The sequence below is a fragment of the Neolamprologus brichardi genome, chromosome 16 (assembly GCF_056152115.1).
Source record: "Neolamprologus brichardi isolate AB-2024 chromosome 16, ASM5615211v1, whole genome shotgun sequence".
NCBI classification, from domain to species: domain Eukaryota; kingdom Metazoa; phylum Chordata; class Actinopteri; order Cichliformes; family Cichlidae; genus Neolamprologus; species Neolamprologus brichardi.
Window position 1 is genome coordinate 13,638,909 of NC_142119.1, and position 63,906 is coordinate 13,702,814.

The 63,906-nt window shown below is 42.2% G+C and overlaps 1 protein-coding gene across 1 annotated transcript; it reads right to left on the reverse strand.

The window, feature by feature from the left end:
• Positions 1–10,121: 10,121 nt before the first annotated feature.
• On the reverse strand, positions 10,122–57,791 carry itgb5 (integrin, beta 5). Its single transcript, XM_006805780.3, has 16 exons — positions 57,106–57,791; positions 56,305–56,390; positions 55,933–56,140; positions 55,566–55,815; positions 54,745–54,913; positions 47,772–47,933; positions 46,849–46,944; positions 46,650–46,739; positions 45,212–45,346; positions 38,160–38,334; positions 36,421–36,675; positions 18,223–18,445; positions 17,020–17,120; positions 14,660–14,779; positions 13,444–13,610; positions 10,122–13,266 (listed from the first exon to the last, which is right to left on the reverse strand). The coding sequence occupies exons 1-16, from the start codon at positions 57,182–57,184 to the stop codon at positions 13,171–13,173; spliced, it is 2,412 nt and encodes an 803-aa protein (XP_006805843.1). The 5' UTR covers positions 57,185–57,791; the 3' UTR covers positions 10,122–13,170.
• Between the last annotated feature and the right edge of the window lie 6,115 nt (positions 57,792–63,906).

Consider the following 63,906-nt stretch of genomic DNA (forward strand, 5'->3'; position numbering starts at 1 on the left):
GGCTTCTGTGACAGAAGAAGATGTTAGAGAGAGGGACAGAGATAGGATGATATGGAGGCAGATGATCTGCTGAAGGAGGTGTAAAAGAAGAAGCATCCATCAGCTTGATTCCCAGTGGCTCAGAGGTACTGGAAATGAAAAACTGAAGTAAGTTTATTTAAAAAAATGAAGGTTATGCATGTTGTTCACTGCTAAGTGTTCTCAGATGAGAGTTAACACTGGAGTGACATTTGCCCAGGATGCTGACGTCTTTTTGACCTTTAATACACATACAGTAGTACTAATGCTGAGCAATGGTGTGTTGATCATAGTGATGATGTGTTGGTGCTGCGTTTTCAAGCTTACTGTTGTTACTAAGAACATGCTGTCACCAACATAAAACATAAGATCAGGTCAAACGGTGTTACCTGACATTCTGAGGAACTTCAATTTGGAAACGATCAGCAGTTCCTGGAAATTTTGTCCCTGAGGACATGTTGAGTAATTACTCCATTATACCCTCTCCACACATGTCAGACACATTTCTGGAACAGAGGTAGTTTTATTCCTCTGAGGTCTGTATAACTGTCAACTACTTCCACATGTACATCAAATACAACAGACCCAGATTGGTAAAAGATGGAGTGATGGAGAGGCAGACGCAGGAGGACAATTAAGCTTTGTTTCTGGTTTATTCACCCTGTTTTTCTTTTTCTTACGACTGTGCTAACTGACTTCCATGACTTCACTTTTTGGCAAAATTTATGTCAAAATACAGCTAGTGGTGGTCAGGGTGTTCCTCTTTCTGGTGGTCTATGACACACAGCCACTTATGCATGAATACTCATACAGAAGTTAGTCCACAGACAGGGAGTAGGTTGGACACAAGGAAGAACAGCAAATTGCCAGAAACCCTGACTATGACTATTAACAGAATAGTCTGCCACCGACAAAGGTAAAGAGGGGAGTCCTTAGAGTGGTGGAAGTGATTAACTGGTTTGACTCAAACAGCAAAAAAATGAAGGGAACCAGAAAAAACAGTGATTTTGGCAGTTCGGAAGGTTCTAACTGAGTGAAGTGATCCAGAAGTATCTGCATAGCAGCCATAAAAAGAGCAAACATGCTTCAGTGTTTCCTTTACTATTTCTTAAAACAGCATACACCACAGGTGTCAAAGATATGGGCGAGGTGCCAGAATTGTCCCGGCAAACCATCCAATCCAGCCCACTGCATGGGTTTGGAAAATGTGGACAAAGTCACAAACTTTTAGCCTTTTAAATGTATTTTCATACATTTTACAGCTTATTCTGCTAATAAAGACCCCCACAATGGCCATGCATAGTACAGGACAGTAATTAAGTAATAGATTTCTCTGAATTAACAGAAACATTCTGTTTTATAATGACAGGGAAGTCTAGACAATGAGCTACTACACTTTTTCTGTAATTTTATTTCTTAAAATGTAAGCTCCGAAAGTTGTGCTGAAAGATTTCTTTCATTTACTACAGCAGCATGTGGAAAAATTTAAGAGATACTGTTGAACTTGCACTTCTTTTTCTTATATTAAGCTATCTCTAGGATTAAATGTGTAGTTAAACCTCTTTCCACCAATCAACAAGGGAGGTTCAGTACATGGCTCTCGATATAAAATAAGTTCAACATTACTGCCATAGATCATTCTTTTGTGAAAGGAAAGGAGATGATGCTGTCCCACAGCTCAGAGCAATGGACCTTAGTACCCAGATTCTCTGGATACTTAGGTTATCTTCTCCTCAGTCTGTATGAACTCTCACATCTTTCACTGACCTCATGGCATTCACCATCTACGTCAACGAAGTGATTAGGAAAACTTCACTGCTTCATCATCTGTATCAAACATTTAGAATGAACAGATGTGTGTGAAGCCAGGACCAACTGATCAGTGACTTTGAAAGAGAGAGGAGTAATTTTTATTTACGTAGAATATTTAAAGTGCTTTCCAAGTGTCCTGGGGGGTGATTGGCAGAACCTCTCAAGCCGCAAGGGTCTTTCTGAGGTTCCTGCTCGAAAATGACGTCTAAAATGAAATGCATTATCTGCAATTTTAAACTCTGTGTAAACAATCTTGGTTTTAAAATAAAGCTAACACTTGTGAGATTTTATCAGAGGTGTAATATTACAACAGATGTTACTGCGTCAAAGTTACTGAGGCTGGATTTTATTGGATAAAACCACTTTGAAAATATGCTTCAGAAGACAATAGGCTCCAGAAAACCAAGAGTCAGCAAATGGACAATATGCATGCAAAGATTGATGCTGCTGAAGTGAAACAGAAATGTTACAGTGGGTTTTATAAACTCATAGTCAGGTATTTTGCCATTTAGCACATTCTGGCACCATCTGTCAGTTCAAATTTCATAGGTATTGAAAAGCAGAAATGATTTAACTTTATTTACATGCCTAAAAATGCTTGTTTTTTGAATATTTTTGGAGGAATTACCCAGACACGCACACATTGGCCCTTTTTACGCAAAGTTCCCTTTGCGTAATAGCGATTTGGAAACGGGCCTTTTCCCTTTAAAATGTGAAGGGCTGTAACTTCGGCTTCTATTAGCTGATTTGGAATATTTAACCCCTCTTTTTAATCATTTGAGCCCACAGAATCATAATAAAATCACCATGTTTACATCAGTTCCACCAATAAGAACTTGCAAAGTGACAAACACACCCAAAATTTATGACACTTGCCCTCGTCTAATCAAATGTCTGTAACTGGGCCAAATTTTTTTGATGGGAAACAGCTCTGAGGTACTGTGGGAGATCAAGTTAATCAGGAAATGAATGGTTACACTGTAACTTTGGTTCTCTGAGTGAGAGACTAGCTCTCCACTCCATTACATATTCCATATGCATGGAGTATGACACCCCCCCGGTTGTAGCGTGCGGATACTTCTTTAAGACACTCTGGCTAGCTTGGCCACGCCCCAAAGCTTATGTATAAATCAGCTGTGCAGATGTGAAACTGGTGACAATTTGATCATAACGCATCTCCGAGTGGCCTGAAGCTGGAGCGATAGGCTCTTACTCAGAGAACCAAGGTTATAGTGTAACCGTACATTCTCTATCAGATCAAGACTATCTCTCCACTCCGTTACATATTCCATATGTACGGGATAACTCTTTAAGACACCCCCGCAAGAAGACAGTGCAACCGAAACCCTAGAGTGAAAGTGTACCGACAAACTATATACAAATGCAAATATATACACGCCACCGCAAGGACTGCAATTGATCAGCTACTCATTGTGGCCTGCAAAATGCTAGGCCGACTGAGGAGACAAAGGTTACTGCTGACGGGCACCCAGCACCTGCTCCCCGAAAGAGGGGCTGGCTGCCACGTTCAAGTGGTAAAACCTAGTAAAGGCAGTAGCAGTAGTTGTTGCCGCCGCACAAATGGCAGAGAGGGAGGGCCCCTTCACAAGGCCAGAGAACTGGCTACCCCATGGATTGAATGGGCCCGCACTCCCGAGGGGAGGGGAACTCCTGCAGAGGCATAAGCCTGCTGGATTGCCTCTACCACCCAGTGGGACAACCAGGATTCGGACTTGCTCAGGATCCCGGCATGGAAGGCAATGAACAGCTAGTCCGTTGTCCAAATTGGCCGGGTACGCCTGACATACCGCGGCAAAGATCGGATAGGCCACCAGATGCTAAGCTGACTCTAAGTTCAAGCCCTCAGTGGGAGATTACTGCAGCTCGCCCTACTGGGAGAGGTGGAAGTCGGACAGGGTTTTCGGCAAGCAGGCAGGGTTGTCACATTTGCATTTTCCATGCAAATGTCTATGAAAACATTTTTTACCAGACCATGACAAGTCTTAGTCTCGGAGGCAGCTGGTTTGGTCACACAAAAAACAGTCTCAGAGAGGACTGACGTACCTTTGGATTCTGCGGGCTGAAAAGCACAATGGGTTCTAGAATACGGTTCAGAACATGCAGCCTTAAAGTCCTCAGCTATCCCCTACCAGAAGCAGTCTTTGACACAGAGGAATCAACAGGATAATAGGCACAGCCTCCACACACTCGCAAAGCGCCTAAGCAGGCCTCGTGACATTTCCTGTGTCACGGTCCTGGGTCTGGTGATCTAGTGCTCAGGTTTTTGAGTTAAGTTATAGCTTCTGAATTATGGCTTTCTGTTTGTATTGTAATTATAGTTCACAGTTCTGTTACGGTGCCTTCCCTGTGCTTTTGTATCTCATGTTTCGGTTATGTTTTCATATCTGCCATTCTTGGTCTCGTCTGTGTGTGTCTTCTCATTACTTCCTGTTTTACTTTGACAGTCTGTGCCCTATGTTAATGTTTCTAGTTTTGCGTCTCCCTGGTCCCGTCTGTTAATTAGTGTCAGCTGTGTTCCCCGTCCGGTCCTCATTCCCTCGTTTTCCTCTTCTATTTATTGTCTGTGTTTTCATCTGTTTGGCGTCGCATCGTGCCCTCTTTGTGCTGTCTCCTCGTGTCCTGAGTATTCTTAGTTTCTAGGTATCTGTTCCCCAGTTTACGTTTTAATTCAACATTTGAAGTTTGTTTTGTTTTGTCACGTTTATTGTAATAATGGATTGCATTTATATAGCACTTTTCGAGAACCTCAAATAATGTAATGAGTAATGAGGTTTATCCAGCAATAAAGCTGCACCCTAAATTAACTCTGTTTCCTTGTCCTGCATTTTGGGTCCTTCATCCTGCCTGCCGCACAGCACAGCCATGACATCCTGAGCAGCACAGCAATCGTCTCGGGTAAGGGGCCCTCAGGCGATCTGCTCCCGGCTGTCCATAGCAGCAAACCCTATGCAGGCAGGGGACCACCGGTGTTGGTGGCCGTACACCAGGTCTTGGAAATCAGGCAACAGTGGCACCTGCAATCGAGGGCCCTGCGGCTCCATGATATCAAATAGGTCAAACCAATATAAGTCAAACCTAAAGGGAGCCAGCCAGAAGCGGGCCAAGTGGAATTCTCGAGAGAAGAGGACGGACCCAGCGTCAACATCCTCCTGCTGATATTCACTCTTCACCAGCTCAAGCTCAGACGCGGGGCCAAGGGAGGGGCAAACACCTGTGAGGTACCCACTCTCCCTGCTTTAGCTTTATGGACGTTAGTGAGTGAGGGGCTGGTGTGCTTAGAGGCAAAAAAACGAGCACAGGCCTCTCTAGTCCATGCTGGCAAAATAAACAGTCTAAGCAGGACTATGGAGCTTCCCTGGCTAATAAGGAATCTTCAGAACCAACGCACAAAATGCATCTATCTTGCCCGTCATCCAACGGCATGGATATGCTGCACTCGACACCATTATGGCCCATTAGGGTGGCCATACTCTGGTGTAACACGGGGGCAGGGCCAGTCGAATCCAGAAGGAAAAAAAACAAAAAACAAAAAACAAAAAACCACACACACTCTCTCTTTATTCGTACTGAACTGCGTGAAGTGCTTTACAGCTAGGAAGCTTGGCTCACTGAGCTACCGAACGGGTCCCTGCTGGCTGCGTAAACTGGCGAAACACGGGCAATGCGCCAGGGAAATACAGCGTGCAGAAGCAACTCTGAGTGGACACCAACAAACTCGCAAGACCACGGGAACAGCCGCACGCCCTCTTACCTGTTATAAGTTACGTGTGTGATATTTATATTTGTGCTTTGTTTTTGTTGTCTTTCCTCAGGAGAACAATCTCAAATAGATGAAGACCTGGTTAGCATGGTGATTGAGGACTCCCAGCCATTTAGCATTGTGGAGGACAAAGGATTTGTTAAATCATTAAATCCTAGCTATGTTCTCCCCACTAACAAGGTCATAAAAACAGTGAAAATTTGGTTTTTACAGAATAAAATGTGGGCAGGACTGAGGCTCAAAGCCTCAGTGTGTAGCTGTCCATACCTCAATGTTACAAAAGCACAGCCACTGTCCACACCCCAACCATACCTCACCTCACAGTAAATGATCATTTCCATTTTAAGCATTTCCAAATGATCATTTTCCATACTGCCAGTATAAATATGCACAGTATACTTCCATCACTACAATATACATGTTTTACACACTCCTTTTGTTGTTGACATTTACAGGCTGTGTGCAAAATGCCACACTCTTCAAATTCATGCCAACTAATATTTTTACGTCCAGTACGTGTCCTACTAGAGCAAATGAAGCTTCAAGATGCTTTGCGCTGGGGTGAACCAATTGGATGAAAAGCTTCAGTGCTTCATCAAGCTTCATCTGCCCATCACTACTATTCTTTCTCTCAGTCCTTCAGACATGTTTGTGGTGAACCGCTTCCTTACCATTTCCATCTCAACCTGGTCACTCACAAAGCCTCCAATCCAAGTCTCCAGCTGTCATCTGCGTGTGTCACTACCACCAGCAGTGCCCAGAATCAGGGGCTCTTCTATTACAACCATCCATTGTTGGGACACCACACTGTTGCTACATCTGAGTCTAATCGCCAAACTGATTATTTCTCAAACTTCAGTACATGTTATGTTCTTTCTTTCAAGTAATCTTTCCTTAGGGAAATGCAGCTGGAAAGTTTAATTATATTATGCTGTGATTTATTGTGAACTGCAGAGAAAAACAACCACAGCTGTAAAATAACTGTAATGAGCTCAAAAGTATTATATTTTCCTTCCTTGAAATGCAGGGAAAATATAAAGCAGCATCAAAAAAAAAAAAAACTCACATCCTTCAAATATGTATTTTAAATGACTTGTTACAGAAGACTTTGACTTAAATGTGAAAACTGTCAAGAACATCTCATCTGCTAACCTTGTAACAGCCACTAGGTCACCTGTGACCATTTAGGGTTAGGATTTAACAGGTTTCTTTATGTTTTCAACACATGCATGAAAAATATTTTAATATTCAAATTCCAGAATGTAACCGACTGTATTTGAAGTGTAGTCTTTGAGTTTCTGAAAAACGGTCTATTTAGCATGAGGACAAAACGTCTTCTTTCTTCAACTGTACTAACATGGTTCTACTCACTAGAGGGCAGCAGAAGTCTGGATATTGGGAACTGATCTGCTGTGACTGTACTATGAGCACAGATACACAGGCACTAATAATCTACATACATGTCAACAGCCCACATTTCTGCTTCTCAGTCTTCTATGTGGACCCAACTTTATTATCTTCAGACAAGAATTTCTGTTGTCCTGCTGCAAACAAGTGATTCTTATATGCTGCAGCAAATTCCTTTAGTGGAAACAAGGAGCTGTGCCAAAACCACAAAAAATACAAACAGCCACAGACCATAAACCATACAAAAACTCTTTTGAGAATGAAAGACGGCAATAGACTTAAAGTCTTAGAGAGAGATGCAACAGCACACTGTGCGTACATTCAGCCTGTAAAACATTGAATAAATCATTGAGAGGAAGCACAGCTCATACAGTAGATGAGAAGATGGTGTTACCTTTTGTTTTGCCTGTCACAAGCCTCTTGCTAGTTAAACAGTATACTGTAATGTATGAAAAATATTCAGCTTTGCATCAAAAGCTAAATCTCACCTAAGTCTCAGATTGGCTGACAATGACAGTCTTCAGGAGTGGAGGTCAGAGGTCTCTGATATTTTCCCATTTGGTTCACACAGTTTCACTGAAGCATGTGGACAACAACAAAGAAGAGTGCTGACGAGTGAGCTGCTTACACCCACTCATACGATCTACCACCCACTGAACTGCCTCAGCATCCCGACACAGATCTATACTAAACTCAGCAGTTTACACAAAACATTTACATTAGAGACAGATTAACGCTCCAAGGAAGGCACACACAACACACTTGTTCTTTTTTCAGTGTTAAGGGAAAGATACATTTGTGTGTGCAGAAGGAGAAACCTGTGGCATAACTTAGTCTGGGAATCTCTGACAAGGCTAGCTGTTACTTTTTTTGGCAATGTAGGACCAGCATGACTAAGGCATTAAAAAAAAAACCCAACTGATTAAAATATCAATGCAATAGCACTTCAGTGTGAACCGTTATTGCCAAAACATCGAGCACTCAAACATTAACAAGAGAATAAATCCAGTCTGGACCATACCTGCATGAAACATTTGGGTCATCAGCCCTTAAATGGGCCACTTTTCAAGACACGGCTGCTTAAAGGAATACTAGAATTAACTATTTGTGGAGTTGTGAGGTGCACATGGTTTGTTTAAGGATGCAGTCTAGCTGATGATGCCTCTAGTAAGATTGTGACTCTTTTACACCAAATACTCATACATTGCAAGTTAGCATGCTGGAAGCCAGTCAGCAGAGGTTCCACAGAGTTATTACAAGCAGGAATTCATGGTGTTAGAAGCACAACTTCCAGGGAAAAGTCAGCAAACCTTTTAAGCTGTATTTAACATTCACTTTGTATGTCCAGTTTTACGCCCATGTGAGCCTTGAAATTCAAGCTGGTTTACATAAAATTTTAAAATACCTTCACAAATAAGTCTATCAAGTCGCTTACTTTTACGCTTTATTTTAAGTGTGGGATTTTATTCCCCCCCCCTGCCCCTCTCTTTCTTTAAATGACTAAGCATACAAAATGAAACAAAAGCAGTTACACTTTTCCAGCTGCAGCAGATCTCCAAGCTGTAGGTGTCAGCCTGAGAAGGACAGTGAAATGATGCAGGGCGAGCACAAACACGATGTTTTGTGGCAATAAAGCAGAAGGAAGCTTGTTTTTCATACAGGAAAGATGACAAAAAAGGAAGTGAAATATTCAACTATGACCTCAGTTAGCTGTCCATTATATCAGTGCATTAAAGCCATATTAAAGCAAACGCTTTCATAAGTGGCCTGTCAGAAAATACTGGACAGTTTAAAAACCACATGGATCCTGCTTCACAAATATAACCAGTGGGATGCGCCAGGGATCACCACACATGATAAAATGTCAGTTTAACAGAACTGGAGTAAATAGACCATCTATCCCCCCCGAGCTGTAGTGCAGCAGAACATGAAGTCAGACGTCTGTTCAGCAGTAATTAGCCTCCATTATCATCTTCCAGCTGTTAACACTTTATTTTCCCATGTTTACTCTTTTTGTTATCTACACTAAAGTTCCCCCTCCCTCCGGCAGCCATGCTGAGCCTAAGCTCTGTGACTCCACGAGTGTCTCACAGTGCTGGTGCTCCAAACCAGGGAGGAGGGCGAGAAGAGACAAACTCAAAACCACCCAGGGTGGGTGTGGAGATTTATGAGCTCACCTTGAGCGGGGCAACACACAGGACAGAGTTTTTCCTTCCCATTCGAAGCAAGTCTTAACCACAGACACGAGTGAGCCAGTCAATGTGTGCTGTGTTATCCTGAACCTTTGCAACGTAAGAAAAAAGCTTTTTGTTTGAGGGTCACTGATGGTGGAACTTTCCCCCTTTTAGAAGAACTCAGACCCCGTATCTGTGGCAAACTGGCCGGACTGGATGGAGCTGAGAAAGACTCGCCTACATACAGACAACACTGTATCAACACCGACAACACTACACTGTCCTCTGTATTATCGACAAAGATATCAGCCCTTTGTAAAACTCTGTCCCAGGAGCATGGAGGTAATCGTGAAAATATGAAAAATATGCATTTTAAGATTTTCTTCTGGTGTGTCCAAAGTGTCTTCAATCCCTTTGTAAAATTTCTAAACACATTTCACTTTATTGTGAGAGACAAAACTGTCATTTATAACATCTTTTATAATCATTTATCATTAAAATAAAAATAACAAATCAAAAAATACTGTTACATGCGAATGTTCACCACATCTCTGTATGGATTCTGTGATGTGTGTACATGTAATTATAACTTTGCACAAATGTGTAGCGCAACATTTAGTGACATATTAAACAATCAGAGAGAATGAACTAAATTAGCTGCTGTTCGTTAAAAATGTTAATTTGAAGCACATGGAATAAACCTAATTACAGAGTCATTATGATAATGTGTGGGAGGAGTTTAACCAAGTGTAAATTACAGCATCAGAGAAGCAGTCCTGTCTGAGCAATTACACATCAAACATGTAAGAGCAGAGTTAGTGGTGCAAACAGATGTTTTACCAAACTTTGAAGTGTGCACACACGCATGTGCGATGTCCTAGAATAGAACTCGGATTCACAACGTTCGTCCTAAAATAGCCTTTGAGAAAATTCAACAATGGACTGAAGCAAACACAAGAGACTGACGGAGTTTTGACAAAAGCAGATTTATTGTTTTGCTGTGTGTGCGTGCAGTGTTACAGGGAGTGCTGCGAGTCCTGTTTTTCCATGTGTAAATGTTCAGGGCTGTACAAAGAGGAGGAGCTGGAAAAGGTAGTGGTGGGAGAACTTCAGTCAGCTGTGCCAAGAAGCACACTCGCGCCAAGTGAAAACTGCAAGGCACTTTTAGCCTCGCATGCCCACATGTAATATTATTAGCATTCATCACTCACTCACGCCAACTCCAAGTTCCTGCCACTTACACTTAAGATTGTTACCAAAAAGCCCACAGAGCACCTTCTTCCCCCAGGCTCACCCCTCCCTACACGTCCTGCTTTCCCTCTGACGGCTCAGACAGAGCTTCTTCCTGTGGGAACGACGACTGCTGATTTATGACCCTGGACACTTTGCTTCCACCCACTCCCACAGCTGGCAGGGTGAATACAGAGTCATATTATAAGCCAGTCATATTATGTGCCCAAATCACATTAACACAGCGCTGCACATGTCACAGTCACACTGATCTGTGTCTCCACTGCACGTGAATGTAACCGTTGAGAACGTCATTACCACAGTGCTGGCTATTTCACACAGCGCAGACCCCTAACCCTGTGTTTGGGAGCTGGTTTTAGAGAATCAGAGGCTGGTGATGTTTGAGATTTTCCTTACTGTCAATACATTTAAAGAGACACTGTTGATTATAATTAATAATATGTTTTTTTCTGCATATATACATTTTATTCAACTCAGCGGCATATTCATAGACTGAAAAATTAAACAAAACTGAAAGAACCAAAATAGATAATGGGTGAAAATGTATCCTATTTAACTTATCTATTTGGATTTTGTTAAGGCTTTTCAGTAAAATTATCTGACAATATTTCCAAGAAGATTGTGCTTCAAATTTGGTGAATGGAATTCTAGCACTTTATTAGTTCTGTTACTTTGTAACAGTGACGTCATCATATTGCTTGTTTTGTCTAAAGAGTCAAAAAGACAATTGTGTAAGGAACACTTTATCCAAATTATCTGCAGGAGGTTGGATTTGGCGGCATGGCTCTGGTACCTCCCACCCTCTCATTGTCATACATGGAAAGCCTAAATAGAAGGAAGAGCAGAAGCAAGATACTGAACCAAGTATGTCTGTGAAGGTTCTCAGTCATCCAAGTCAGCGCAGACTAAGGAGCTTGGAAAGAAAAGCGTCTGGACTTCTTTAAGTTGCTTAAAGAGGTTTAACCTCTCATCAGGGTAGCTTCTTCAGTTCTAAGAGTCCCAGATTTAAGCCCTATGGGAGTGTCCCCCCCAAGAGGGACAATGGACCCCCCTAATGATCCTCTACATGAGCCAAGGTGTGAAAACAGGTGCAGGTCACAATCAGCCAAGGTTTCGGGTGAACTCACAGTGAGACCTAGCCCCACCCTATCATGTGATTTCCTGAGGTCAAATGGCCCAGGATGTGAGTGGACGTTAAGACGTCTGGGAAGGGATCTCAAAACTGGATTATAGATGGCAGACAGTTGGGTGTCGTAAGCCACCGCCGCTATTCAAAGATGGCCGCTCACAGTGCACATAGATGGCTTCTTTTACTCCTCTTTCAAACCATCTGTCCTTTCTGTCCAAAATGTGACCGGGTACAAATGACATACATGATAAAGAGGAGCTGAGGTGGGTTGCAAAAACAGCTTTTGCAGTGGCAGCAGCAACTCAGATTGGCCAATAAGATACACAGATGGGTATGAACTGATGTGGACTGGCATTACCGTCAGACGATAGCTGACTGACCTTGACCTGTGACCTCCCAATACTAAGCTTATTAATTTATTAACACTCATTTATTTTACAACATAAAATAAACTGGGCAGGCTAATGGTGACTAGGGGCCAAACATGGCCATTCAGCCTCCCCGACACAAGATGAGGTTTAATAGTAGTGTTTAAAAATATTAACACTGGGCTTATATCAATAAACATAACCACATTAAATCCAGTCCTGCCTATATTCAAGGAAGTTAATAAATGAACCCATAATATATACTGTATATAAATATACTAAAGAGCCCATGATTGAATACTTGCTGACCCCTGCTGAATGTGTTTTAACGTATAGAATGTAATGCATGTTATTTATTTAGTTGTACATTTAAAGAAAGCTAAATGTTTGGGAATGGTTTTTTTTTTTTTAGCAGTTTCTTAGAGGTGGTAAGGAGGCCAGAACATCTCTAGAAACAGACCAAAATGTTGCCAGATTTGTTCTTTTCTTGTTACAGAGCAACACCAGACTGAAACGTCAGTGTTCAGATGCTGAAGGGTGAGTTTGTACCCTGCAACTGAGTGCAATTGGAGCACAAAATCACACACACACACACACTTAAGACATTAAAAAAAAACTATTTAAATCTTTCCAAGACTTGACTCAATAACTTCTGTGCAAAATGAAGGTAAGAAAAGTTGCTTAGTAAAAGTTAGTAGTACCAAACATTTTAATAGCCCCGGCCCCCTCAGAAATATGTGCTTTTTAAGGATCATGTGAATTGGATTCATCTGCAGTTCAGAGTCCTGCTGGGTGCGCAGTCTGTGCTAAAAATGCATCTTCAACATCTACAAAAATATACAAAGAGAAGCCAATATCTTGCCTGATCTGTACAGAATGAGCAGCGCTTTTATGTGGCTGGAGTTATGGTTTCAATAAGTTGGTCTATGATGAATAACTGCAGACGAGCTCACTTCTAACCCTAATCACTCTGTATCCCGATCGCGATGAGGGTGGTGTTAATTTGTTCGGTGAAGCACAGACACAGGTGGTTTGAATCTTCTCGGGTGAAAATAAAACAAAGAAGGCCACAGACTTCTCTTTGAACACACTTTAAAGTCATTTCTCTTCTGCCATTGCTGTGGGTGTGCACTGTGCAGACGGGTGAGTGTGCTCAGTCCACCATCCACCTCAGGCACGTCCCCTTGATCTACTTGTTGGACCGGTCCCGCCGCGCCCTGTACTGAGGGATCAGTGGAGCCCTCCATTGTAGGACTTGCTGTACATGCTGAAATCTGTTTCCACAAAATGTGTAGAGATGGGGTGCTTGTACAGAGGGTTAGAGGCCTGAGGGGGAGAGAGATGAGACTTTTAATACCTGAAGGGCCCATTTTATTTGACTGGCTTGGTTTATCTCACCTACATAGAAGGTGCTGAGGTTTTTCAGCCTCAAACTATGAGCCTCAGTTTATTGCTAGTATACATGATGGGGCTGTAATACTCATGAGTTAGGCTCATCCTTACCATTTCATATCGGGCACGCGAGCGGGCGCTCTGGAAGCGGGCAAACTCACGCCGGTCGTGGATAGTGATGACCAGCTTCCAGGCAGCGAGCAGCAACAGTCCTACCAACAAGATGCTCCCAACCACTGCCACCAGCACCATCAGGGCATCTGGTCCCCTGACGCACTCTGAAGCAGGCACAGGAAACAACATTTAACACAAGCTCACTTAACTTAAGTCACAGCTCTTTGTTCCCCATCTTCAGCAAACATTGGTGAGGTGAAATGGACGGCATGGTGGCTGAACAGATCGGGCATAATGGCTTGGAACCAACAAGCCCCCCCCCCCCCAAAAAAAAACAAGAACAAAAACAAACCCAAAACAAACAAACCTCTAAGGTCTTAGAGGTGACCAAACAGTCACTGGCACATTGAAGAAACTGAGTGTCTGCTTCAGCCAGTTCGTATCCCAGGGAAGTCACAAGTAGCTATTTCTTAAAAACATGAATGCTACTGAAGACACAGGGCATTAAAGGCGGCACTGAAAACACAGCACAGAGCCAGGGTGTCACTCTGCCCACTTAAAAATAGATGTGTGGACTTTCTGGAGCCAGTGTGTAAATGGAGACAGCGAACTCAGGTAACATGAAACAGTTGACATCCCCCGCGTTTGCAATCAAAAACAAAAGTTTGACCAGAAAATTTTTTTATGTCACTTCTTAGAAGAAGTCAATGTTTTCTGCACTCAGTCTTTTATTTTGAGAAACAGTATTGCTGTGCAGATCAAAATCAGCAGCGTCACAGCCTTCACACTGACAAATGTTTGTATTGAATATGACCGTTTTAATCCACCTGTACAGCCTGAAAATTTCTAGTTGAAAATTTGTAGTTATTTTTGGTTCAATTTGTAAAAACAAATTGAACCAAAAATAATAAATTCGACACCCCTGACTCTGGACATAGAATGACAGTCACTCAGTACTACACTCTTAAGCCTCCTTTGTAGTGACAGGTTCATTGTCTGTAACCACTGAGGGGGAATAATGTGAGGTAAGGTTGGGAGTAACGAACCCAGAATCTTTAAAGATGGTGGTGAAAATCAAGCAGCTGATACCTACGTACAATCCAAAAGCACCTGATCATTACCAGCTGTCAAATTTACCAACAAGTGCTGCTAAAAAAACAAAACAAAAACCCCAGGAAAGACAACATTATGTATTGTTGTTGGTAGCACTGACCTGGCTCTTTAAGAGCTGAGAGTATAGATTGTCCGCTGGCGTGCTCAGAATATGTGAACTTCATGACACAATCGTCGTCTGTCTTGTACAAACAAAGCACAGCGCCGGGCTCGTCAGTTTCTAAGCATGACAGAGAGAGATGGGAGGAGGAGGGTGGGAGAAAACACAGACACATTTCTCAATAAATGCAAGTTTCTCACTTTCTACTGCTGTTCTAACAAAGCGAGACTTTGATATTATAAAAAACTATTAAGGTTTGGCTTCAGATACTGGAACAAAAGACATCCAAGAGGAATCTCACACTCAGGGGCAAACGGAACCACTTATGAATGTTTAACACATCGGTCAATGTCTCTGCTGTGAAGTCACAATTTAAAAACAACAACAACAAAAAAGACAGCCTTGACTGAAATGCTGACATTCTGTTTGCCATTGTTTGCATTCGATCATCATTATCTGACCAGATTCAAAACCTCACAAGGGAGGATGAGGTCACTCCGTCCTGGTCCACCCCTCCCATCAGCCCCTGCTCCTCTAGTTCATGCACAAAGTATCTGGAATGTACATGTGGAGACCATTAAGGGCAGTCAGATGGCTGAACTAGTAGAGAATGCTATGAAACACATCAGATCTAGGCCAGAGCCATGCTGGGCCAATATGGAATGCTAATATAATAGTCTCTATGGCTAAACACAGACTCAGGCCATGCAGTGTCACAGTGCGACTTAAAACATTTCAAATTTCCCCCGAGTGTTCAGCACCAGGCTGTGAGAAGATGCACTGCCAAACATTTTGGATGGTGTCCCCTGGCTTTTTACAATGAACCACGAGACAGGCAGTGCACTGCAAGTTTGGTTTGTTTAGAGAGTGGATTCTCCCTGTAGAGAAGGTAGGTGTCAGCGGAGGATTGGATTCTAAAATAGACTGAACTCTGAACCAAATGAGGGGTTGTAGATGAGATGGTGTAGCTGCCTGCTGTGTGGAGCTGCGACAGGTCCAGACCGTCATCTTCCACATAATAACATAAACATGAGGTCAAGCCTGACCGCTGAGCACTGGGTGTACTTTCATTAGCAATCACAGAGGTGTGAAAAAAGAAAGGGTGCAAGCAGCAAAGCCTCAAACAACCACAGAGAGTTGAACAGAGGCGACAGCCATACTAGAAAAGAAACTCAGAGGCGGTACCACCTGTAGATGCTAACAGGGGATTGATACTTCTGTGTTAAGCTACTGGAACCAGAAAGCTCCAAAACCCTGCCACATAATATGATGTAAGCTGACGTGGACCTTCCTGAAAACGTAACTACACCGTTTTTAAATTTATCAGTGAAAGAATAACAGCTATCGTCCTAGTACAGGAAGAACAATCACAGCCTCGATAAAAGAATTCCCAGTGGTCGGCATATTCCTCGAGGGAGATTGCTGAAACGATCAGAATGCACCTGAGGGAAGTACAAATGTGTCTGTCTCTGAAAATAAAAAAAAAAGCCAAACCAAAACCAAAACAACAACAAAGAGTGGGAACCAAACATTTTATTTGTTTCTTATCGAGGCTGCACCACACATGAAACAACACGCACAAGCATGAATGCTGGTAACAAAGTTGGCTACTTTTACAGGTTATTGCATAGAGTCAGAGATTCACAGCACAAATCTAAATCAGCTGTGACATGTCACATGTCCATCCAAAGTACCTGGAACTAAAAACGTTCCTTTAGACAATCCCATAAACACCTGTCAGGACTAGACATGTACTATACTTCATCTGTCCATGCCGAATGCACTCTGTAGGTCCAATCAAACAGTCCAGTCCCCCCATTTTGTTAACAAAGCTTGCTAAAATGGTCACTTCTGTTGCCAAAAGGGCAAAGATGGCGATGCCAAAATACAAACTTGAATTTTCCTATAAGTTGTTTTAAAATAGACTGTATATAAAAGATGGCCAACTATTTCACTTTCAGCTAATCAGTTAAACCGCTTCAAGCTCTGCTGCTTCAGTTGTTTGTGTCTGGTGTGTGTATCCTGCTTCTCATGAAAGCTTAAAGGTAGAAGATCACTTCGAGCTGTTCTTCTATGTATTGATATTTAAAATATAGTTTTTCCTGGAATGGAAAAGTCCTTGTGCGTGCATTCAGGCTGTTGAGCATCTGAATGTACTTTATTACATCAGGTGTTAATAGTGCCTCACTAGTGGGAGTCAGACAATTACTTTAGCAAAGTCCCACAGTAACAACAATAAACGGTATGCAGAATGTGAAAAATGAAACTTTTGCAGATGCTACAGATGTGAATACTTTTCTCTGCCAGCAAGTTGGTCTCTGTGTTAGCGTGTGTGTGTGTGTGTATTTGTGTTTACTCACTGAGAGTCTCCACAGTGATGATGCGATCCTTGCACTGTCGCTGGCAAGTCTCATTGTCCGCAAGCCTTCCAGAATTGAAAAGCCGGCACTCAATGCACTCCCTGAATCAGAGGAGGACAAAGACACGCTAAACATATGCATACATTTTTATATCTACATTCAGGAGGCAGAGATCACTCAACCCAAAGCCAATCATATGACATTGTTACTGTGCTTCAGTTTGTTATTTTTGCTCTGCTACATCAGCTGTCGAAAGTGCCCCACTGTGCTCTGCTAAAACACTGGAACTGTCTCTGCTACAAACTGCGACTAAACAGCAAGTGAACCATGCAGCACACAGAACAAAGAACCTGATGAGTGCATGAACTGTTGCTGGTGCAGGTTACAGGAACCTTTCACAGATGCTTCAAGTTTGTTAAACGCTGCTTTTAAACTTGATTTGGTTCTTAAAAGAAATGGTTTTCTATTCTGAGAGCTCAAAGCGCTTTCTTACTACAAGACACCCATTCACAAAGAGATCGATACAACACTATTCTTATATGCCTCTAAGCATTATGCCCAGCATGCTCCAGTGGATGCATTGGGCAAAACTTGTTCTATGTATCATGTCAGAAGATGCTTCGACACAGAGGTTGAAAGAAGCAGGGATTGGACCACTGATTGTCCAGTTATAGAAATGTCATAAATTCTCTGGCACAGCAAATGCACAGTGATGCCTCTCTCTCCTTTGACTTCCACTATGGAAGCAAAAATCCTGTTTTTAAATCAGTTCTGACCAGCACTTGCGCTTTTGCACAATAAAAACAACATCAGTTTTTCAACTAAACTTTACCTCTCACAGGAAGCCTGTTGAGAGGAAACTGTAGTTCCATCCTCTCAAAAGCTCGAGCTGCTACATGGAGTGATCCGAGTTCAAACAGCAGACAAATGGTTTCATGTCTTCAGGTCACAAATGACAAGAGAGTTAGCTTTGAAGGCATGGGAAGAGTTTTCTGATCAGTCTTCAAGTGAGAGAGGTATGTGAGGTCTTGGTTTTAGACTACTTTGAGCTTTTCCTGGAGCTTACAGTTGCAGACAGCCTGAAGGTTTCAATTTTCCACCTTATTTCTCACCTATCAGCGGATATTAGCAACCCAAACAAGCAGGTCAAGCTTCAACTTGGACTGTGTAAACCACAGGTATAAACCGCAGCACGGCACTTACCTCTTTGTGCCGCAGGCATCGGGGCAAGTGGGGCATTTTTCGCAGGTTTCTCCAAAGGCTCCGGGCTCAGTGCACTGACAGCGGCCGCACACACAGCTGCCTCGCCCGCTGCACATCTGCCCGTCATCTGAAATGCAGCCCGATGTCTCCGTCGAGCAGTTGCAGTTGTCGCCAATGTAACCGGCATGGCATTTACACTCCCCACAGTGACACTCACCATGACCTGCCAAGAGAGGAACACACAGCAGGTCAGCAGAGAAACAATGTTACAGCGAGGCAGCTCGGACACTGTATGTGATGGAGAGATTTTTAGCAGATGCTCTCAGTTTGAAACGCCTAAGTCACATTCAATTTTGGGCGTCCATACCACCTGAACGCCCAGCAGGGTGACGACAACACCCCATTGGCCTCTTAGAGCTGTGGGGTAAAAGGTTTTCTGGACATAGAACCCTATAATTAGCAACCCTCATAAGAAGCAAAAATTGGAGTTTTATGTGATTCATTTCATGGCTTTGGAAATATATTGAGATGCTTTTGTTGGCAAACTTGAATATCATTGAAGAGTGGATGACTGGCTAAGTCTAAGAACTGAAGGGCTTAATTTAGCTAGAAGAACAAAAACTACACTAGAAGCCGCTGGCTAAACTTCACATGTGACATGAGATTGAGCAACATATACAGAGTCTAGCTGACAGTTCATAGAGGAGGTTTTGCTTCTCCTTTGCAACAGTGGGAAACTGAAACCTCTGGAGTATTGCAGTGTTGATCATGCTCTTCTCCTACCAGCACTGAGCAAACTGCCCTGTTTATACTGGACTCATTGTCTTATCAACACTGGAATGAGTCCAAGAATGGGCTCTAGCTCTTCCTATAACTCTGATTTGGTTTGGTTGTCTAAGAACAGTCTGTGGTAAAGAGAGAGCAGTCAGAGACAAGAAGACTCCTTGATATAAGGAGGACAGCAGCTGCAATCAAAGAAGCCTTACTGACAAGCTGATTTCACACCCGCTGTTCCAAGACCCTCCACAAAGACCATATTCATGAATCTGCTCCCAGAGACTGATAAGAAAGAGGAAGGACATACTGTAGGCAAACTATACCAATACAGACTTTATCAACAGAAAAGGAATGGACTGGTTCTTATGTAGCACGTTAATCGAGTAAGCTGGTACATTAAACACTTGACTTTTCCAGTCCTCCTATTTCAAAGCCGTTAAAATGGAAAAAAAACAAAACACTGAAGACAGTTATTTGTGGAGACTAAGAAATAACTGGGTCACTAACAAATGAAATCACTGTAGGAGTGGTTCCTACTTCTGTCAAAGGGGCTCTCCTGGCAGTCAAGAAAGACAATCACAGTATACTGCCAGTCAACATCAGACACTACTAGGAGGAAAAACTGAGCCTCTGATTGCAGCCAGATCCTGAAAGAGGTCACAGAGACTTCTCAAAACCAAGAGGAAACATTATTTCTAATCATCAAACAAGTGGTCAGGGTTGTGCAACATACTGTCTGGAATCACAGACATGCAGTAAATTCTTCCTATTCTTGTCTAAACACTTCCTAATTATTCAGTGCATGCTGCAGAACTGTGCAAGTTTTTTCTCTCTCAAGGTTGAAAACCTGAGACTAGTCAAATGAAATCTGTCTAGAGCACCACTCCTAGCCCTCAGTCACTGGAGGCTACCACAATGAGTGGCATGTGGCTGACTCACAGTACCAACACTGGGAACGTGTCCTTAGATGACTGCTGCTTTGTGGGCATTCAGAGGGCACGAACTGGGATCTCTTCCTGACAGCATGGGGAGGATAAAAGAAGTGTAGCTCTGTTCTTATTCAACATGTCCTGGCGAGCTGCTAATAGATCTGCTGTGTGCAAATACTCCTCTAATATTTATGTGAAATATTCATGTCTGTGCTCTTTCCCAGCGCTTATGACTGAGCTTTTGGAATTTCCTGTTGTATACAAATGTTGTTTTCTGCATCACACTGCATGGCTGCAATTTTTTTCTTTAAATAAATAAAGAAAAAAAGAAGATCAACTATGTGGGGATCTTTTTTTAAAAGTCTATGCAACAAGACAAATTCATGCTAGGAGATGTTCATGCTCAACTTAAACAAGCTTAAAATTGACCAAACTCCAAGTTAAAGATGTCTTTGTTTTGTCATATGTTAGGTACCGCTTGTTTTCCTAGATGCTGACAGTCTTTGGACCACTGCACCAATCGTGAAATGAACTGGCGTGCTGACAGAAGAAAATACCAGCGATCAACACTTCACGAGTCTACAACAGCTAACCGTCACCATACGCCTTGAACCAGATGTTTGGAGCAAGTGCACATGCTCTTTATCCTGCCATTCCGTCTTGTGATTTAGCTGGTAAGTTGTTTCACTTCTTCTTCTTCTCTGCTGTGAGATTAAGCAGTACTCACAATAAACACAGCTGTGGCGGAGGAGGGAACATGGAAAGTGTTCAGATCCTTCAGAGCTGTGACCTTCCCCTTTAGCTTGCAACTTTTCCATGACGTTTCTCGAGACATTCTGTCAGCCTGGAACAGCAGCCAAGATGAGATATGAGGAAGAAGGAGGAGTTGTTCTGGAGACATCCAAGTATTTTCATTTCTGACATTAAATAAATGGTAAATGGCCTGTATTTGTATAGCGCTTTTACTAGTCCCCCCTAGGGACCCCAAAGCGCTTTACACACCCAGTCATCCACCCATTCACACACACATTCACACACTGGTGGAGGCAAGCTACAGTCTTTCAGTCTACTTGGGGTAGACTGACAGAAGCGAGGCTGCCATATTGCGCCATCGGCTCTTCTGGCCAACACCAGTAGGTGGTAGGTGAAGTGTCTTGCCCAAGGACACAACGACCGAGACTGTCCGAGCCGGGGCTCGAACCGGCAACCTTCCGATTACAAGGCGAACTCCACACTCTTGAGCCACGATCTCCAGCCATTAGGCTGCTTTCTGTTTCATTACCACCATCTCAGGCCGTCAAATACTTTTCCCTTATGTTGCTCGATTCCCATAAGAATTCCATTTTGAATTGAAGAAATTCAAAATGGAAAGGAAAAACAAAAAATGGAAAGAATAGTGTTCTAGTCTTCACACTACTGACTATGAATACCACATGAATGAATGAAGCATGAACGCATACTACATATGTCTATATCTTGCTCACTGTAATGCACTAGCCTAAAATCTGCCATACATCTTTATTTTCACAATTTTACCCATCTTTGCAGTCAACTGCTGCAGTAAAATCAGTGAAAGCATCTGCTTTTCAACATTTCTCAGGTCCAGCTCTAAAGGATACAAAGGATCTAAGTTTTTTTCTCTTTTTGTGAACTGACAGGAAAGCTGGGGAAGCTGCAGATTGGCACCTGGGCCTTATTTCTGTCTACATCTAGGTGTGTTTTATCTTCTAACATTCAGTCTCTGACGAATGCATTGGGAGCAACTCGGGCTTCATTATCTTGCCCAATGATACTTTGGCCTCCAAGCTTTGGATTAGTACAGGACACACTCTACCTCCTGATCCACAGCCATTTAAAAAAAGGAATGTGTTGATTTGTGTTCTATTCTGCAAGACTTGAAACTGGCGATTGAGACTATAAACTCATCAGAAAAGTGTTCACTGAGCTCAGAAATCAAGGGCTGTTTTCCAATATTTCCCATGTATTCCTATATTTCTATACAACAGTGAGTCACCTCCTTCTGGCCTTTTGCTTCAGCCTCACCAAAGCAAACCAACAACTTAAGTTCATCTTTTATGTAAATGCCAAGTGTTTGAGGTCTGAACAGATCCGCATAGCATGGTAATAACAATGCCATCTAGTATTGTATAGATATACTTGCAGAGTGGTGCAGAGACATAAGCTAATGTAGCATGGCCTAAGACTCACTCGAATTTATACAAAAATGCTATTACAGTTCTTGGTAAAATATTAGACAGGTAAGGAAAAAAGCGCACCTATAATTATTCTTTAGAAATCCTCAAAAACAGGAGTATACGATCATCTCACACCACAATACGCTGCATTACATATTCTCATAACACTGGAGCATATAATATGCAGTATAAACATCAGGGGGATATCTTTGGAAGGATTACAAAGGCTGAAAACAAGCAACAAAAAATAATTAGTCCCTGCTGTCAGACTGGTGGTTTTTATAGGCATGACAGGATCAAGAGTAGATCCTAACATTGCATGTAGCCTGTGAGGGCCTGTCCATATTATTTTTGCTGTGAGAGAGAGACATCACATTGTAAACGATCTTAAATAAATATTTGGAGATTATATAAACGGAAATGAGCTTCTGGGGTATTTTTAGAAGGATATTTCTTCCATCATATCATACAGACAACAGGAGCTTTGGGCTTTAAACGGGAGCTCAACTAATGTTTCTCAATAAAAGCATCACAGACAAATAAAAAGTCCACAGAGTGAATTGTTTGGCCATCTGGAGGACTGTTGTGCATGTCTGCGCAAACCAGAGTGTACAAAGAAGGATTTGACACATCAGCCTCTCCTTCCCTCTGCGTGTTTTGTGGGTGGAAAACAGGAGAGAGAGAGAAAACGATGGACTCGACACAGATGTACAATTCATGAGATGGTTGCAGTTGTAGTTCCTGTTGTTTTTGAACAGCTGGGCATTATTTCTAGAGTGAGCTGGAATTACTCAATACTCTGACACTTTGAACATTTGGCTCAAAATGAAAGCCTTCAAATGATGCCATAAGCTCTGAAGATGAAACCAAACAGTTTATGACAGCAGCAGCAACATCAAGCAGCAATTAGTTGTCCCATTAAGTGGAAACCATCAGCTTTACATCGAGCCAAGATTCTTTTTCTAGTCTGGAGGAATACAAAGCTCAAGAGGTCAACAAACTGAACTCAGTAACCCTCGGCAGGAATGCAGTGAATGTGTGATATGGTGTGGCAGCCTACAGCAGGAGTGGAGGAAGACTGAAACGCTCCCTCTGGTTCCCACTGCAGAGAGAGAAATAGTCACTTCCTGCAACGGTGTCCAAAGAGGAGCCTGTGTCCCAGAGGCTGGGATGTTTGGAAGGAAAACGAAGCCGGCAACCTCCAACGTCTCCAGTTGCAGTCTGAATCTATATTGTGGTCTTGTGCAAAGGCGTCACCAAATATCGGAAATGTTTGTGGTGGAAAGCCATTTTGCCTTGAAAATAATATTGAAAGTGGAGGTAAAAAGTGTCCTTCTGGAGGGGCTCCATTTCCTGTGGGATATCCTGCAGTACATAATTGGCATAGTTGAGTTCAAATGTTCTAAATAAAGTTGATACAAAAATATGAATGAAAGTAAAGACAGAACCAAAAAATCCACAGTTTGAAACATCTTTTCAAAGCATGTTATCTATTCATGCGCTAGAAATCTGCACAGTACAGGATGTCAAAAAAATAGCCTGTCAGGCATTATTTCTTGACTTTAAATACAGACATAGACACTTCCTTTTTATTAAACAACAAAAACAGAAGAAGCAGGATATGTACCAGTGAAGCGCTTATTGTTGTGAGATGAGATATGTCCAAAAAAGACAAACACAGAAAGCCAAAGGAGACAAAAGCTATTAAGAAATCTTTGTAAAAACAAAACTCATTCATATCCCAGCAACATCTCCACCAGGTAAAGCTGCCACAACCAGTCAACGGAGGGTAATTTGGGCCCAGTTCCCAGTGTCGGCATGCACTCCGCTCACCACCGAGTTCAGCGCAGTGCTTTAGGATATTGCAGGGGACAGCGCAGGAGAGTTTTAAAAACTGCATGCTGGAGAGAGGAGAAGGTTAATGTTTGACATACCTGTTCGTCATTTTTGGGGAAAAAAAAAAAAAAAAAAAAAAAAAAAAAAAAAAGGTGACCCACACACGTCCTTTCCTTCAAAAACATCAGTCAAATTCCAGCATTAGGTTTTCCCCATCTTCCCAAATGACCTTCAAATCACCCACGAGCCCACAATTAGATCTGATGGGTGATGATGAGTACTGACACGAGCAGGTAGTACCAGTCATTTTTCTTTAATTTCTCCAATCATGACTCAGCCACTCATTCTCAGGTGGAAACCCTGGCAGCGATTCATGGCTGCTCCGCACAGAACTTCCAGTGCTTCTCACTCAGGATCCCCAAAGCTGGATACCAGAATGGTACTGTCCCCAAAGATTCATCCACCTACACTATATCTAGTCGTTACCACGCAGGATCCTACCCCTTTATCCCCAACAGCACCCGATAGGCGACTCTGTCCAAAAAACACCTGACCCTGCTGGGAGGTGTCAGACCTTGAAGGACTGCTCTGCTAGTTATCTGCCGGTATACTGGCATTGGTATTTTTAATGGCCGATCATTGAAAATTAAAAAAGTAAAGAAGACACTAAAGAAACACCCTTCAAACATGTGTTGATATTGTACAGTTTGCAGACTGGACGCCACTCGAAAACAACAAAACACACATAAAATAAACTGGATATGTAGGATTTTGAATGACCAAATATCAGTCTGGGTGTAGTCCTGTCTTCCACGTTTGATCTAAAGTATTATTTATTCTAAAACCAGAGGACGCACAAAAGTAGTTTTGGGTCAATTTCTTTCGGCTTACAGTGAATACAAAGTACTAAAAGAAATACAATCTATGCATAACAACATTTAAGTTGATAACTATCTTACATGATGCCTGTGGTGGCACTTCTTTTGTTTGACATCATTTGAAGAAGCAAATGACAGAGTGCTCTGTACACTCATTTCAGAGACGAGACAAATCCATCACAGCAAGGCAGCACCTCCCTGACCCTGGGAAGGAACCTCAAAATATGAGTGTACCACTTTAAATGAGTGCTCTGACAGGAGAACAATATCTCTGTAAACCATTCATCTTAATGACACAGTAGGCTGTAGAATAAGATTACTGTTTAGTCACAGGCTCAGACTGGCCTCGGAATGTGTCTTATTTTAAACAGAAGCTGCTCGTGTTGTGAGTTCAAGGTTTCAATGTGCTGAAAGGAATATTCCCAAGGGTTCTTTGACTGTACTCTAAAACGGGCTTACAAGAACACAGTTATTGTTTAGAGGATGGGCCTGGTAGACATTTCTCCCCATTTATGGTTCATTGAAACCAAGCCACTTCAATTACACGTCAGCAAATGTCGCCCTGCCAGACACAAAATGGCAGTAGTGATGATTTCATGACAGTAACAAAAACTGTAAAGTATCACCAGCAGACAAGCCCTCTAAGAGGGTCCTGCGAAACATCTGGAGTGACTGCAGGGAGTCGGTGAGCAGCAAAAGTGCCGACGAGGCTTCAGTTTGTGTCCCCAGTGAGTAGAAATGAAAACATGTTACCACTTATCACTGCTGTCAAGGTTTAAACACCCTCAGTGACATTTTTAATCCTCTGTCAGGGCTAGGATGTGGGAGACACACTGTTCTCACAAGATAAGAGGAAAAGATTAAACACAGTTGCTTCTGTCTATATGTGGAAATTTGGAGCAGGAGAAATGAAATACTTCCAGAGACCAACAAATATTAAAGACTGAAACTGTCAGTGTGTCCATGAATTTAAGTCATATGCAGTGACATGAAAGAACTGTTAAACTCAAGAGTACTTGATGATTTATAAGCCTAAACAGTGACAACCAACCAAGCCTTGTGCAGTGCGACTGCAGCAGCAAAACACAAGAGCAGGTGGGATATGGTGTTATTTTTGTGCCACTATTCTGAGCACAGCAAATGCTGTTGTCACAGTGATGTACACTGTCTTGTTGGTATATATGTATGTATGTATGTATGTATGTATGTAAGGAACGCAATTCGTCCCGTACTTCAGCTAGAATGAAAAACAGACACAAAGCCGGAGTTATTCTGTGTTTTTGCTGCACAACTGCTTCTTCTTCTCTCATTCTCTCTCCTCCCTCTCCTGTTGCTACTTCAATCATGAAACTGATCAATGATCAGCTGATCAATGATCAATCATACATATATACCAACAAGACAGTGTACATCACTGTGACAACAGCGTTTGTTTTAGTTCAAAGGCTTTATGGTTTTTCCTATAATACCTGGTGGTGTAGCCGGCCGATTTTTTGTCAGTTCAGCCTTATATATTATGTTTAACCCGAGTGACCACCTGGTCAGCTGGTGGGTAACAGGCATCTCCGAAAACGTTAGAGCACTTTTGCAAATATGGGATGTCTTGATAAATCGAGCAGATATTTGAAGTTCACACAGCACCATTCTCGCATGAAAATATCTTAGAAGTTTATTTTGTGACCCAGAAAGAGTAATATTTCAAACTCCGCCACTCTGCGTTTGAGTTTTGGACGAAATGGATTCTGGGATATTGCATTTCATCATTTCGAGCTGATTGGAGACCAAAACAGCCAATCAGATTTTTTTGCATCCAAGTCTGTGATTAACTGGTTTTGTGGCACAAATATAACGGTGTACAGAAAGAGTTGAACGCGCACGGGCAGAAATGTTGAGAGCGCGAGCAACACATTGCGAGCAAGCGCAAATGCAAAAACTGAGCGAGATGGGCTGCTATTGTGTGTCTGTGTGGATAATAGCAAACACTGAAATTGATTTTTTGCACGCAGCAATGAATTTTGTTCACTCAGATTTAGCTTTTCTTCGCTCAAAATACATTTCTTCTCAAAATGCAACACTTGCACCTGCAATTTTTTTTTTACACCCGCTCAATTTTTTTTTTTACGTGCGCTCAGAATAGTGGCACAAAAATAACGCCATAGTGGGAGACATGAAACTATCCTGAGAGAACAGGCGTCTTCCCGTGGCAGACCAGCGCACAGACCGAGCAACTGACAGTCTGACTATCCATCCCTGTTTTTCCCCGTCTCTCTCTGCTCTCTTCAATATCCCCTCCCCTCCAACTGGTTCTGACTGCCTGGGTTTTTCCTTCACACTTTCACTAAGTGCTTCCTCACAAGGGATTGTGCAATTCTTTCTAATATTATAGGGTGAGTGTTATTCAGAACTGTTGCTGTATAAATAAAATTGAATTGAATTCAAGGAACACTTGGTGTGCATACGGAATAAGGATACAAGTACTGCACTTCATCTGGGCAGCATGTCTGCTGCTGGCTTGTTACAATCACTGTGACAATATACAGTACAGCACACTCCAGGTAGTCACTCGTATTTTTTCTGCCAGGAAATATTACAGCTGCAGACACGGCCTACAGCACTACTACTCACACCAGAGATTGGTATCAACACTTCCATCCATCTCCTAGAAACACAACAGAATAAGCACACGTCAAACTTTAAGTCAGCAAAAGGAGCTTTACAGTTGTCACAGGCCATACTACTGTCAGAGCACCGTTATTCTCTCTCAGATTCAACCATCTGATACATCTTTACTTCAGTATGGGATCCATTTTCTAGTCAATATGCCTTCTATTTAAAAGGAAGTTGAAACAATGTTGCTAGCGTATCTTTGTGTGAGAGTTTGAGTGAGCGGGTCAAACAGCTAAAATATGTATGCTATTAAAATGTGCAGGCCAAGACAAGCTCTCTCATGTATGCTGAGCTAAGCAAAGTTCATCAACAGGAATAAACAGAGTATTTGGTCTCTATGAGATGTGGGGGAGTAAAAACCTTAGGAGACCAAACTTCCTCTTTTGTGAGGCTGTTTTAAGAGTTCCAGTAAAAGAAGAATAAAGGTAACGTAAGACATGCAGCCTGTTGCAGAGCTCGCTAAAACTATCAGAGCATGCAGCAATTACAGGTAGCTGGGATTATTATGTGAATAACAGCACACGGATGACAACAATCATTATCAACCATGAAAACAGTCTTTACTTTTATTCTCCTCAGACTGCAAGTCATAGGATGACTCGGCATCAATCAACATTACTCACACTAAGACACAACATAGACACGGACAGACATCAATATCATGTTTCGATACTGGCCTATTGAAGACGTCTGTATCTCTTATGTTACATGATGAAAACTTTGGCAATTCCAGAAAAGAAAAGACAGGCCGACTTCTTCTTTTTCTTATCCGGTTGTCAAGTGATGACATGACGAATCCTACTTCTGGGCCTAAAGTAGTCTGCGTTTAATATGGCTTTTGTGTTGTTAACATGTTTAATGTTTTGTATTTTCTTCTATTTAATCTCAAAAAGCTCCTAAAACAGTCAGTGATCACTGTTGACCTCCCTCGGCTTTTATTACCACTAAACATTTATTTAAGCTCAGTTTTTAAAACCTTAGGATGTAACTACAGCCCAGCCCATGCAGCAGTACATGAATGACTAACCTCGTATTGTGGATGGATTATCTCAGTTGTTCTCCTGGCTGAAGTTTGGTCCTTTTACACCATCCTGCCATGCGATTACATTTGTTCCTGACCACCGAGAACACTCACATTAACTTTTATCGAGTGGAAAAAAAAGTTAGCTTGTTTATATTATGCTAACATAGCTGTGTCGCTAGCGGTCACGTAACACATCATTATATACCAGCTAGCCAAACTTCTGTAACCCTACAAACGTCACTGCTGTTTAGTTTTCTGTCTTCATTTATGTTGGAAGTGATAACAGAGCTGTACGTTTTAATTTGTTTCCAAAACCCCGCAGTCAGGACATGCTATATTGTATTTAGATAGAAGCTAGCGAGCTAACTTCCTGCTAACTTCTAACTCCGTTAAATGTCATAAATTCCGCTTTCATGGATGCCTGGGTGTTAAACTCAATTGTTACACCTGGTAGAGCAGAATGCTGATCATTTTATTAAAGATGAAAGACTTTATATATAGACCTGCAGCGGAGTTTAGGCCCAGACACGGCTAGTGACGTCTGACTTTACAACCGGATTATCAGTCACGTATATGTTGTTCCAGTGTAGAAAGATCATGAGAAAAGGTATACACACATCTCTCATCACACACGCCTAAAAAATGTGATGCTTTTAAACAGTGAATAAAATACTACATGAACTTTAAAAGTTGGGCCGTTATGCATGAGAAAATGCATTATTTAAAAAACAAAAACAAACCAAAAAAACCCATTAGCACATTTTAAATTTGATGGTAGCAACATGTCATGTTTGCCACTGTGCAGCATTTAAAAACAACGATACCCAGGCTCTTCAAAAACTATTTCAAGATTTGAATTCAGCTGATCTTTGCACGGTAGAACTTTAAGCTGGATTTGAAGATAACACAGTAAGTGGTGTGAGTCAGTGCACTGACTTCCATGACAGAATCACGGCTGAATACACGTATAATGCCGTATAAGGTTCCGGAACTCAGAGGAGATTGAGCTCTGTCCTCTCTCCAAAATATCTGAATCTTGATATCTCATGTACTGTTGGTGATGAGATATTCAGAGTTGTATTTTTATATTGAGGAACATTATTTTGAAATTGTTCCACAACTCGTGAATGTATTTTTTGTAGAATCATTGCATTCTGTTTTTATTTACTTTCACTTGGCATACTCTAGCACTGCCTCCAGCCCTGGAGGTCCTCCTGCCAGCCATTTGTCATGTGTGAGAATACATATTAGCAACAGATCACCTTCTAATCAGCATCAGAAGGCTCCAGTTACTGGAATCTGCCGGACACAAATCTGAATTCAGAAGCTGCTCTGTGTTTATTTTCTCCTCCGCCCAGCACTGTGTGGATGGCACAGCATGCACCCAGCAACAACCAAGCTGATTTCTTGTATTCATCCCACACTCAGCTGGTTAGCTTAAGGATATTAACCCAGGGGCTGAAGCAGTGACCTCTGAGTGACCTCTGAGTGACAAACCACCCAAGAGGCTGAGCTAGCTTTACCCCTGCTAGTCTTCAGAGTGAGCCCCAAACACAGCTGGAAAATCTTCCTCTGTGTTTGTGTGTTATTTTCCCACATGGCCACTCAAAATGAAAAATAACACAGATCCAGTGCTGTCATACGTAAGAAAATTTTTGCTAGTGACTTTTACTCTGGTTTTATCTGGGTTATTTTGGACTAGTATTTAACACGTGAAGAGCATATAAATCTGAAAACTGCACTTCAATAAATGCTTTTTTTGACCTTTTAGTTATTGCACACAGATCATTTTGGATATCAACACTTGGTTAAAGGACTTAATCTATAAGTCGGAGTTCTTTGAAAGCACACTGGAAGAACACAGCTACAGGATGAGTGTGTGATCCTGTGCATCTGTGTTATAGTAGTTCAGAGCAGAAATCTGAGGTCTTTGTCTGCAGCGGTCAAGTTCAGTCAAGTCTCAAAGAAGAGGGAGGAGTCGTCCGGTGTTTGTTTTACCTCAGAGTGTGAGAAATGAGAGCAGGTGCCCAGGTGTAGGGTATGTAGCTTTGATCAGTCAGACACAGAACAGTTCACAGTGAATTAACTCAAATGTTGGCATAAATTCAGCGCATGATAAAAAATGTTGCTCCTAGTCAACAGTCGAATGGATACTAGCATTTCGCTAACACTCAAACTGACATCAAAGTGTCAGAAATATGTACAGTAGCATTACTTTTCTTGTTCTTTGTTGCTTGTGACCCTTTAACTGGTGGTATGGCTGCTGGCCCAGCTTTAATGAACACCAGGCACACTAATTGCAGCATGTTCAAGTACTGACACATAAAACATTAACGAGAAACACAGCCACTGAATTAAACTGTCTTTGCAGGACAGATATTAGTCATCCTACTATTTTTTTTCCACGTCCACATTTGTATTCTTATACTCTGCTATAGCTACATACTAAAACTCTGATTACATGTCCAAAATAATCCTGATTTATCTGGTGGCAGAACTTCATCTTTTGTCTGAAACAAAGTGTTTCAATTAGAATCAACATACTTTATTAATCTCTAAGGAAATTATGTGGGTTACAGTTGCTATAGTATAAATAACAGTAACAGAAAAAGACTAAACTATTTAGCAACACAACATGTTACAAATTTAAGAAATTTAAGAAATAGCACAATTCACTTGTGTCCCTTTAATACCACTGTCACTGCCTATTCAGAAACCAGTTTGTTCTATGCCTTTCACAATAAAAAGACATATGCACTGCTGTTGAAATGATGTTGAAAATATGCAAAAGGAATTACGAATTAGACTCTAAATAAAATCTTACTTTTAGTTTTACAAAATAGAAGATACAAAAGGGAGAAACATATCTAATATATGGTGGAAATTAAATACATGACTGAATGTATCGGTTTTTCCATTTTAGTAACAAATATAAGTTAATTATCCATGAAAAAACTTTAAAAATTAGCCTTCATCATCCATTACATTATGAAGAAACAATATGATGAATGAATAGAATGTACTACATATAACATTTATATTATGTTGGTTGCGTTGTAAAAGTCTCACTAAAGTTGTTTAAGTATTTAGCATATTTAATTCTAGTGTTCTTTTTCTCTATTCTGTATTTAAGCAGAAACATGTGCACAAACAGAGCGAGTGAGAGAGAACAGAACATTTTCTAATACAAAGCTCAGGTCATCAACTTCACCATTAGCTCAGTTACATTAAAGTAAAAACACCAACCTCTCTGCAATTTGGAAAAGTCCATCTTTCCCCAGTGATTGTGCTCATTTTTTCCCTTTTCTTTGGCAGTTGGAGACTGAAGGCAAGTCGTTGCCCAGAGGCTGAGCATGAAACACTCTCAACAACACTTTGATCACAGGGTGATGGCTCAGGTTATCTGATGGGAAGCTACTGCTCTCAAAACAATAGCTGTCAGACTCAGACCGACTGTAATCACTCTCAGACAGATTGATGGAATTTTTGCAAATAACTGCCATCTAACACGTTACAGTCAATCTAAATGATTAGAGAAAATCCAAAATAAATTAATGTGCGTCCAGTTCTTGTGTTTGTCAGGCATTAACGACGTGTGCTGTACAATCTGTACAAAAAACAGTTCAAAGAAATCATTAAAAGACCAAAAATACCGTGATATCCACGCCCATGATGAGTACACATAAACTTCTGATCACAACTGTAGCTGACAGAAGATAAGTCCAATAGTTCATTTTAGAGCCACAGCTGCATGCTTCTACTCCAGTTTGTTTGAGACAAGCTACTGGTTTTGATGAGCTACTCTGATCCATCACGGGTCAGAGGAAAAAAAAAAAATATCCAAACAGGATCTGAGGATTTTATCTTTGACACAGCTGACCTGGGACAAGGCTTTTCTTATTACAACAACATGTAATTAGTATCAAATATTTTTGGCAACTGTGCACATTTTAGCAAGGTGTTCCAGGACTGTTAGAGCTGTTTCAACATGTATTTTCTGCAGCTGGGACAACATGAATCACACTTGCAGTCCTATTGTGTCAAACTGGTCTGTTTTCAGCGCAGCACAAAGAAAAGTCACTCTTGTTTTTAACCAAACGGCTCTGTGACAAAACAAATAGACCAATTAAGGCTGAAGAGAACTGTTTTCTATATTCAAGCACAGTTCCAGTAATGCTCTGCACGAGAGTGAATAAACACACATGTTTCCGTTTACTCCATAAGGAGACACAGTCCTCCGAGTGAATACACATGGTGTGTATGCACGCTTTTATTTATGAGGTAAAAGATGGCCTGTCCAAGTCTGGAAAAAAACAGACCCACGCTATTTCTGGCTCCTGCAGCCTGCTGAGTGCTGAGATCATTATTTAGAACCAGCTGCAGAGTCGGCAGAGGAGATGTGGGTCAGAGGGGCAGGAGGACGACCAAGTCTTCATGAATCCCTGTTACCTTGGAACAGAGGCGGAGCAGCAAAGGCGCTCTAAGACATATAATGATGTCACTGTTCCAGTGGTTTTGACTGCCTCGTGCCACCACAGCACATACGCGCCCACACAACACACAATTACAGCTCAACCAAACAGCCGGTCTGCCCAGCAGGTGTGAACTCCAGCTGGATGTACAGTGCAGCCTGATTCTGTGTCCTCACATTCAGCTGTGAGAGGATTAGCAGCAGCTTTCCAAGAGTGACCAAACCACTGGTATTAACTGAAAACTTTGTTTCACTGGAAAAAAATGGTGGTTAAAAACAGTCCAGAGCATGATTACCATTGATTGTGTCCACACTGGGTCACCAGGCCATATTTCCTATTACATTCCTAAACAAATCGTTAACAATGTTTTATCATTTCCTGGAGTGTTTACTCCAGTGTTCAGATTTAAACTTGGCTCATCTCAAAATCTCACACATGTCCAGCACTACTGCAGTTTTGATTTTGCAGAGGATGTAATCCAGCTTGACACATTTCTTCTTTAACGAACTGGATTATTTTGTATAAAGATCAAGGAAACATACTGACAGTACAAAATAACACGGCAGTGCTGACTGCGGGTCTCTGGAGAATCAGCCATCCTAATACTAAAGTGGGAGCAGCTCTGTGGGTGTGACTCTTACCCAGGGACGTTTCACTGTCGAGCATGTCTGAGTGAGAGAGAGCTGCCACTTTAACCTGCTGATGAAGCCACTGATGTGATGTTAGTGGCTTCATCAGCATGGCTGCAATGACAGCAACATTAACACACTTGTCTGGTCAATATTTCAATCCCAACACTCACATGCTGACACAGCCCAACAGCACAACTGTAAAATCAATAATAAGTGATAAAAACTTTACAGCAATATAGTGAATAAGACGCCACAAACACAATCTGGTTGCCTTTGACTGAAGTTAAATACTGATGGTAACCAAGAACACAGGCTGACTATAAGATAGACCGGTTGGGATTATAGCCTCCACACTGCAGAGCAGCAATAATCTAATAAACATCGCAAGTTATATCAACTGAAACCAAACCTCTATCACCACATTCTTCAAACTACATGTCAGATTAACTCGCTGATAGCTCCAACTCTCTCAAATGTGGATATAATATGCAAATTTTCTTGCAGCCTCACTTGCAGGAATAACTGTTCCAAATAAATATTTTTTTAATCTTGTACCGGGTCTCACTGAAGCCATTCAACTAATCTTCTCCGAAACAAACCGTTTCAGCTCCCTTCACTGGAGCCAGATTTCTTCTGAATGGCTGTCCCTTACAAACAAAGTTTGTACAGCAAGTGGATGGGTCTTCTGTGCTCACGACCAGAGCTGTGTGTCTAAGAAGACCTTGAAGACCTTCCACTTGTCAGTGACATCACACAGAGGCAAAACGTTCTGAAATTGAGTATTTAAAGCCTGAGCTTTAGACTCACAGAGATTACTTTTAAATAAACTGATTTCATTATTCAAAATGGTCAAAAACGTTGATATGAGCATCCACAGAAAAATGAGCTATCAGCCTGATTTTCCCAGGTGTCAGACTATGAGCAGCTCTCTCTGATGAATCTCAGTGGAACAAGAGCTGAGGGGCTCAAAGCACACCTTAGCAGTATTCCAGTGGTCACCTAATGGTGTTATATTAACATTATTGTTATTATTATTGTAATTCTTGTGTCTTACACAAGGTCCGCAATAATTAACTGACACATTTAGGGGAGTGCAAGGAGGAAAGCATGGAGGAGGTGTCCTGTTTAGAATCATTAGGACCTCATTACAGTTTAACACAGGGAGAAAGGCAGGAGAGAGGAGGAGAGGGACAGAAGGTAGTGGACTGTTAACATTTAATGACTGCTTATGGACGATCAGTACAAACAAACAGCCATTATGCATCTGTGTATTGAGCGTGTCCAGCCTCGCCACTGACTGAACGAAAGACTTCTGTTTCTACTGACTGTAGACAAATAGAGGCAGGCATTGTGTAACAGGATCGCGCCAAAGCCGGCCCCACTGGCACAAAGCGCTCTCTGTGGTTTCACAGGAACAGCCGTTGGCTTGAGGATGAGCCAGTGGGTCCCCTTCAGCCAGGAGGTCTCACATCAGAACTCAAAGTCTTGGACCGAGTGTTTTGGGAACACAACGGCAGATACACCCTGGGCCAAACCTGGATTTTCATACCAAGTCTTGGTTCTCTCTGGGCATCAGATTACAGCTGGGACAGTCAATGAGAGGACAAGAGATCTTTCATATATAGTCTGAATACTTAGCTAAGATTTGATTGCAACTAAATGATGTCACAGTGCATTGGTTTCTGGATACCACATTTAACTCTTTACCCCTTGGACACCTACCAGAGGACCAGTGGTCCTCTTTTTTTAAACTCAGATGTTTCTGTCATATTTCAAGCCTGCGGCCAGAATGAGCATCAGATGTTAGTGAGGGTGATCTCTGTCTACACAGTTTTATAGGGCTTGGAAAAAGCCTGGAACCTATTCTATTTAATGATATATACAGAGGTTTCAAAACTTCCTATTATGGCTACAGGTGAGATGATCACCAAATGGGAGCAAGAGTAATCTTTCTGGGGTCAAAAGTAACTATATCTGGACAAAAGCATGGGTACCAAATTATCAGCTAAGGATAGCAAGGCTGGTTAGTAGGCTGTAGTCATTAACTGTTAGGTAGGTAGATATAGAAAATTCACATGGCCATCGTAACATCACCAATATCCCCCTTTTTGAATGGTTTGTACCACAAAGTGGTCACCCCAGATAATTACATTAAAAATGCTCCAAAAGGCACCAACACTGGAAATCAATGAGAGAGGTCCAGGTTCACTCACGTCAATAATGGTGAAAGTAGTCTACAGTAGTTGACTTGGTTTCCTTCATGTGGCTACTACAGGAACTGCTGTTTTGTTGCACGCATTGGTTTCCTTTTTCCGCACCAACAACAAACATGTACTGAATCTTTTCAACAGACATGCCCCCAGAGGCAGACGGCAAAGAAAACAGGAGATGAACATTAGACCCATTACTTTTGCAGCTGCTCCTTTGATCTAGTTTGGTGAGCAAAGAGAGAAGCTCTGCAGGTGACTGTTTGAGTTTACCCAGAAAAGCTGGGTTGGTTTCAATGCAGTCAGGACAAGGTCAAACCACCAAGACACACCCAGAGCAGGCATGGGACGTGACTCACTATTGTTAATGTGGATTACCCAACCCACAACAAGCATCGCCGATCTAAAGAGTCTTGTTGTGTTCCTGTTCAGTGCCCACTGAGGTGTGTTCTCTCGCCAGCTTTAGCTCAAACTACTCCTTCATGACAAGTACAGAAACTCCACAGAATCACATACAAGAATTACCCTAACATCACCCTGCAAGCACAATCCTCGAAGGAATATGTCGGAGGTCTTCCTACCTGAGCAGAGGATGCCTTTGTGTCGAGCACAGGAGAAGTCGTCGCACTCGCAGAAGCTGCCGTAGATCTTTCCAAACTCCGATTCATAGCACAGGCACTGGTTGCAGCTGCACTCGCCTCGTCCACTGCAGATCTGTTTGCCCTCGGATTCCCGGCAGGCGCTGAGAAACATGTTGCTTGTCTCACCCTCCTGGCATTCACAGCGGGCACCCAGGTAGCCAGGCTCACATTGGCAAGTCCCACAGTTATAAGTACCTGCAAGGAAAAGGTTTCTTTAACTTCACTTTTCCTTCATTTCTGTTACACACACACACAGTTACAGTCATGACTGCTGATATTAAACATAGTCAAAGTCAAATAATGAGGTCAGCATATGTACAACCAAAAGCTAAGACGGCTCCACAAACTGAGACTCCGAGTTCTTTTCTACTCTTGCTCTGTATAAGGTCAGTGAGAGCAGACGTTTTTAATGGTGGTCCCCATGGTCATCTCAGGCACACGGCTTTGGCTGTGAGAGCAGAAGTGCCACCGACCTGCTGTTGAAATGCACTGTGTGCGAGGAACTACTGCTAATCAGAGAAAGGTTAAAATTAAAGGAAAGTTTAAAAGCTAAAACAGCTTGTTTCAGAAAAGAATGAACAGAACAAGATATCTTAGGTATTACTTATATTAGTGAATGCAAAGCTACTAAAAATATGGAGCTGGAAATGAGCTTAAAGGGTCTACTTTTAAGTTATACTGAGGAATTATTTTGTCACATTTGAATGTTCGCTTGGATTTCCATTGATGTTCTTTGTTAGCTTACAGGCATTAGCATAAAGCAAACAATATATCAGAAACAACCAACTGGTCCCTGTGTTTTAACACCTGACGGTAAACATGCCTGACATCTGGGACCATCTTTACTGGTGTAACTGTCATAGCAATAACCAGTTACTCCCAAACATGCTAATGACAACTCACAATGTGTATAAACCAGGCTAGCCAAATCTGGTTTGGCCAAGCTAGCCACTGTAGCTGTGTTCTCCAAAATCATCAACTCACCTTCAGTTGTAAAGATTTGAGACTTCAGGAAGAATTGCTGCATCTAATGGGGACCGTAATAATTGTTTTTAAAATTAATAACAAGCTTTTCAAAAAACTGCTTCATTCTCTGGATTTTCATAGCACAGTTTGATTGGCTAATGACAGAAGTTAGCACATTCAAATAAACTTTATTTGCCTCATGCTTGTGATTGAAATGTTGAACACTTCTCACCTTCTCACCTATTTTTTGTGTGGTTCTGCAGATTATATGGGTTGGAGCAGGCAGTTCTGTAAGATGTATGCCAGATAAAGTTTGAGAGCAATTTGGATGAATGGCTTTAACCTCTAAGAGTGTTTCAGAAAGCAGCGCAGCAGTGGTTTCTCTGCATTTTGTGTTTTTTAATCTAACTAAAGAAAAGGCAGGACTGAATGTAAAAAGGGGTCATGTCCTTTTGGACTGATTCCCACATGTTCCTTCAAGCTTTAGTTTCCTGCAGCACGAATATGTTGGCCTGTACACTTTAGTTTACAGTAAACAACACTATCAGTCACATTTCCAAGTGGAGGAAGGGGAAGAAAAGATGAGCAGTTATTCTTCTTGGAAGTTTGGAAAAAAAACAAAAAAAACACAAAAACTCTTACATGATCAGCTGTTTGGGTTTATAAATGAAGATTTAAAAGTAGTAAATAAATATGAATTGTTAAAGTTATACCTATGGAGCTGCAGATGATGCTATTGTTTTGTGCATTCCGGCTGCAGCCGCAGTCACACTCGTAATCCACGGCCACTTCCAGGCGGTCTTTAAAGCCCACCGGCTTGATTGTGAATCTGCGGTCAGTCCCACGGGGAGGACAGCTTCTCGCCTCCACACTGACGTTGAACGAGACCTTAAAAAACAGAGTGATGTTCTCAGAAAGGAAAGATACCACTACTGACAAACTGACCTGTTTACTCGCTCATGTTAGGTTCAAATGGTCAAATGTGCTTTTTTAAAACAGTAGCAGCCTCATGAGGCCTTATTTATCTCTGATATCTCTGCTCAGCTTTTGTTTCCTTATTCCCAAATGACCTGAACCCACCCTGCATCAAACACAGTCAGTTGCCAGCCAGCCAGCACATGACCCCGTGGTGTCACATTTACATCAGTGGGCTTGTTTCACTCCAGAGACGAATTTACATAGCTGAGTTGCACAGAAACTGGGACAGGATATCTACACCCATTTGATTGCTCTGAGGAAGGAAGTCTTGACAAGAGAAACCAAACCCCAGGCATGCCTTTATCATCAAACATAAGTCTGTTTTTCTGGCACTCTCCTGACAGTCTGCTCAGTGTAAAGTTCAATTTTCTCTGCGATTAAAATTGTGCTGTTGACAAGAGTTTTTTTGGACTTAAATGATCCAGAAACTGTACAAGTGTATGACAGAGTCTCATAAAGAGAAGCACAAAGTGGACAGTGATACGTGTTCTAGTGGTTTGGCTCTGTCCTTGAGTTCTGTGGAGCAGAAATAAAAACAAAGTTATGAGGTTAAACAGCCAGAGTTCAACAGTAATTGGCAGGTGTTCACATCCATATCAGATAAACACACCCTGCTGACTTTTACACTGATAGGCTAAGAGATTAGCGAGTCTGAAGTGCACACAGCTGCCAAAGAGAGAAGAGGGTTGGAAAATCTTAACTATTTTGTTTTTAAGATGAAAACTGACCAGAGGGGATGCAACATTTTCTGCTTCAAAGCTCTAACTAGAAGCACCTGAAAATTTGATGTCTCGCACAAAGAGAAATGCACCAATCCATTGCTCTGTCAGGCATGGGGGGAGCAAAGCGGTTGGGAGACTTTGGGAGGCATTCAACGCGTGCTACACCAGCAAGTGCTGTTTGCTTGCAGCAGCTTTGAGCAAACTGTGGTCAAGTGAGATGATGTCACGCTTGATGTTGCCTCGAAAGAATGATTCCTCTTCCTCAAAAGGGACAAATCTGTATCATGATATTAGTATCATGACTCAATAAGTTGGATCATCTACACCCACCTCATGCAACTCCAGAAGTTCCAACACCACAAACACAATAAAGAGGTCAAGTTCAGTGACTCCAGGTGAAAAGGTGGGAGCTAACTTGATTAACAAAACACCTGTCAATCAAAGTGGCTTAAAGCTTTAAACATTAACAAATTCCAAATGGATGTGATGAAAAAACAAAACAAAAATTGTTATGAAGGCATAAACCATTTACAGAGGCCACCAATGTTTTGGGGGGGAGAAAGTAGAAATTTACTCACTTTCAGAGGCAGCCTCAAAGTGGCCATCAGTTCAACTACAATTTATAGCATTTCCACTTTGGCTTAATTTATAACCCGGAAGGTTTCTGCTTGCATTAGCAGCCATAATCCAGTATGTGATATCCATACAGTTTTGGTTATTTATTTTTTTTAAATGTACACTTCTTGACAAAACACACATTCATATGCGTGTGTTTAATGGAATAATCTATTTAATGATTATTATGTTGCGTTTTAGCGAGCAAATAATAGTGTAGAAAGAAACAAGTGAAAACGGGTCTTCATATTAGAGGCAGCAAACTAGATTCTGTCCAGAGTTGGCAAACGTTAGTTTTGGTAGTATCATGATGTTGAACGAAAAAGGATAACATCAGTGACATCTGCTACAGATAGCTACATAGCCAGTTCTGTGTGTTCCTTCACTTGTTTATGATGCTTGATAAAAAAGACGATATGACGCAGTACCATTGGGGAATGGCACCAGAGGAACGCTTGTCACATTAGTCCAGCATACAGGAAGAGAATACATCACATGTTGCCCAAAAAGCCCCTCTACTCTAACATTAACAAGTTAATGAGGAACACAATTAAATTTACTGTAAATGTGAGTCGCGAGGATGCCAGTTCACCCAGTCATGTGGCTTGTTAGGAGAACTATGAAGCTGAAATGGAAAATGGGCAAAAATGTGAGAGGAAGTCGTAGTAGGGCACTTTAGGAGAGATGGGTGCAGAAAGACCGAGCTCACTGAGAAAACTATGTAGCTGATCGTTTAATCAAATTCAAGGAGAGATGCAGGGAGTCAGAATGGGGAAGTGACAAAATTGTATCCAACAGTTTCACCAAGAATTTCTTCCTGGCAGAAAAACACGGCAGCGTTGCTGTGGATAGCTCTGTTTTGATGATGGAATTCTTATGACTGCCTGAATTCAGTTAAGTGGGATAAAAACAGTGGTTATGGTCAAACAAAACCACACATAACCAGGTTCAAATGCTTCTGCCTCATTTGGAAATAAATCTTTAAAGAACCCGTGGTATGTTAGCACAGACTTTCATTCATATGCATGAGCCCTTTCAATCCTGCAGTTGTGTGAATGAAACAGTGAAAACCATGCTCCTTTAACTATACTCCAGCTAGCATTTCTCCTGCTGCCAGCTTCGCTCTTTCATGCTGTGCAGTTTCACAGGCCTCCTCATGCCTACTTTTGTGCAAAGTCATTGAGATGCGACGACAAGCTCCGTCACAGACTCACAGGGTCCCAGTGACTGACACCTGGGCACTGGAATGGCCCATTCCCTCAGTAAAGACTGGGAAACGTAGCCCCAAGCAGAATAAGCTGCTACCCTTCATCTCCTTTCACTGCAAGGGACAAAAGACATGAGCAAGCCCCATCACCCAAGATCTCCCTTACATTCACTGTTTTGAGTTTTTTTTCCCCTGACACAATGACCCTAAACGGCTCCTCTGCTCATTCCCATCCCAAAACCTTCCTAGGAAAATAAAGTGGCCAAGAGAAGAGCACAGGGGGTTTTCAGAGAAGCATTCTACCCTGTTGAAGTCTCGCTGTGTGACGCATGTATCAAACTACCCCTCGCTAACATTTTCAAAAGATTCAGATCTCAATTGAGGCCTGTACAGAATACAAAGTGACTGCCACGAAGAGCCCAGTGCAAAACTCAAAGCAATTAAGATGTACTGTAACCACCTGTCACCTGAAAAGACCCCCAACTGCTAAAGGCAAGGCTGTGAAAAACACGTAAGTAACACCGAATGTTAAAGTGTAAGTGCATTAAAATTACTCTGTATGTTGTCACCAAACATACAAAAAAAACCCACCTTGGTTAACTCAGAATAAAAGATGGATGTAAATACTATAATGTCACAAACTGGTTCGTGGACTAACACAATGAAGTATTGAGGTTGGCATAACCAGATAGCTAAGTTTCAGCTAACCCAGTAGGACTGCTCAACCACCTCTCATAGACTATAAAGGTTAAACATACACCAGCTAAAAAATGCAAAGAAAAATATAGCAATAAATTACTGGAATTTCAAGCCGGGCCTGCTCGTGTCTTTTGTCCTTTGCAGTGAAAGGAGATGAAGGGTAGCAGCTTTGAAGTGGATCTAACATTGTACTCTGATACTTGGTGAATAAACTCCTGTGCGACGTGAGAACGTAATCAAACTGTTTAACTGAGGGAAAGTATGATTTTTAGGACCCTTGAGCCTAACATTAGCAAGCTTAATGTAAACTTATAACCAGCTGTTATTGTTGTTTAGCTGGTTCTTGTCAGCTGTCCAGAAACCAACAGTTGCATGATTAATCTGCAGGTAATCATGACATTGTTGGGAATATATGTGCATGTTTGAGGGCACTGAGCGCTCGAGTATAAAAGCTCTATATAAAAACCTTCCCTGCCACTGCATTTAAATATATATAATAATATAAATATATAGGGAAACTGTTTGCAGTTTCCACAAACCAGGGCTCAAAGGTATTGATTTACGAGTATGCATGAGTTTGTTGGAAGATTTAATTACACTCTATTCTTTGTATATTTATCAATATAATATATCTTCTTTTTATATTAAATAATCTTAAAATTGCTGATTGCACCTTTAAGATGAGTTAAGACTGAAAATAAAACTTCTCAATCTTAACAAACCTTTCAGTCTAGTACCTGCTACAGGGCATGCTGCAGCAGGTACTACAAGAAAATTCAGAAAGTCCAGTTTGAGTAAGAGACTGGTGAGCTGGGTTTTTGTTGCAGTACTACTGTTGGTCTGAACACAGGATAGAGACGGGGATGAACCATAATGTGTTTCCCACAGCTATATCCACTGTGAACTGAATCAAGTCTCAATTCCAACTCACAGGAAGTCACCCCAAGAGGGTCCCACTGTGCGTTTTCTTGTTTGCTTAGGTGTTGACAGGAATTATTAATATCACTTTGGCCAGAATAGAATACGTTTGCACAACTTGGCATTGCTGTGTACTCAGATTTATTATTATTTCAGCAAGTAACCTTCACAATCACCTGATCTCACTAACTGAACTGCAGTGCACCTGCTGAAGTTTAAACTAAAGGCAGAGGCCGTAGGTGTTGAGACGTCTGCAGTGGAACCTGAGAAGAAACTACCAGGTAGGACGCAAAGAGTGTGCTGATGCTGCCTCTGGCTGAACGCATTCAGGCAGGAACTCAGTGCAAGTATGACCCATCAAGCATTAAATATGATGATTTTAGGGTGATTGTGTCCTCTATTTTGAAAAGAATTAGATTTTTTAATTGACAAAAAACATAAAAATACAATACTGGCACTTGAAACCTTAACATCCACTATTTTGTTTCAGGCTGAGTACCAAAAACCATTAAGAACCAAAACATGCACACGATCCTAGACAGCCTCCTAGATACTATAACACACTGGAAATGATATACTTCAACAAACAAACAAATTTGCCAGCAGTGACCTTTTCCAATACATGAACCAAAATGAATGTTTTCCATTCCATCAGAGCTGCATGTTGCTGCACAGAATTTGATCCCTGGCAGAAGCAGTCAGGGACTTTTTTAGGTTGTGTTTAACTTCGTGAACTGTGTCACATTAAGCTGAAGTGTGCTGAAAAGAAGTATACTTTCGTAGATGGCATTTTTATGTAGTTGTTTGCGGTTTGTCGATTTTATTTTGGAAAATCTTAAGTTGGGCTATGACCTACTTTCAACAAAAATAACAGTACTCAGTCATTTTAAGTGGCTCTGGACAGTTAACTACATGCTGTAGCTCAGGAGCAAGAGCAGGTCATCTACTGATGAGGCTGGTGGTTCAATCCCTGGCTCCCCCTAGTCTGCATGCCAAATATCCTTGCATCAATTGGAGTATGAGAGTGTGTGAATGGGTTAGTTGGAAAGCACTTTGAAAAAAGAAAAGAAAAGCATAGAAGATAGTGCTTGTGTGAATGTGGTGTATAAGAATCAGTCCATTTACCTGTCCGTGCAGATAAATACCAGTCAAAACTGAACAAAACAAAACAAAAAAAGAAATATAAAGTTTAGTAACTTTGACCCTAAAATATGTTTTGCAAGCTTTTTCCCCCTCTTGACCCTCCATCTTTGGGGTTGCTGAACTCTCCCATTGATTTCAGTTCAGGACTGACTGATGTGTCTCTCTCTATAATACTCTGACACCAGCAACTTTAAATAAATACTTTGAAAATCATTAATTTTTGTGCAATGTCTTATATTCTCAAACACTGTTTCCATCTATCCTCCATTTTGCTACAAGCTCCACAGATTAGGGATCACGTTTGTGCACAAATATGGATATTCTTGCAGTTTTTTCATGTGGACGATATTAACCTCCCAAGACCCGAACTCTTTCATGGCATGCATTTTTAATTTCTCTTTGCTATTTGGTCGGACTGGGACCAGATGAATGTAAAAACGAATTATCTTTTTACCTGATTTTGCTCTACAAGGGTCTGATATCTACATATGAGGACATTTGTTTAAAATTTCAATAGAACAGTGGCAGTATAATGTCCTCGTAAGAGATATCAGGCCCTTGTAGAGCAAAATTTTGTATTGTAGTCTAGACAACCCAAAATGTGATGTCCACATATGCTGACGCCGGGTCCTAGGAGGTTAAAGTTCATTTGCCATATGATATGCACAATCAATATCAATAACATCGCTGTTTAAACTCTCCTCCTCCCTACTTTTATCATTTGCTTTTAAGTAATTTTGGTGCTGTAAACATCACTTTCCCAGCTGAGATAGTAATCGGCACTTCCCAACTGAACTTCCAGAATAAAACAAAAATGAAAACAGGATGTGAGTCGTGAGTTTGGGCCTGTGCCTAGACTGAAAAATATAGATTAGATGTGCCATGATATGTACACCCAATCATGTGACCGCGACTTCTAGATGTTTACGCCCAACAGCAGCAGAGATGCTTTAAAAAACAAACAAACAAAAAAACAAACAAAAACGAATTCAGATATAGCAAAAGCAGCTCAGAGATCTAAATCAAAACCTTCATGTGTTTGACAATCCACTATATTCCGAGCACCACTCAGTATGTACACTGATCTAAAGACCCAGCTGAATTGTGAAGGGCCGACACAACAGCAAGCAAGTGGTGAAACACTTATCTGCAACTTCACCTTCAAAATAAGACTAAGGGCTTTGCAGTTTTTTTGGTTCCCATAGATGGAGAAAAATAAAAAGACTTGAAATGTCTGAATAATTTGCGTTATTGTTGTAACTGTGCAGCTCTGCCCAAGTAACATCTACGCATTGGGCAATCTTCAAAAACAGGCATCCAATGGAGAAAAAGCAATCGCTTCTCTCTTTAAACTCTTAAAACCACAGATTGAATTTCATAATCCAAGAGAATAAAAGCGTGTGAGCGAGCACTCAGACGTTTTCTGGGCCAGCAGGACACATGAAACATTTATAACATGAGGTAAGCGTGGAGAAGAACTCACAGTGTCTCCTATCTTCAGGTCAGCACACTTCCTGAGGCCTGGCAGTGGGTTTCCATCCTGACAGGTGGCAGTGAAGGAAAGGCTGAGGTCCTCTGGGTGGTCCCACACTGACAGTTCTACTTTAGAACGGATGCTCTAAGGAGAACACAGCCAGGAGAGTTCAGTCATGTGGTAATAAACCCAGGGTTTAAAACAGAAACTTTTAAGGTCAAGTAAAATAAGCCATCAACAGCAGGACTTTTAGCACTTTTAACAATAGTTGAGCATCTAAGTGGAAAACCGAGTGAAACAGGAGGAAAGCATTTCTCTGGTTAGACACTGTTTTATAGCCAATCTCACCACAACCTCAAGTGCTGTGCGTGGATGCAGGGGACAAGATATACCACAGCTGCCTCTGCGGAACATGTGCACACTCAGTTTGCAGTTGTTCATTCAGCGCTGCAATGCAATAGTGCCAGGAACAAATCAGGAGAGTTCTTTGGTGCACATGGATAAGCATGACTACATTCGACCCTTCCCTTTCTCTCTTTCTCGCACACTTGCACTTTCATCACCCTTAACACAATCACAGCAGGAAGCAGCTTTGTCCCTCAGTCAGACCTGAGGAGGAACCTCACGGCGCTTGGAAAAGCCCGTCCATCGATCAAACCTCAGAGGTGGATATAACGTGGCAGCTGGAATGTTAACGGGCCCCGAGTTAAAAGCGTTTCATTCAGCATTGCTTCTACACACTGAGCATGTCAAGTGTGCATTTGACACAACTTTCTGCCACTTAGAATGTACTGACTCAGCCAAGAGAAAAGAAAAATTTGTCTCCCCCACACATAAAAATATTTAGGGAAAGCTTTCCAGCATGAGGTGCAGTTTTCTGGTTTCAGAAAGCTGTTTGTTTAATAAGAAGCAATCAGATGGCTGTGGCTCCAGTTTAGGAGCGAGGCACAGGGAGTTAAGACATGGTTGGCTTTAAATAAAAAGGCCACGGAGGAAGCACGATGTGCATTTCTGTATCAGTGTAGCCCTCGCTGCCATCACAGCTCCACAAAGCAGTTTTTATCCAGATTCGTACGTCAACCAAACTAAGTTTAAACTAAGTAATAGAATGATGTTATAGGAATCTTGTTTTTTGTAAATTTACTACGGTACGCTTTTATTATTTTGCTGTTCTGTCGACCTTTGAGGGTTTACACTGTAATTTACATGATTTATCTAATATAATCATTTTTTTAACATTTTTTCGGGAATCGGTCAGGTAATGCATTCTACCTTTATTAAGATTTTGGATCCCTGTGAAAATTCATGTGTCAAAATCAGCTGTTAAAAACATGAATGTATCACTGCTCCCCACCAAAAGCAAAACCCTTTATGTCATTATTTGACTCTCTTTCACTCCCACCAGCGGGAAAGCAGATGCTCAGCTGCACAGATTTGCATTACTCACATTGTAGGCTGCGATAATCAGCTGGATGACATTCTTGGAATCCTGATCAAGGATTTCTACTGTGGTCCCTGGGATGAGTGCAGTAAAATCCTTTGGGGGGGGGAAAAAAAAAAAACAGGAGGCACCACTGATGGTTTAAGATTTTAAATACTGTTAGAATGTGTGATCTTTAGCTTGTATAGACAAAAATTCAGAGTACCTTGTAGATCACGTACAGCCTTTTTGTCACAGCAAAGATGAGGAAGATGTTGTTTTCTGACAGTTTCTCCCCGAGAAGAGCCAGAGAAGGATAGTCCTGGAATAAGAGAGAAGGATTTGGAGTGTGCAAGGCAACTCTATATGTACAGAGTATAGTTCACTATGAAACAGCATCAAAAAGTCTTAAGGGGTCAACAAACCAGAGCTACAAATAAACGATTTCCACTTTAAATGGAAGCGAGTGCCTTTCACATGATTTTGATCCATGTTTACATCATTAGTCTTCTGGCATCAACAGAAATCCTTAATGAACTTGTGTCTGAAAGCCTGTCTGTGCGCAGTTTTACCAAATATAAGAAACGAATCCACTGATGCCAGAAGGATAATGCATCTCATACCAATACTGCTCTTCATTAGCGGTTATTTGAACAAGGATGCTTAAAATCCAACAAACAAAAAAAAACAACAACAACACCACCACCACCACACATCTCTACATGCTCCTGTAAAAGCTTCCAGGTGTGAATGTGTATTTGGACCATTCACGGGCTCTTGTCATTAATAAGCATTTCACTGTGATTACCTGCTTACCTGAGAACTTAGTGAATTACTTATTTACTGAATTAGTTAGAAAAAAAAAGTAGTACTCAAATCTAGTAATGTAGTGTGGCTAAAAGCTGGGTGGAGACAGAAGGCCATGAAAAGGGAAGCAAACTATCCTAAAAGCCTTGAAAGTATGCAGGATGTTCATCAAGTCATATTTTTTTTGCCTTTCAGTGACCAAATGCTGCAAATTCCAGCATCTGTTCACGGGTGGGCTTTGCAGTGAAAAGCACCTGACGTTTACTGAACACCAGCAATATGAACCACAATACAGAAGATTCCTGAACCCTGAATACTACTTTGTATTTTCAGTCTTCTTACCATCTTTGTGGAAGCGCTGTACTCGTTGTTGTCATTGAGGTGACACTGTCCATCGTGGGGATGGACAAGACCACCGAGCCTGCCGTCCAGAGCGAGGTGAGGTACATCGTCCGTGGCGAACACCAGCAGGTGAAAGGCCTCTTTCCTCCAGCCTATTTTTTCCTGTAGATGGGAGGAGTAAGTTAATGGAGCTAATTCTGGCTGCAAAAAACAAATACCAGCATCCTAATCGCCAACATCATTAGAACCAAGCAGCAGCTTCCAAGGCTGAAAAAGAAACCAAACCAGAAATGTTGAAAAGTGCCATTCCTCTTTTTTTTTTTTTTTTTTTTTCCTTCCGCCTGTCCCATTTGGTTCTTTAGCCATCAGAATTGTTGTCTGAAGACCAACAAGGATACCCAATGGATTTATTTTGCCAAATGGATCATCATGGCATTGCCGTATTGGTCCATTTGATCGACCTTTGTTTTTATTATTTATTTTATTTTCAGTTGTTACAGACGGGACAGACATGAGTGAGGGATAGGAAAGGGAGAAAGAAAGAGGAAGGAAAAGAAAAACAAAAGGGGAGAGGGACAGTGAGAAAGGGGGGAAGAAAAAAATATCTCCGGGATCACCTGTTGAGAGAAAAAGAATAGAAAACAAGCAAAAAAACAAAACAAAGCAACATACTATACACAACACCATCGCATTAATCTAGCTAAGTGTAAACAGCAGTAAATACTAAATATTGAATGTTGTTGTGCAGCACGCAGGACAGACAGCGCACAATGTGCTTTGAAGTAGCAGCCAAGAAAGGTGTGATTTAAGTCTACGAACAGTGAACACCCATGTGCACACCTGTGTGGATCGGCGCGCTTGTATTCAAATGGTTTCCCCATGTAATGGTCTGCTAGAGGATGTAGAGAGCCATAGCCCCGTCCCCCCAGGGCATGAAGCAGGCATGGAGGAGATCCAGGCCCCAGACATCCAGAGGCACCAGAGTGCAAGAGCCCAAGGAGGACCACCGGAGGGGCATCCGTGCCACCTTCATGGGAAGGGCTGAGGATCCCCAGACGAGGGGTCACCCAGTAGCCACCGGGCAGAAGCTAGAGGGGGCTGCACCGGCGTGCCCGCCGGCTCCGCCAGCAGCCAGCTGTGCCAGAGTGAACCGAGCCGCAGGCACAGAGGCCGGAGGCCCGAGGGCCCCCCGCGCCCCGGAAGAGGCCTGACCGAGCAGCAGGCGCCAGGCCCCGCCAAGTAGCCACCGGGAGTGAGCTGGTACATACCCGAGCGCCCAGCCCCGGACACCAAGAACCAACAATGCACCGACCCCTGAGGGCATCAGTCACCGGCAGGGAGTGTGGTGAGGGGAGATAGGCCTCCACACTTTGGAGGGCCTTGGAGTTCCCAGAGAGGTGGAGTCTAAGACCCGACCTGACATATAGACACAGACAAACAGGCATACACAGACACAGACATGCATTCCCACCCTCATGCACACATATACAAACACTCAGCACTCACCCAACGTAGGAATAAACGTAAATGGACATGTACACACAATCACACTCCCCAAACATACTCTATACCCCGGGTCCAGGTATCCACCCCCAGAGATGGAAACGGCACCCAGACCCAAGAGATGTTACCCTTCCCTCCGGGGTGGAGGCAAGCAGACCGCCCCAGGCTCCGCAGCAGCAGGGAGGCCAATCGGACAGCCAGCATCTCTTCCCAGCCCCCCCGCCCCGATGGCTAGCAGAGAACGGGGGTGTGTTAAGACCCCATACCTCCCTCCTCCCGCTCAAGTGTAGTGTTGCTGCGTGTTGCTCTAAAGTGTATTTAAAACAAGGGAGAGCATGGTGCTGCTGCCAGAGAGCAGCAGGTGTTAGCACGGCCCCTCCCGAGAACCCTCAATGTCTACATGGATTTAAAATTGAGAGGTGGGCACCGGCGCCAGAGGTAGGTTTGAATACACAGACCGTCTACTGGACGCCGTTAACGTGCCCACCCTCAAGGCCCTATATACAGTGGGGCAAAAAAGTATTTAGTCAGCCACCGATTGTGCAAGTTCCCCCACTTAAAATGATGACAGAGGTCAGTAATTTGCACCAGAGGTACACTTCAACTGTGAGAGACAGAATGTGAAAAAAAAATTCATGAATTCACATGGTAGAATTTGTAAAGAATTTATTCGTAAATCAGGGTGGAAAATAAGTATTTGGTCAATAACAAAAATACAACTCAATACCTTGTAACATAACCTTTGTTGGCAATAACAGAGGTCAAACGTTTACTATAGGTCTTTACCAGGTTTGCACACACAGTAGCTGGTATTTTGGCCGATTCCTCCATGCAAATCTTCTCAAGAGCAGTGATGTTTTGGGGCTGTCGCCGAGCAACACGGACTTTCAACTCCCGCCACAGATTTTCTATGGGGTTGAGGTCTGGAGACTGGCTAGGCCACTCCAGGACTTTCAAATGCTTCTTACGGAGCCACTCCTTTGTTGCCCGGGCGGTGTGTTTTGGATCATTGTCATGTTGGAAGACCCAGCCTCGTTTCATCTTCAAAGTTCTCACTGATGGAAGGAGGTTTTGGCTCAAAATCTCACGATACTTGGCCCCATTCATTCTGTCCTTAACACGGATCAGTCGTCCTGTCCCCTTGGCAGAAAAACAGCCCCATAGCATGATGTTTCCACCCCTATGCTTCACAGTAGGTATGGTGTTCTTGGGATGCAACTCAGTATTCTTCTTCCTCCAAACACGACGAGTTGAGTTTATACCAAAAAGTTCTACTTTGGTTTCATCTGACCACATGACATTCTCCCAATCCTCTGCTGTATCATCCATGTGATCTCTGGCAAACTTCAGACGGGCCTGGACATGCACTGGCTTCAGCAGCGGAACACGTCTGGCACTGCGGGATTTGATTCCCTGCCGTTGTAGTGTGTTACTGATGGTGACCTTTGTTACTTTGGTCCCAGCTCTCTGCAGGTCATTCACCAGGTCCCCCCGTGTGGTTCTGGGATCTTTGCTCACCGTTCTCATGATCATTTTGACCCCACGGGATGAGATCTTGCGTGGAGCCCCAGATCGAGGGAGATTATCAGTGGTCTTGTATGTCTTCCATTTTCTGATGATTGCTCCCACAGTTGATTTTTTCACACCAAGCTGCTTGCCTATTGTAGATTCACTCTTCCCAGTCTGGTGCAGGTCTACAATTCTTTTCCTGGTGTCCTTCGAAAGCTCTTTGGTCTTGGCCATGGCGGAGTTTGGAGTCTGACTGGTTGAGGCTGTGGACAGGTGTCTTTTATACAGATGATGAGGTCAAACAGGTGCCATTCATACAGGTAACGAGTGGGGGACAGAAAAGCTTCTTACAGAAGACGTTACAGGTCTGTGAGAGCCAGGGATTTTCCTTGTTTGAGGTGATCAAATACTTATTTTCCACCCTGATTTACGAATAAATTCTTTACAAATCCTACCATGTGAATTCATGGATTTTTTTTTCACATTCTGTCTCTCACAGTTGAAGTGTACCTCTGGTGCAAATTACTGACCTCTGTCATCATTTTAAGTGGGGGAACTTGCACAATCGGTGGCTGACTAAATACTTTTTTGCCCCACTGTATATATATATATGTGTGTGTGTTATGAGAGTGTAAGTAATGTGGATGTCTAAGTTGTGAGATAAAATTGAGGCACAGGTGGCCAGAAGAGGACAGAGGGGGGGGAATGTCTCCCCTGCACCCTGGTGACACACCCGCACCCCAAAGCCCTACCTGTGTGGGTGGGTGTGGTGGAGCGGGAAGAGGGAGGCAGCCGGGGATGGGGAGGAAAAGAAGGGAGGGGAGGGTGTCCCTCCCTAGGGCCAGCTCCCCCGCTGACCCCAATATGCACCCCCGTCCTCTGGTATCCACCAAGGCAAGGGAGCCCAGGCCCATCCAGACCGGGGCCTACGGCAGCAGCACCGCCAAGCCCCACAGGACCCGGGGCAGCCCACCCCACCCCACCGCAGAGGAAACTGTACCCACCCCAACATTCAATCATCTCCCAGACTACACAAGACACAGACACCCAGGTTAAGTTTATTCTCCACCTCTCCTATGTCTCTCCCCCACCTGCAGAGTGGACTCCTGCAAAGATGGAACAACCTCCCTGCCGGTTCAAGAGCCCCCCGGTTAGGCCGATGCACAAGAGGCCCCCTGCGCCAGGGCTGAGCCATTCCTCTAATGGGACTGAGTCCAATGATCCCCACAGACCCCCCATGTTAAAATGTACATCTTTACAGAGAGGTACAACATGGTTTTAGCTTTTGTGGCCATTTTCCTACTTAATAATAACTGCTTTTTGAGACTATATAGCCCTGAGGAGGCTTCAGCAGACAGTGTTTTTCCTATTTCTTAAAAACATGATTTTCAGATAGTGTTCATTTGCTCTAGATTGTTTTGACCTTCAGTCAGCTTCTTTTGCTTCTTCTTCTTTTTTTGTTTTTTTCTTTTTTTTTTTTTTTTTAAAAGGGACGCAATGCAAAACATGCCGAGATATACCAAGCTGCCAATTGCAGCCATAATATGGCCATTATGCCTCTGAGCTACAGCTGAAAAGGGCCTACATCCCTCGAGTTAGATGCCTTTTTATGCGTCAGTGATTCTTATTTAAGTGTTGGTGCAGAGAAATTAGAAAAACGTCAGAGGAGTTTTGAGCTGGATGTCAGTTTTCACTCCGCATCTTCCAACTCCATTGTCACGAAGAACAAGTGACCCACGTCTGAATCACATGATGCTGACTCTTTGATAGTCTGGTAAAGCTTAGCAATGATACACAGCTCATGTGCTCCAAGTCCACTACTGTACAACAAGCCAGACTTTTCTCTGCTTTTATCAACAGGAAACAACAGGCGGGGGCACCGAGAATGCTGACAGAGTGCTGACTGATGCGTGAAAACAGCTTTTCAACCAATGAGAAAAGAGGGCTCGGCATTTTTTTTGCCCTGTGCAGTGCACAATAGAACCGTGGACGCACCTATCAGAGGCCTCTCTGAAGATGAACCACAGCTGTGTCATAAGACTGATATCTACATCTAGGTGTGTGATGGGTGGCCTTTCCTGTTATTGTGGATGTACTGTAGAAGAGGAAGCATTTATGCTGCTTGTAAATAAAAACCTAAATAAAAAACTGCCTCATGCCGGGCTCACACTGTGCGATTTTTGGCCAATTTTGAGCCGATTTTTGAGTCGTGCGACCGTTTTGGCGATCGGCCCGATTTTGGCCTTCATCGTGCGTCGTGCATCGACATATACGTGTATACGTGGGGTAACGAGAAGCAATTAACACCTTGGTCGCTTGGTCGTGAGGGTGTCGCCGCAGTTTCTCACACCGCGCACGCGCAAACACAAAAGTCGGCGAAAAAGACGGCGCAGCACGGCAGTGCAGCGTGTGATCTGGACACACGTGATGAAGGCACTTGTAGAACTTTGGAAAGCTCATCCGAGCCTTTTCGATGTGGCCTCACAAAATTATCATGACCACAACAACCGTGAAAATAGTTGGATGGACATTGCTGCTCAATCACAGCTGCCTGATCAATGTTTTTCATTAGCAATTTAGCAAAGTTGATGGCGGTGGTGTGCGTGTCTGTGTGAGTGAAAGACAGAGGGGGAGCGAACGACAGAATTTCTGTTATAACCTTCATTTTATGGACGCACAGTGTGAGCACTCGGGTCGCATCAGAGCATCGGGTCGTGTAATGTGAGACCCTGCATCGGGACCTACGAACTTCTAACCCCTGCGAGTCAATCGTACAGTTTGAGCAGGAGCTGAATCGCGCGACTGACAAAATCGCAGTGTGAGCCCGGCATCAGTGAGTGAGACTGATAAATGACCACTGGTGGCCTAAAACGGTGCAAATTAAGTAAATTACAACACAGGAGCCAACTGGAAGGAGTCATGGTCCTCCTTTAGAAGTAATTAAACTGGAAGAGGAACACGGGGATATGACTGGGCCCGCAAGGTACTCATCCTCATGTTTAACCAGCTGCACCAGACTGTACTTCCTGTCATCTCCACCCCCGATGTTTTTAATTAACAAGCAAATAGGCAGGATGCCTGTCATAGGAGCTGCTCTCACAGGAGCTGTCCCTCAGACCTTTTACCAACTGTGAACAAATAAATCTTCAAAGGGTGCAATAGAAGACTACTCAAACATACTTTATGAAACTTTTTTACTTTGTATTGAACACTGAGCTGGTTGTAGTGCAACTCCCCAACATTTGACCTCCCTGACTCTCAGTAGCATCTAAACGCCTGTGGACTAATGTGTGAAGGACAACTTTTTCTTCCCCTCCAAATACAAACAATGTGATGTTTATGCTAACTCACAAGTGCATAGCCTACATGTGTTTCTTTCACTGCCAAAGTCAACAATTGCAAGACTAGCTACAGTAAAACAGAAACTGAGTTCACTAATATCACTAACATCAGGACCGACTCCCGGCCAAGCTCAGAGACTTCTCTGTGCAGAGAGAGCCCACACAGGCATGTTCTCCCCATGCCTGTGTGGGCTCTCTCCAGGGACATCAGCTTCACACAGAACAAAGACATGGTTGGATTTTGCTACTAAAAAAAGGCCTCCTTCACAAACAGAACACATGCAATCTTAGCGTAAACAGTTCACACAAATGTGAGTTTCATTGATTATTTCATATTCTACAAACATAGAACAACCTCTGAGCACATGTACAAAAGAAATTATGAAGTCCTGGATACATCTAATACTGCTCAATAATAATAATAATAATAATAATAATCCTCTCTTCCTTCAGGTTATTGCATACAGTTTACACCATAAGCCAAATGAATACAAGCAAAACATTTAACTGCATGTAAAGGAAAGCTTACGTGTAAGCTAGTCCAATAATAAAAGTATCAAGTCATAAATGAACAGAAGGGGTGGGCGAATGGAAACATCTACTAGAAAAAAGATCATCACCTTACAAACAGCAGCCTGAAGGATGGCGTCGAAGCCGCCCTCCGGTGCGTCTCTATTGCGAGATACCATCTGCTTCTGCACCTCCTCGTTAAAACGGTCCACTTTGTCAGTCAGCGAGAGGATGTGGCGGAAACCGAAGCTGGGGACACAGTTGGGAAACAGCTTGTACCTGTGCAGGGTGACAGACACACTGCATGTTAGGATTTTATTTACATTTTTGGAAATTAAAAAACACAATAAGTGTCTTTAAAGGCATAAATCCTGGCTCTGACGGTTTGTTTGTGTTGAAGCTTAAATGTTAAATATGGCGTATCTTATGATTCACTTCATATACAGTACTTGTAGACTGTTTCTAATGTAGTGAATGGGATAGCTATGAAAGAAGGGAGATCTTTTAGCAGGAATCGCTTTAGTTTTTCCCTGAAGTGCCTTATTGTTTGTGACTGATGCACAAACACACACTCACAAAAATATCTAAACATGGCACACACACAGAGCCCAGGCCATAACCTAAATGGGAAGTGATGCGCACAGAGTTAGCCGCACCTCCAGGGCAAACATTGTGTACCACAGCTTTCTCTACTCTTTCACTTCTGCTCCCTTTCAGTTCGCCTGCATCACCAGCCCCAGGGGACAGTGGGAGTACTAGGGCCATTTTTAAGAACTACATTATTCCATCTGCCTTCTAAATATTAAGAAAAAAAACTCATTCTCACAGATGCAGAGTACACGATTCAGAAAGGTGCAAAAACAGAGTGTGGCCACAAAGTAAATCTCTTTCACCTACAGCTATTGAGCTCAATTCTTTTGCTACCACCTACCCATCGCATGGATTCTCCTGGTACTTTGGTGCCATGTAGGAGAACGGGGACATGTTTTTGTCCACAAATGAGCCGAAGCCTAGCCTGAAATTGCTGGTGAGCTTGCCCATCTCGTGGGCTAGCTTAGTGCCCAGGTTGCGAATGGTGTCCAGATCATCTTTCATTGAAAGAGAGAGGTCCATCAGGTAGTAGAGATCCACCGGGTAGTCCTCCACCTGCCGCACTTGCAGGCTGAACCACGTCTGGTCTCCTGCATGAAAAAATCAGTGAGCTTTGCATTATTTATAAGAGATGCTTTTATTACTTTTTTTTTTTAATGTTCCAAGGTTATCCCATATCCTAAATATGAAATGTTTATGATTCTTACCGGGTCGCAGGCTGAGAGAGATCTTCTGTGGCATAATCTGGACCACATCATACTGGGTTGACCCAGAACCTTTTGAACTTAGGGGTATGTTCTGCAGGACATTGATGCTGCTGGTTGGGTATTCAATGAAGTGTTTGTCACAGCCTCTCTTCAACAGGTTTTGACTAAAGTCACACCGTGATGTCAGACTGCGCCCCCTTCCAAAATCCTGCATATAGAAAGCAACAAATCTCAGATTCCTGATTACTCATACTGCTTCCAAAAGGTCAAAAAAAAAAAAAAAAAGTGAAAAGTGCTGAATGCATCCCGCACTTCACTGGACCTGTACAAGTAAATGTACATGATGAAAATAATCGATCAACTAAGCCATACCTCTTGTGCGCACCAGGCGCAACTGGGGTGAATCAGGAGGCATTCTTCACAGGAAGTAGCACTGCCACTCATGCACATGTTGAGACCTGAGGGAGGACGGGAACAGAGCAGAGGCTAGATTTCGACTTTCATCCCTATCACGGTTGCACTTCTATTTCAAATTAATGACCAAGGAAACAGACCCTAAGGTTAAAAAAAACTAATAATAATGCAGCCTATATTTGGTCAAAGATTAAACAGGACCTGTGATGCTCATTTCCATCTTTTCCATATTTATTAGAATAACTCTGAGTACAGAATTTGGAGGCTGATGCAAACATTGATTTTTGGGGATGTAAAAAAAAACCTGATATGAAAATCTCAGCCAATATTCTTAACATGTTGCTTGTTCATATGAAATCATGGAGGCTCTGATTTAGCAGCTGAACATCAGCTGGAGTGATCATGGCCTTGGTGAGCTCTTAAATTTATCAATAGTTTCAAACATTTGTCTGACTGACTGTGTGGCCATTCAAAGGTAAGCGTGACATATGGTTGATTTCCTTGGCACTGAATGGGGAATAAATAACAAAAAAAAATCGTATCTTGCTCCAATCTTATTTCCACAGTAGCTTTGCATGATTCACAGTTAAAAAATAATCCTTATCTATCCTAGGGCCTGTAGTCCTTTCGTTTATCACTGTCAGAGGCTTCGCAGTGTTTTTTCGAGGAGCTCCGCGTGTGTGATCCAAACACAACCCAACGGCCGCTGCAAAAACAGGCAGTGATTTGTGCTGGGAAGAAGACAGTCCTGCGTCCTACCTCTGGCGCTGGGCAGCACTGTTTGCAGAAGCACGCAGCACAGAGCCGCCTGCAACATCCACGTCCCGAGGCTCCACATGGTGTCCCTGTGGGTGTTTTTAAAGGCTTAGGGAAACACCGGCTTCGTATCTCTTCAGGAACCGATGGCACCGTGTTACTCTCCCATCAGCGCGCTCACCAGAATAAGTCCAGCTGATCCGTGCAAATCAAAACAGTGTGGCGTGTTTAGACCATTTCACATCCACAGACACGCGGGTTTGGGGCTCATCACAGTGAATGATCCGTGTGAGGTGAGGGACAGCAGTTCCATTGTCTTCAAGTGTGAGAGTCAGCGCTCTGCACCGTCCTGTTGATCTGCTCTCTTAACTCAGGCTTCGGTGTCTGACGCCTCTGTAGCCTTCCACGTCTACTCTGTCCTCAGCTGACAACTGCTCTCACACTTCTGCTTCATAGCACCTCTCGTTTCAAACCCACCCAAAGATCGCTAAAAGAGGAAAAAATCCCGTCCCAAATTAGATGAACAAAAACTGCGCTCAACTGTGATTTTCCTTTCCAGATTTGAGCATTGGTTTCTCGGTTTGCTTCCAGCTGGAATCTCCGCCCACTCCCTGCCAGGGATTGCTTTAACCCGTTCGTGCCTTTTGGAGTTGTCGGTACCACATTATGTCGACCACGTGGGGACATCTAGCGGTGAATGCACAGAAAGCCCCAGATGGGAGGCATCGACAAGGAAACACTGCTCTTGTCATAATCCTATTCTGGTATACCAGAGGTTCCCAAAGTGTGGGGCGCGCCCCCTAGGGGGGCGCAGAGCAATTAATGACTTAAAAACAAACAAACAAACAAAAGGCTTGGACATTGCTACCATAAAGGACAGGTTTTTGACGGGGCTCCCACACAAACTCAAAGCAGAAGATAAAGCACCGTCAAATATGTTTCCAAACCAACTTCCTTCCAAGCCAAAGACTAGAAAATATGGTTGTCATGGAACGGACATATTATAGTTGTTTAAGAAGTGTTACTACCACCTAGTGGTAACTAAGCAGAATGTCTTTTTTGTAGAGGAAGTGGTCTACAGGAAGTAGTGTGCTCTTTAGCTGCTGCAGTGACAGCATTTGTAATCTGATGGCAATCTCTGCAATCCTGGTGTTAAAGTCCACAATATCGGCTTCATCCGTAAGTTCCTATACATTTAATGTGTATTAGTAAGTTTTGAGTCAAATTATATGGAGGCAGGTAGATGCTTGTATGTTTTCAGCAGATGCTTCGTCTGTGGTCTTGTGTTTTTCACTAGAGCAATGTTATTCTCCAGTGTAATGGAACATGTCTTCATTGTGTATTTTGTATTCCTTTTCTTTGTACAGTTTTACAAAAAAGAGAGAGAGAGAATTTATTTTCATCATTAAATCCTGCCAAACACAACAAGCGGCCTGTTTCTTGGAGGATGAAGTGCTGGGAATAAAGATTGTTAAGCTAGCAGTATAGCTGAAATTACGTTGCCTGCAACAAACTTTAGTGAGGACAGCATAATGGTGAAGCGTATCTTTCCTTTGGCTTCACCTGCACAAGTGCCAAGGTAGGTCTCCCCGGCAGAATTGGTTTTCCCCTGTGTCGGGAGCACGCGCTGGGCTGTCCAAATCCTGACAAACAGTATCCCACATTCTGGATTTTTTGTTCACAAACACTTTTTAGTTCTTGACTAACTACTCCTGACATTTTGAAGATGTTAGCTCTTTATACAGTAAAGTTACAGTGGGATACAAATAATATCAGGCTGATCCTGCCACGATTTATCCTCCCTGTACAAATTACTGACAAACAGTATCCCACAATTGTTTATGTTTTTGAACCCATTTTGCACAGAGAGGCATTTTTTGAAAAATGTGTTGATAGAAATGTTGAATATTATTACACAGGAAAAAAAACAACTACACGTAAAATAATTACACCATGACGCCTCTGCCTTTCTAAATGGAGTGAATTGCGTGACGAACTCCGTATTCCTAGTCCACACGTAAACGCAAAAACTGTTTTTGAAAATCTCCAACCTCACAGGCGTTTAAAAAAAAAATCTCTGTTTTCGGTCATTTGAAACGCCGTTTATGTGTGGACAAAAGTCCCAAATGGATAGAAACAGCTGCGTTTTCAAAAATACCGGTCTAGGTTTGGACGAAGCGTAAAAGAGTTAGTAGTTTATTTTATTGCTGCCTGTAATTTATTGCAGTTTACTTTTATTTGTTTAATTGTTTACTAAATGTTTGAGGTGTGAAAAAAAAACTGCAATGGAGTTATATGGGTGTGTGTGGTTGGAGGATGTGTGTGTGTGTGGGGGGGGGGGGGGGGGGGGGGGGGCGCGAAGATTTTCTTGTAAAACAAAGCGGGGCCTAGCAAAAAAAGTTTGGGAACCACTATGTTATGCCGAGATTTGGTGCAGCCCAGGAGCGGATCTAGAGAAATTTTCTTAGGGTGGCATGGAAATTAAATGGGGTGACAAAATCAAAGCCTTGTTTTTTTTAAACCCACATATGCGGGTGTTACATAGGGTTAAAATTATTCAAATGCAGTAAGTATACACGCTTCATATGAATATAGTCTATAACTTAATTATTTTCTGTACCCCACATACTTAAACATTCAGTTGCATAAAACATGTGAATTTTGACTTTATGTACTGCATAGCCTGCATAATAAATAAATATGAAGCCAAATGAGTAGGGCTAGGCCATATCATACTGTTCACGGTAATACCCGTATAACCTTAGGCCAGACCTTCCCAAAGTGTGGGGCCCACCCCCTAGGAGGGGTGCAGAGCCATTGAGGGGGGTGGGGGGGGTATGAAAAGGGAAAAAAACAAAAAACAAAAACGCTTGGACACTGCTAGCATAATGGACAGGTTATTTAATCAATTCTGAGATTAAAGTCAGAATTCTGACTTTTTCTCAGAATTCAGGAAAAGAAAAAAAAAAAAAAGACGTGCCCACTTTTTTTTTCCCCCAGTGGCCCTAATCCTCTTCCATAAATTAGAAAGGTATAGTAATCATCCACAACTATTTTCAGTTGCGGATAATAAAGGATTCAGAAAGTTTATTCATGCAGGCCCATATGACAGAGAATATGCATCTTCTTTTTGTTTTCATATTTTAATTTATATTTAATTGTGTTGTGGTTTGCAGTGTTTTGTGTCGTTTCACTTTAAATTTGTTTAAAAAGGAAAAAAGATGAAAATTTAAATAGTTAAAAGTTGAAATGTGAATAGTTGGTTTTTGTATTATATGATTTATTACATTTTATGTGGATATATATATATATATATATATATATATATATATATATATATATATATATATATATATATATATATATATATATATATATATATATATATTTACGGTGGCCGCTAGAGACAAAGCACGTACAAACTCCAAAACACCTAAAACCTCCAAAACACGTAAAAACTCCGAAGCACATACAAACTCCAAAACACGTACAAAACACAACAGAAGTGCTCCAGGATGCTAGGCACAGTGTTGAGCTTTTGTTGGGAGGCGAGCCGAAAGAGCCGGTTCTCTAAAAAAGAGTCGGAAATCCCATCACTCTCTCCCTCTCCTTCCCTGGCTTGCTCTGTCTCGCTGCCATCACTCGCAAAACTTCCCTCTCTTCCCAAACAACCAATAAAAAACCCCCAAAAAAAACCCCCAAAAGTGTTGCCGTTTTTTTTATTGGTCGACGTGGTACATTTTTCCACCAATAGGAAAGAGGCTTTTTTTAAGATTTCTTTACCGTTTTCGCGTTGTCCTTTATAGTGATGGGATTTCCGGCTCTTTTTAGAGATCCGGCTCTTTCGGTTCGGCTCACTAAAAAGAGCCGGCTCTTTCGGCTCCGAACCGGCTCTTCAGGTTGTTTTGTTGCTTTAATTAATTTATTATTAACAATAATATTAAATTATGCACAAAAGGAATTACTAACGTAAAAAAAAGTGGTTTTATTTATATATGTTTATATATAAATATATGCGGTGGCCCCTAGAGACAAAACACGTACAAACTCCAAAACACATTTCTAGCATGAACTGAACTTCCAAAGCAGAGCTACTAGATCACTTAAATTACACAATTGAAAGCATGTTTGTGTATTTATACACAGGCACTCATATATATTCAAATAATTTAAAAACAATGTTCATTACCTGTTACTACCACACACCAAATCCGGTCATTGGTACTTGCTGGCTTGTGTAGCCACTAGGTAACAAAAGCTCAACACTGCGCCTAGCATTCTGGAGCACTTCTGCTGACTTTTGTATGTGTTTTGAGTTTTTACGTGCTTCTGAGTTTTTACGTGCTTCGGAGTTTGTACGTGTTTTTACATGTTTTGGAGTTTGTACGTGCTTCAGGGTTTGTACGTGCTTCAGAGTTCGTACGTGATTTGTTTGTATGTGCTTTGTCTCTAGGGGCCACCGTAAATATACTTTTATTTATTCACTCCACATAAAATGTAATAAATAAATCATATAATACAAAAATCAACTATTCACATTTCAACTTTTAACTATTTAAATTTTCAGCTTTTTCCTTTTACAAATTTAAAGTGAAACAACACAAAACACTGCAAACCACAACACAATTAAATATAAATTAAAATATGAAAACAAAAATAACATGCATATTCTCTGTCATATGGACCCGCATGAATAAACTTTCTGAATCCTTTATCATCTGCAACTGAAAATAGTTGTGGATGATTACTATACCTTTCTAATGTGACGTTGTTGTCCCTGGCTTTCTTTCTCTCCCTCTGGCTCTGTTCCTGTGCTACTGAGTGTAACTACCGCCCCTCCCCCCTCTGCCCAGCGTAAAGCACACGGATTGCGTGCTGAGTGAAGCAGAAAAAAAGTGCAAGAGAGAGGCTGAGAGAAAGAAAAAAAAAAAAAGAAACCCACGTGACGGCTCGCGATAAGGAGACGGCTCGCGATAAGGAGCCGGCTCGCGTCGTTCATGTCAAAGAGTCGGCTCTAAGAGCCATTTCGTTCGCCAACGACCCATCACTAGTCCTTTACCATGACAATAATATTTAGAAAAAGATCATAGCTCAGTTTTTTTTTTTTTTAAATCATAACTGTGGATTTAGTGGTCTGTCATTAACATTTTTAAATTGGTGTATACTTTGAACTCCAAACTTTCAACACAAGCTGAAATAGACTCACCGTGGCTGCAGCTTATGTCAGCTTAAATCACTCATAGGATTTGGAGGTGCTGCGTGTCCGTGTACCCCAGAGGGTTAAAAACAGTCACCTTCATTCCATTTCCAGAGCGTAACAACCAACCACCTGTGTGAAATGTGAAATCTGAAATGCCCAAGGTTTTGATTCAAAATGTGTTTCTGACACAATCATAAGCATCGGTTGCTACTGGAAAAAAGAAAAAGAAAGCGGTCAGCGCTACGGGCGGAACCATTTGTTAATGGTGGAGGGGGGTAACACTATGTAATATATTCAGTTTTAGAATTTATATTCAGTGTTAACTGTAGCTAGGCTAAAAGTGTTAATGCTGTCCTATTTTAATAAACAACATGTCATATGCAAAACTTGGGTGGCAAGCGACCATTTTAGGGTGGCACAGCTCCTCAGCTTTCTTCTAATTGGCTGCTCCTCACAAACAAACGTTTTAACTAGCATACTGGTGCGTGAGTTTCAAAAATTGCCACCCTTAGTGACATAAGAGCACACCCATACTTGAATATATACATTTTCACTGCTGACTAGCCAGCCTTCATTTCAGCACGAATGGTTTCAATCCCCGCATGCACAACCCATCTTTTTTTTCACACATCAGTTCTGGACATGGTAGCAGTCGTCCTTTTTGACATGTAGCTGAGACCAGGTGAGACTGTCACTACCCGATCCGTACCGGAAACCCGATCGGTACCCCGCATGCGCAAATCTTACGTCACTTCCTCTCTTTGCCAACATTGTGACATTCAATATATTTGAATGATACGGTTAGTGCCCAGTTAGCTCCTAGCATTTCTCAACAGCTCTGCCTCCTTTTCGACTGCCCGGGACATTTAAACAATGGATAATCCGTATACAAACAAATTCATGCTTTTCTCCTCAACAGAGAGCCTTCCCCGATTGAACAACAGCGCCGTAAAATAAGAAGAATGGCGCCTAATTACAGACTTAATAATATTGATTTAGCAATGTGTCACGTGAAGATTCATCAGCCACCAGCCAAGTGTTTACTGACAATTGACAGTGATAGCGGACATCATCATCACTATTCCAGTCAATCCTCTCCTCACAGACAAGCATAAACACACTCGACTATCACTAAATCAAATTTAACACACGTTTGTAATGACGCCAATTCATTTTACAATGGGGTTCATTCGCTCGGTCAGCAGGTGGCAGTATCCTCGTACACTGGGGAGTACACTGCCATTAAACGAACAGAAGAAGACGAAAACATCTGCACATGCGCGGTACGGATCGGGTAGACCCGATTTGTACGGTCCGACTTTGCACATGCGCAGTAAGGATCGGGGAGTCCCGATCCGTAACTATCTTTTTATTTTTCGTTTTTGTCTACATTGTACTGAAATGCTTCATTATTGCAAACATTTTAAGATATACTTATTATTCTTAACATCTTAACCGATACTCTGACCCATAACTATCGTAAAACGCTACGACCGGAAGTAGACACCTTTCGCGCATGCGGGGTACCGATCGGGTTTCCGGTACGGATCGGGTAGCGACAGAGACTATTTAGTTACAGTCTCACTTGTATTGGACTGTACTTT

Coding starts and splice junctions, on each gene's coding strand:
- itgb5 (XM_006805780.3), bottom strand. CDS start 57,184: ATGTGGAGCCTCGGGACGTGGATGTTGCAGGCGGCTCTGTGCTGCGTG. Junction 47,934..54,744: donor TTCAGGCTGCTGTTTGTAAG/GTGATGATCTTT, acceptor TCCCATCTACAG/GAAAAAATAGGCTGGAGGAA. Junction 38,335..45,211: donor ACCTGAAGATAGGAGACACT/GTGAGTTCTTCT, acceptor CTGTTTTTTAAG/GTCTCGTTCAACGTCAGTGT.